The sequence below is a fragment of the Abramis brama genome (assembly GCF_963993115.1).
Source record: "Abramis brama genome assembly, chromosome: 13".
NCBI classification, from domain to species: Eukaryota; Metazoa; Chordata; class Actinopteri; order Cypriniformes; family Leuciscidae; genus Abramis; species Abramis brama.
The window spans coordinates 25,950,686-26,011,633 of NC_139975.1; the positions used below are offsets into that span (position 1 = coordinate 25,950,686).

Consider the following 60,948-nt stretch of genomic DNA (forward strand, 5'->3'; position numbering starts at 1 on the left):
CTTTACGACATGTCGTTGCCGGAAGTCACACAGCTGATGTCACAAATTCTAGCTGAATCTGAATTCAACAATTTTGAGTCTGCTGTTACTTCCGAACTGCAACATGTCAGTAAAGGCGATTTGAGAGAAGGTGTTTTGAAAATCCTAAAGAATATCTTAGGACCCAAAATAAATTGGCCGAGAGTTACTAGCTGTGTACAAAAGAAAGAAGAAACTGTGAGTGAATATACTGAGAGGTTCTGTCAGGTAGCGGTAACGTACAGTGGAATAGTGGATGATTCCGAAAGTGTGCTAGCGGACAAAGGAGCTCTAATCCGAATTTGGGCAGATGGTCTTGTAGCTGAGTACAGAACAGCCTTGCCATTCCTAGATATTACGTGGGCTAAAAGAACTCTCAGAAGTAACCTAGAAAGTTTAGCTATTTGGGAAAGAGATTCTGATGTCAAAGAGAGAGTAAGAATTGCAGCAGTTTCTGTTAAGGTCAACTCAGAGAAGCCAAAGAAACGCAAAAGTCCTAGAGAAGCCAGTTGTTCTTACTGTGGCAAGCACAGACATTTTGGAAAAGAATGTAGGAAAAACAAAAAGAACTTTAAAGAAGTTAACAAGGTTACTCAGCTTCTGCTTAGCCTGCTTGATATTCTGAAGCAGCCCCTCCCCTCCTCGTTAAACTCGTGGGGCAACTTGATACGGTGTTAACCATTTAGGCTGTGAGTGCTTAATTTCCCCAGTAACTCACAACAATAATGAAAGACTTATTTTTGTTTAATAGAACAAAAGGAAAGTGACTGTCTCAGCTTTTCTTTGGGAGACATTAAGTAAGACTCACAGCCTTAAATGTTATACCACAGAAACATTACAATCAGACACCATCCTCTGTTATGATGCCTACTAGGACTGATGTTTCACTGGAGAATGGAAATGTGCCAATTTTCTCACACACTCTACAGTGTGCACACAACAGGGACAGAATAGGACCACACAGACCAGTGTGGAGCCCAGGGAAGAACCGAAGTGCAACAGGCATCGGGGGCAAAACCTTGTGGTGAAGATTTCCTCATCCCCCTCTTATCCCCACCTCACTGGTCCATAGGTGTCAAATAAATTAAGAAATAGGGAAAGATTGAAACAACAAAAGCAGATTCTGAAAACGATACAACCCGTATTTAAACAAATACTGCTACAACCCTAGTGTTTGAACAAATATTGCTCTGTCGTCTCTTGTTTTCTTTCTTACTCTTTGCAGATAAACACTTGTCCCCAGACCCATATGCAACGACCGTCTCACCTGCATATGAAGCCACAACCTCAAGACGACAACTGCTGAACGAACTATCACAAAAGAAAAAGAAAAAATACACAACGCAGAGACCTACGGGAACTTCAGTCATCCATCAGAGAACTTGAACAAACAACAACAAGACATTCTTGATCTTTACAACATATGACTGAAGATAACTCTTCATGGTTCGGAAACCTGTTAATATCAAGTGTGTCAACCAACAAATGACTCACGTCCACCACAAGGAAATAACAGTTTTCAACCAGAAAAGACTATTACTTGTAAGGACTTCACAGACCCTAATTGCATGTTTTGTTTCTGTGTCAGCATGCAATTACAGATGAACAACACAGCTCATGCTTGTGCCTGTAACTTTTTCAAGTTACAAGAATGAACTTTTAAGTGTACTTTGATAAAAGTTAGACTTAAAACCACTATACGATCAAATTACTTATGGAAGGATGAAGTCTATGCATGAATATTGCTGTTCTGCTGTTTCTTTGTTTTCTTGTGTTACAGGTATGTGTTGATGTCTTCGCAAGCAGAAACCTGGTGTAAAGCATCACCTAAGATTTCCATGAACAAGCCTCATGAGGGACGAGTCATCAGAGTGACTCTACGTGGGAAATGGACTCTACAGGAAACAGACTTCACAGCAATTCAGGCACCATGGACTTTCAAGACTTCCACTCTTATGCTACATGGTTTTCTGTGTAATCATGTAGTTTATATGACATTTTACACCCTGCGTCGTATGTGTCAACAGTTATGGTTTTGAGAAGAACTATGACACTCATGTAAATCAAGGACACACCACAGAATAAGTTATATGTGCCTGTAACTTTTTCAAGTTACAAGAATGAACTTTTAAGTGTCTAAATTTGTATTTTGTGAGGGTTATTAGAATTCTCAAAGGGGGAAATGTTGTATTACAAATTTATGAAATGTTTAATTTAGGTTACAACAGTAAAATTTGAGTACATTGAAGTTAGCATTTTAAGGTTAGGTTAGGATAATAGTAACAACAGTTTCTGCCAGTCCTGTTTTTCTCTAATGTAAGTCACTTTTTGTCTTTAATGGCTCTGGAGTCCCAGTTTCACTCAGAGCCACAGCCCAGACATTGAATCGTTGGGCTGATTGGATTAGCACATATGCGTTTGAATGGTTATGCTGATTGGATTGAGATTGGCCAGACCCTCAGTCTAGGGTGTTACCTAAACCTGTTACATGCTTTGTTTGAATTTGTCTCCACCTTCAAAAGTCCCTCCTCCTAAAATGCCTATAAGATACCATGTAAAGTTCCCTTAGTTAGATAATGTTGGAAGTACTGCAGCCACGTACAGCGGAGTTCTCAATAAAGAATAACTTCTGTTGAACGCGATCCCAACTGTCTCCTGGTCTTGCCTGGAAGAAAAAGAAAACTTTACAACAGCGCTAAGTGACCTGATTGGTTTGCGCATCTTAGCCACCTCACCACAGGTTCGTGCAGTTGCCACAGCACAGCCAATGAGAGCGCTAGACACTCAGCTGTATGTTTGCTGTGCAGCTGCACTGCGTAAAAAAAAAAAATTGGCTTCAATATTCTCGAGAAAAGGAGTTTTCCCATAGCGTAAGCTACTTGCGCAATTAAGTCCTCTCGAAATGGAAACAAAACACCTCTCATACATTGACCACATTTGTACATTACAATAAAGAAGTAATATCACATTATGGTAAACACACAATTTTGTAATCACACAGACTAGTGGCAGTATGTGCTTCAATACAGTACCTAAGCTTTAAAATAGATGTAAAACAACATGTCTGCACAAGTAAGGCAGTAAAGTAATTATATTCCTCCATCACCATGAAAGGTTTCTATGATCTGCAGCAACATATATATTTTCCGCTTTGTATTTACACTTTAAGACATCATTCTTTTTTCACATAATATAATGATATCAGACAGCACTGGAAATGTAAATCTCCTGTGTTCACAGCAAGGTTGAACTCAGCAGATGAAAGACAGACTGTTAACAGAGATCAGGATAATTTCTTTGGATTCAAAATGTTTATGAAGTGCTTGTGCACTGGTTTGAATATACAGTCTGAGGATTTTAGGCCAGTTGGGACTTTTTTTCTACTCTGAGAAGCTTTGTAAATAGAGGCCCTGTCCTGTCATACCAGTGCTTACAGTTGTAGTTATCATTGTCATCCTCATTGTCATCATTATCACCATCATCATTGTATGCCAGTGTCTGTATGCTTGACATGGGGAGGGCCTGACACAAGTAGGGGTTGTCTACAGGAACAATGTCTGGTACATGTCGGTGAAACATCACAGTGGCTTGATGTCGTTTTCTTTCCAGCTGTTGGAGACGTTGGATGGTCTGTGTCTTTGATGGCAGAGCACAGAAAGGCATGCTGCGGATGGAGGTGTTCAGTTACAGTTCTCATTTCCTGGTAAAGCATGCACTTTTGCTCAGCTGCCCGAGTCTTCATATGTAAGGCATCAATCCCTCGCCTTTTTAGACTCTGGAAGACAAAAGAAATAAAAAGTGCTATGTCATGTTACCAGGTGGTTTCTAAAATGATGGGCAGGTTGTTGTGATTAGTAAGCAGTTGTGTAAGCCCGTCTATTGGTCCAATGGGGGTTTCCAATAATACGGGGAAGGTTTCTCTGCGTATTACTTGTCTTTCCTTTTTGCAACACAACAAGATTACATTCAATATATTTTCTCATATGTATTAACTCGTTATTTCAACTCCATAAATGAAAAAGATTTGAATGATGTCTGTGCATCATTAAACGTGAACGAATATTTGATTATTCTTTTAAACTCTGATTATATTTTACCCGCTTAGATCAGGAAACTATATCACTCCGAGGTACCTTTTTCCCGCAAGGCCTCACGGCACAATTTCGACAGTCCCAGTCATCAAAACAGGCAATTGGCTAAATATCTGGGATTTGCCATATTCCCACGTACACAATCGAAGATACTTAAATAGCCCCCTTGAATGCCCCTCAGGAACTTAATTGACCCTTCGCTAAGCCACGCCCGAAAACCGCCACAGGCCTATCGTGGCTTAGCAACCGTAACTAGGCGCGGGAGGTCTGGCAAGCTTTCGAGCGAGGGAAACATGCCGAAGCGTTGTGCGTATGGATTGTGCAAATCTGATACCCGGTATCCTAAAAGTTTGGACGGGGTGGTGGATTTTGTTCCTTCCCTTCCCGAAACCTAAAACCCAAGGGGAGAAATGTCAGGCTAATGTCTTGTGTTTATTCCACAATACATATAGATAAGCTGTTTGTTTTATAAATATTAGAATATTTTCAAATTTCACTTACCCTGCTGGGCATGCACATAGCTGTTCCTCAAATTTGTGTGTTTCCCATTTGAATGGTCAGCATATGAGGCGGTTGCTGCTTGCGCTGGGACCTAACGTTATGCTTTAACTTCAATTTTGATAAAATTATTCTCTAATCGTTTGCATATTATGTCGTGGATATAGCCCTCGAATGCATACTGCAGTATTGCACTCTCATATTTTCACCTGTTTGCCAAAAATGACTAATTATCTCCTTAGGAATGTCTGAAACCAGTGCATACATACTGTAATAGACATGCCAGGCGCAAAAGCTTGACAGGCGTAGCAACAGTAACTAAGGAGGGCGGGGCTTAGCGAAGGGTCAATTCAATCGTTTTACTTTAGTAGAGGTCTTGACTACCATTAAAAGACGTTAGTCGATCAACTTTACTTTTCTTAAAATGGCTTTGGCTTGGCCAAGCTCGTGGCATTCCACATACACTTATCTAAAGCAACATTAAATTAGAACAGAGGTAATTAGATGCACCTCATCCAAGCACGCTTGAATTTGATACCAGGTATTAGTCGTCACTAATCTCTGACGCAAACTTGTGGAAATATATACGAATCCGATAATCTACTTGGGAAAAACAAATCTCAGAGTCAGTCAGAATAAAATCAAACGTTTACAATTTATTGACCAGGTAATGAAACAATAATTCCAATTCATAAGAATAAAATCATCAGTTAAGCATATCATAACAACAATTCAGAAATAGAGGAATTTGTAGAAATTATTACCTGGCAACAAAAATTACACACAGCGGTTGTGTGGGAAGTCAACCTACAGACTCCCCAAACTTTTCTACTCCTTTTCCTTATATACCCAGATAATTCAATATTCTTGCCAAATGGTGGCGTCATTATAATTAGATTTTGGTTCCCTATTGAGGGATTCACACTGTGAGATCAGAATTTGTACTTGAATGGGTTCTTGTTTTACATACAGGAGGTGTAGTCTGAATGGAGGATCTGGGGGGGGGACACCTTTTAGAGATGCATCACTTTTCTCATATTTTATAACTTCTTTTAGCTTTTCATTATGGTTGGGAGAATGTGCACCAGGTGCACTGAGACACTTTAAATGATATCAAATATACAGGAGATAGTTCAAGTGTTAATTCTCAGGAGGGCCTTTTGTTTCATCGAGGGGTCGATCAGACATACTGGCACCAGCCTTACAGTTGTAAGATTGTTTCTAGAGTGACTGCTGTGTGGTTACTATGGTTAGAGGTAACTAATACTTACAGCGTCATCAAAGCAGAAGTAGACATGCCAAGAGGAATCGCATGCTTCCTGAAAATCAATTGTTGCAGGGAAGATGCTCATTTGCGGTGGCCAGTGAATGCTTTTGTATTCTTTTATTGCACTGTAAAAAATTATCGTAATTTTAACGGTAAAAGACTGTAAAAATGCTACAGTGAAAAACTGTTAATTGGTTAACAGAAAGTTTCCGTACTATATATGGTAAATAACTGTGATAGATCTAATGGTACATTTAATGTAATTTTACTGTAAAATACCGTTAAATTTACAGTTTTTGAAAGTGAAAAAGAACAACTCATTGTATAATTTACAGTGAAAAACCGTAAATTGACATTCCCACAATTCCCTGTGTGACACTTCACATTTGATGTATTTTTGTTGAAATAACTATGTTTCTTCATAGTTTTTTTCGTTTTTTCTAATCAGTTATGTACATAGGGTTTTATGTTACATTTAATGTTGTTAAATTAATGTTTATTGCATTTTTAAAATTTCATGTGTGTTACCGTGATGGTGTGAATGACACTGTGCAGCTTCTATAGTATTAACTTTCTTGTGGAAGAGCTGCTTGTGATGAGCTTTGATTGATCATGTGACTATCATCACTGCTGTGATTGGTGGTTATCAGTGTATTACAATGGTACAAAACAGATATTAATACTTCAATAGGACGGTAAATTCACATTATATCAGATAATAAAATACGGTTTATTACTGTAAATTTAAATTTAAGTCTGTAAAACCAATAACGGGTTGCTACTGTATTTTTGACGGTAAAGTTCTGGCAACCACAGCTGCCGTTTTTTTACCGTAAAAATCACGGTTAAATTTTTTACAGTGTGCCTGTCTCAGTCTCTTGTTGGAGCTGGCTTCCTGCTTGGACAGTCTAATGGCAATGCCCTGCCCATCTGTAGCAAAGTTAGGAAACACACATGCAGAGAAATGAATTTATTAGTTTGCATTATGGTCCTTTTCAAAGTTGATCTTAATATCTTAATGTATCTACTTATCCACAGCACTTTACCTGGATATTTTCTTTTCAGATGGAGGAGGACTGCTCTCTCCCTTGATTCAGTTCTAGCCTTGCAGATTAGTTGGCCTCTGAGCTCACGGTCAACATCTTTAAGGGTAGACTGGAAGTCTGAATCATATTCTCCCAATCCGTTTTTTTTTCTCCATGTTCAGCAGAGAGTCCTCAATTCTACAATGGTCAGCAAATAAATCTTATTAATTATTTACACACTTGCTCAGAGAACAGTGACATACAGATTACTGCTTACTTAATCTGTTTCACACTCCATGTATGACTCACGAGTCCCAGATCTATACGTGTAGAGTGTATACGTTATAAGGGAGGCCTTGCTGATAATTGATTACTAATCACACCATATTAAATTACTGCAGTATTATAGCAAATCTCAATGTATAACCATTGTAACAGTTTCCTTCAAAACTATGCTGTTACTGTAATCAAACCTAGGCTTCCATGTTGAAGCTCATCCGCAGGGCACTTAAAGATGCTGTAATTACCATATAGTCTTACATAAACACATTGAACTCTTATACTCTTGTAGAACTGAATCAGCTTGATAATGTAGTCCCTTTTTCACAGATAAAGACATTACTACTGCTCTAATAAAGTGCTTCATTTCATAACTTCTTCACATAGCTTACAGGATTAGATTTCATTACTGTACACGGAAAGGTAAGTATACCATATTTGCAATATTCTTTGCTAATAATATTCATGACCTTCATACAGTATTCAATACATTCACGCATTCACTTCAGTTGCTCACTTATTGCCATCTCCGTTTTCTTCCATTTCTCTATGTCTCCCTCAGAAACCAACACTAGACAACAAAAATAACAGAAAACAAGACAACATCAATACTACATACCCCGTGCAAAATGCGCTTGTAAATTTAAAATTACAACTATTGTTACCTGCTTCTTATGTGCATTGTTTACCTGGTGCCTCTCTGATGACAGATGCGATGTCTTGAGCGAGAATTGATATTTTCTCTGCTTTGTCTCTTTGCATGAGCTGCATCTCTGCAAAGAGGGTTTAATTTACTTATGCTGACCGATTTGTGAGTGATCATCTTCACTCCAGAAAATATCAAATGTATAAACGGTGCACCATGCAGCAGCACAGAATTTTGACAGGTTATGCAGCAGTGGACAAACCTATGGTCAGTTGATTTCCTCTGTCCATAATGCAAAAGGGCATCAGTCAACAGGTCAAGGCGGTGAGATGGAGTCATCTCCTTTGTGACTGGCAAATCTTCGGAGAAAAGACCACAGCCTTTCCATTCCTTCCCCGTCTGTGAGCTCAAGCCCATCGAGCCGCTATAGTGCTGCGCTTGATCTGTGATTAAAGAAAAGTGGTAGAATATCACTGAGCGTGATCCTACTACAGTGGAAACTGCTTATAGTGATCACAGTTACAGTGATCAACTACTTATATGGATCAAAAAGCTTGGGACAGAATCATTCCTATAGAAATGCTGTGTAAATAATTTGTTTATAGTAATCAAGTAGTCCGCTTACAATGTTCATATTGTGTGTGTGTGTACTGATGTGTGCAGTTGCATGGCAAATAGTTGGAGTAAGAGAAATCTTTCTTTATTGTACTACATGTACAGGATTGAACTTAAAAAACAAAAAACAAACTCAATTATGTTGGTTTATTTTATGTATCTAGATACAGTATGTTTTGCTTTGCTTTCCTGGGTTGGAAAGTCTTTATATGAAATTTCGCGGCCTCAAGACTGCACTATCAGGGCTACTTAGAAATTTTGCGAATCACTCCACCGTTTCTTTTCTCACACTAATACATTAACCCACTGGTTTCACAGACAAGGCTTAAGCCTCAGACTAAAATGCATGTTTGAGCTATTTAACACTTAGTTTAATGACATTGTGAATACATAGGACAAGTACAAGCTATGCAGGCTAATTCGGGTATCTGTATGCTATTGCTACACTGTAAAAAAAACTAAAAAGTGATCAGTTGACTTCAAAAAATTGAGGAAACCCATTGCCTTAAAATTAAGGAAATAAACTTCATGCTTCAACTTCAAGTTCACATAACTTAATTTTTTCAATTAAGCATTAAGTTTAATCATTTTAAAGCAACAGGTTTACTATATTTGTTTAAGTGAACTGAACACTTTTTTACAGTGTAGTAATTAAGCTAACTTTTTTTAGAGCCAGGTGGTAAAGAGTTTTAGAGAGAGAAAAATACAAAATAAACAAATAAATCAAAACTTATATGAAAACATTGAAATGTTATAAATTAATACAATTGACAGCTTTCATGTTTTTCAGATAAATTGTATTGCTGAACCAAAATTATATGACTCATAAATAAGGAGAAATCTGACAAAATTGTGATATTTAAATATACTTTGTAAATTTTGTGATCTATTCTACATCACAAAATGTACAAAGTATATCAATATCACAACTGGATATGTTTACTGTTATTAGTGATTAAATAAATATGAGGTTGTTTCCAAATTTTATGCCATATCAGACCATCAACACAGCCATTCCAGAAAGTTATAATAGGACTAGAGACAAAATCCCTTTGGAAAAGAGCATGTCGATTGTAATAAGGGAAGAAGACCAAAAACATGAACATGAACAAAATACAAAATGAACTAAGATAACTATTAACTATTATTATCGAAATATTTTTGGTCTGTGATGGGTAATGGATGAGAATAGTAACATCTTACAATGCTTTCACTTTAAAACACGGATTTGCCTGTCATCCAACAGTTCTTCATGGTTATTAATGCAATACCCTCTGGTATAAAAATGTTCCCTCTCTTATCCAAAACTGACTGCAGCCCTTCCCTTTCTATATAGGCTATGTTGGTGATATTGAATTTGATCTAACATCCAATCAAATTTTAAGAAATAAATTGGATCGTAGCCTACATTTGATGCTGTAAAATATTTTAGAACATTAAATGACATAGCCTATATCCTTCCAATAAATTTCTCATTTTTTAAATTCTTTCTCTGAAGATACAGTAAAATGTTTTTTTTTTCCTTCATTTCATAAGCCTACTCTGGCTCCGTTTGGAAAACATTACAGGACTGGCTGATAGAAAAAGACGTGGTCGCTGATGGTTTCACTTACACCTTACAAAATATAGCCTAATCAATGGAATAGCAATCCTTTTTGTGTTTTATTTAATTCGATTAATAACTTTATATTATTGGCAAAATATTTTATACATAAATGCAGATTCTTTAAATCCCCTCCTTTGTTTATTACATTCAGAAACGAATTAAAAAAAAAACAAAACAAAAAAACAATGGAATAAAATGCAAAAACTATTTCAAAATTATTTTCATAAGCTGAAATTTAGGGGTTGGGTTCAGGACAGCCACCTCCCAATTGAAAGTAGCCCAATAAATGAAGATTTTATTAGGCATAGCCTACTATTTTAAATATTATTGTGGGTTTCGATAGATAATAGAAAGATTTGAATACTTAAATGCTTTTTAAATGTGTGTTGTTTTTTTGTTTTTTTGGTTGTGGGACAGCAGTTTGCAACAATCCTGTAGAATGGCCCGAACATTGGCCTTTATCTACTTTATTACATATTGGCAGAGAATGTCTAATAGGCTCTGATATTGGTCAGGTGGCAGGCCAATGCGCATGTGCAATCCTAAACGCGCGTCTCAGGACACTGACGTATGCGCAACCCGCGCGCGGCAAGAGCCGGAATCTAACGGTAGTTTAACTTCAACAAAGCTGAGGAAGATAAAAAACATCTTCAAACATGTACTGTAAGTAAAGATTTATATCAAAATTTCGAATATAAAAAAAAAATAGAAACCATTTAGTCATGTTATCTATTAAAATATCTTTAATCTAAAGTTTCATTTGATGTATAACTTTACTAGTTGAGGAACCAGAAGCGGAACCATATGATCCGTTATTTCTTCCGTTATCGATACTGAAAATTAAACGGCGAAACCGGCAGTTCCTCTCCACCTTGGGCATTGTGCTAACACTCCCCTGGCTTAAAAGCAAGACGCCTGAAGTGAGTGAGCTTACACTTTTGCCATCCTTTTGTTTTTATTCGTTTATTGAGGTGAATCAAAGTCTTTTGGATGAATGAAGTGACTTAACGTCCGATTACATTGTTTCTACCCAGGACGTCGAATCGATTCACCAAATGCTGATGCCCTCTTTTGCCTGCAGATGCGTGGAGAACAACGACTTTGTGTCTTTACAGGAGATTCTCGAGCATGTAAGATGTAGAATACATTAGACTATTTAGCTTCTCTTTCATATGGCCGGTTATGTAATTCTTAATCCATGCTTTATCTCATGCTTTCTTTAGATGCATGTAGATGCTGGAAACTATGATGGATACACTGCCATGCACACCGCCTGTGAAACGGGGAACATTCATATGGCAATACAGTTAGTGAATCTTGGAGGAACATGCCAATTGGAAACCCGCTTTGGTTACACACCTCTGCATCTTGCCATTAAAAAAAAGTAAGTGGTTTTTCAGCAGTTGAAATGATTTAATTTAAGTACATTTCATTTTTTACACCATTGCCTTATACATATGCCAGGCACTTTGACCTGATCAAGATTTTGGTACAGCACGGAGCCACAGTAACTCAAAATCCTGTGCGAATCGGCATGGATCTGATCAAGTCAGTCTTTCAAACAACCAATTAACTTGTCAGTCTGTTGTGGACGTTTGCATTCAACTGTCCTCTCTAATTTAGGGCGGTTTGGGCTAAAGACTATAGGCTTGTGAATGCATGGTTCTTAGCTGGTACAAACATGAACCAGTGTGATTACAATGGACGGACTGCTTTACATGCAGCAGTGGAGAAGAGGAACGAGCTCATGGTGTCCAAACTTCTTCAATATGGCGCTACCCCAGAGGTATTATAAAAGTAGATTTGTTAACATGTATATTGAACATTATGAACGCATAATCTGTTTTTTTACTTTTCAACATGCAGCTCTAGCACTCCCTTCCCTCCCGGGTCAAAATGACGTGAGGACCTAAAATTATACTTAATACATTTTTGGTCCAGAAAGCTTATATCATTTCATTTTGATAATATTTTTTCAATTTTCTGAATGCAATAATTTGGAGATTTTTCCTTATTTTTTGTTTTATTTACCTCTAAATTACTAGATTTTATCAATGATTTAATTTAATAATATAATTTAAGCAATTTTTTTTAATTACTTAAATACAAAATACTCGATTTAGACATTATAAAATAATTTTTGGGGAAAGTTTTAGCATTTTTATTGCATGACGATCGCATGGAAACATTATATATCTTGGTATTTTCTCTGTTTTTCTATTTTAATTTATTATTTTTTTTTAAAATTTGTTCTGTTTTTATAAATCTGTAAATTTCACATCCTGGCCAATGATGTCCTATAAACAATGTCCATATTTAAGGCTATGAAAACAAATATAATGAATGTAATTTAGTAATACTATATATTATGTGTTAATATAGCAAACTATATTAAAGGTCCCGTTCTTCGTGATCCCATGTTTCAAACTTTAGTTAGTGTGTAATGTTGTTGTTAGAGTATAAATAATATCTGTAAAATTATAAAGCTCAAAGTTCAATGCTAAGTGAGATATTTTATTTAACAGAAGTCGCCTACATCGAACGGCCCGTTTGGACTACATCCCTCTACTTCCTTCTTTAATGACGTCACTAGAACAGTTTTTTGACTAACCTCCGCCCACAGGAATACACAAAAAGGGGGGCGTGGTCTTGTTGCGCTCCCACGGAGAAGAGGAAAGGCCATTGCACACCGAGTCCGAAATTCGCATCCGAAATTTTCGGACGTTAAAAAAAAAATTTGACCTTACGTTATGTCAATCACGCTTGCACACTGTCTACGAAACTTTCGTTTTTCGCATCCACAGCCAGTATTTTGAGAGTTTTTTTTGACAATTCAGAGCCACCGTACAAGCGAACGACAAAATCCACAATGGATTGAGCAGCCAATGGACCACTTGCACTTAACTCCGTGACGCACTTCCGTTTGGAAACAATACATATCACTTATTTCCGGTTATGTTTACTTTCAATGTACTGAGGTCAATGAGTTGTACAAACACCACCTAAAATGAGTGTCTGCGATAAGATTTAAAAATTTGGACATTTTTATTGACAGAAGAAGGGATTTTGTAATGTTTACTGTGTGCAGAATTTTCCAAACTCATCGGAACATGAAGTTTTAATCCAAACCAAGCCAATCTGACAAAGCTGCGGCTGTTAAAAATACGCATTATTTCACCACAGGGTGTCAGTGTTCGTCTACACTAGTGACCGCGACGCTGAAGTGTGTGAGAACAGATGAATAACATCAGTACGAACCACCAACATTTATTTATTTGGATTAAATATTTTAAACATTCTGTGTCATTTTTCAATGTCAATCTTTTTTTCTATTTACATGTTCATGCCCAAAATGCTTAATTAATATTCAAAGAAGTTGACTGTCATTCTCCTCTACGCTGTGTGCGTTACTGTTGAAGATTAAATAAATAGCCTAGCCTATTTAACATCGTTACAGGCACCTCGCGAGCATTCATTCATTCAACTATTTTAAAAAGACTGTAATAAAGCACCAATGCACACAAGCAATCCTTTTTATTAGTCAAATTCATTAAAAAAATGTAAACTAAACGGGTATAAGTAGGCTAAGAGAAAAACACTGTTAATGAGAAGACATATAGGACTGCTGCAGGTTAGTGGATAAATATATTTAGCCTATTTATTATTCAGAATGAACAGTTAAGAAAATATATTTATAGGAACATTTCAGCAGGCTCAAGATAATTAATACAGAGATCATTATTCATTGTTTTAATCAATTGGCATCCATAAAACGTAGTGATAATCTGCATTCTCATGTATGTATGTGCGCTGAACGCTCTAACCGGAAACTCCCGATATGTAATAAGTAGAACGTGGAAGTAGTTGTGCAAGTAGCTCATTCGATTACTAATCATGTATTATTTGGGTATAAAATATAACCTGTATACAGCTGTTCTGTCTGCCCAGCGCTTCCGCCGGCCATGTGTGTGTGTGTGTGTGCGTGTGCGTGTGTGTGTAGGCTATGTGTATGCGTGTGTGTGCCCATACCTTAGACATACTGCCAGTCTCTGTTCAGGATCGATTGGTTCACGGAAATTGGTGATCTTCTTTTTAATATGTGGCTCCAGTATCGCTAGCAAAGCATCAAACTGTTCCACTGACATTCTGAGATAAATTTTGAATCGTTTGGGATAATTTCGCAACTCCTTGATAAGGAGGTGAAACTCTCCTTCCTCTCGGCGCAATCTCAGGATTGGATGGACCCAATATATCCTCTTTCTTTTTCTCTTTTTAAGAAGAAAGAGGGCAACAAAAACAAAATCATCCTCATTGCACACTGAGTCCGAAATTTTCGTATGCGTTTTTTCGTGTTCGTCAGCCTTAAAATTCGCCACGCACAGAAACCTTGCACACTGAGTCCGATGCGTATTTATTAAACCTTTGCGGAAAAAACGCAAAAAATACAAAATGGATTCGTCAAGCAGTGAGGATGATTTTGTTTTTGTTGCCCTCTTTCTTCTTAAAAAGAGAAAAAGAAAGAGGAAATATTGGGTCCATCCAATCCTGAGATTGCGCCGAGAGGAAGGAGAGTTTCACCTCCTTATCAAGGAGTTGCGAAATTATCCCAAACGATTCAAAATTTATCTCAGAATGTCAGTGGAACAGTTTGATGCTTTGCTAGCGATACTGGAGCCACATATTAAAAAGAAGATCACCAATTTCCGTGAACCAATCGATCCTGAACAGAGACTGGCAGTAGCCTATATGTCTAAGGTATGGGCACACACACACACACACACGCATACACATAGCCTGCGCACGCACACACAGACACACACACACACACACACACGGCCGGCGGAAGCGCTGGGCAGACAGAACAGCTGTATACAGGTTATATTTTATACCCAAATAATACATGATTAGTAATCGAATTGGGTGCTCGATTTTGTCGTTCGCTTGTACGGTGGCTCTGAATTTTAGTCTTTTGTGTGATGTACAATAAACTTTATTAAACTCATCAGTATTTGCAGGGCCGGTTCTAGACATTAGGAGGCCCTAGGCAAAATTCATGTTGGAGGCCCCCCACCCCCAATAAAAAAACACTTGAAACACTTGATTCCTAACCTTTTTATTTATACAACATTTAATTTTAAAAGCAGTATATTTTTACTTACACAGTGCATAAGTTTGGACACATTACTATTTTTAATGTTTTTGAAAGAAGTCTCTTATGCTCATCAAGCCTGGATTTATTTGATCAAAAATACAGAAAAATAATATAGTGAAATATTATTAAAATTTTAAATAATGGTTTTCTATTTTACTATACTTTATATTTCTGTGATGCAAAGCTGAATTTAGTGTCACGTGATCCTTCAGAAAACTTTATAATATTCTGATTTATTATCAAATGTTAGAAATGGTGCTTAATATTTATTTTATAACCTGTGATACTTTTTTCAGGATTTTTGATTATTAAAAAGTTGTTTTAAAAAAGTCTTCACTATCACTTTTTATTTATTTAACACATCCTTTCTGAATATTCCTGTTTTTTTCTGTATTTTTGATCAAATAAATGCAGGCTTGTAGAGCATAATAATAAACTTCTTTCAAAAACATTAAAAATAGTAATGGGTCCAGACTTTTACCGGTACTGTATGTACATATTAATCAAACTTTATCTAAGGTAATCTCTTTTTTGTTTAATGAAGATGTTATTGTTGTTATTTTGCTGTTTTATTCAATTTATTCACAGTTCCAGAATCCCACTTCAGTAGATGAGCATAAGTGCTTTATATTGAATTTGCATTGCTACCTTAAATATGCTATACACAAATCAAGTGGAAGAGAAAGACACGATCGCTACTGAGCAGAAAAAAATATATAAACTGATATTATTGGCGTAATGTCAGGGTATAATCTAATCAGCAGCAGAATTTAGAAGATAGACCCATAGATATGAGATCCTTTATTTGAAACATTTAAAAATGTTGTAGTGTGTTGGCTTTTTAACTTAGAATACAAACGTCTTGTCTTTTAATTTTGTAGCTTTTTTACTAGTCAGCTCCGGACGCGATGTTATTCATTGTACGCACAAATTCAAAGCGTCGCGTCTGGGCACGTTAATGACGCTTGCGCTCTTTTAAACTCGTAATAAAGCGGTGAATGATTTTTCCAGAAATGACGCTGATCTACAGTACAAGTTTATATTTAGAATACATTGCAATCACTCCAAAATAGATGACGACAACTCACACACCTGCATTATGAGCTGTGCTTCTTTGTGTGCTTATTAGGCTTTTGCCTCGCAGCACCTGATGGATGCGTTCGTTACACATACTTTCAGAAGCCGACACCCGCTTTGTAACGGACACATTAATTGGTTTAACTGCAGTAATGTAACAGTCTATGGTTAAGATAAACATCGTCACTATTTTTAGTTAATTCATAAATATTGAAATAAATTGTAGATAGGACATTTGTACTTTTTTTTTTTTTTTGTCCCTCTGTCTGGGCCCCATCCCGCCAATCGGGCCCTAGGCACGTGCCTAGTTTGCCTTTGCGTTAATCCGGCTCTGAGTATATGTTTGATCATTATTAGGACCTGGTCCGAAACAGTAGACTTGTAGGCTATTAATAATGGATACATACAAGCAGATGACAAATACGTTATAACCGTAATTAAACTACTAAACTATACCTGTTTCATCTCTATACAGCACTCTGACTCTGTAGGCATTATTGTCCGACTCGAAATGAACACCGTTACTGAGTTTCTGATATTATCATCATTCCGTGAGATGAAATTGTCCTGACAGACTGAGCGCGAGCTCATGAAGCTCCGCCCCCTGGGTCGTCCAGCAGCAGCTTATTTGCATTTAAAGGGCACACACTAAAACAGCGCGTTTTTCTGAGCCCCAAAAAATGACAATTTAAACATGCTGTAAAAAATGATCTGTTGGGTATTTTGAGCTGAAACTTCACATACACACTCTGGGGACATCAGAGACTTATTTTACATCTTGTGAAAATGGGCATAATACGGGACCTTTAAAGCAAACTGCTCTCCCACAACCCCCCCCAAAAAAAACACACATTTAAAAAGCATTTAAGTATTCAAATCCTTCTATTATCTATTGAAACCCACAATAATATTTAAAATAGTAGGCTATGCCTAATAATGTGTGCTATCATAAAAATACACTTTGGTATGCAACAACAAATATTTTAGCAATATGCATATTTTAGTAAGAATATTGTGCTCCCTTTTATGTTATCATTCTCCGTCTGTTTGGTGCGCGGCGGCGCAAGTCTGTAAAGTTTAGCGGACATTTGCTTACCGAAGGCTCGTCAACTTCTGACAGCAAAATGGAACTATTTTAATTTCTAACATTTACAGATGGAGAATAAACTTGTGAAATTTATGCACTGAGGAAAACAACAACATCTCAACACATTAAAGTATCTGTCAGCACATATATCTGTCAGAGTATCTGACAGGGCAAGCCACTTTAAATGTTCTGCATTGGGGATGTTCTGTCTCATGCCTACATTTGTGTGTGTGTGTGTGTGTGTGTGTGTGTGTGTGTGTGTTTGTTCTGGATTGTGCCAGATTTTTTTTATTTTTTGGACAATAATAATAATTTAAAAAAAACATTTTTCCCATTCATTCCTATGTGGGTCAAATTGACCCGCGAGGGAAGGGATTGCTACTATTTTTTTATTACAACCACACATGTATTCCAAGTTCAAGTGCGACAATAGGCCTAAGGTCTTGGACCACTCCGATGAAAACTTAATTTAAAAAAACAACAACAAAGATTTAAAGGTCAGAATGGCCCGAAGAGAGCATAAGCCATAACTGTCAACCTGTAACATGTAAGATTTGTCTTTTCCCTATCAGATTGCTGATATTTGGGGAAGAACAGCAGCAGATGAAGCAAGAAAGAATAACCTGCATGACATTTTGGTGCTCTTCAACCTTCCTATTTGAAACTCACTGTAGGAAGTCAGACAGACCAGGTGACATCAAATTGCAAAGGCACATTACCTACGGTTTTATACCTTGGCAAGTTCTTAGTAAAGTAGAGCACTACAAAATTGTTAACTAAAATCAACTCCCCCCTTAATGTTCATTAAAACTGAAACTAATCCAGGTTCTGTTCGAGTCATTTTTGGTAGAACATTCTTTTTAGAACAGTTAACAAGTGTACACATTCATGTGTTGTCAGTTGGGGTTAAACGACTTTGGATGTTTTAAAGTCGATATTTATATAATTAAAGTTGAGTCGACCTCGACTAGTCGCTGATCACGTCATTAATGAATAAGCGAATGCGGTTGTGCACAGTTGACACAGCGCTGCCCACACAGCTATTGCTCCTACATAACAGCTTATTTTTATCAGTTCTTTTGTCGTTGTATTTCTCAGATTTCTGCTCGTTCTATATCAGATACAGATAAAGTAGCACAGTAAAGATTACATTTATATGAATGCATTAGTGAGAGAGCATGTGTAAATTAATTCTGCCTGGCAGAGTCTCTCTAGTCTCCACTAATAGTGAATCTGTCGGTTTTGGTTACTAAGAAATATATGCTAGAACGTTTCAGTTTCATAGCTATTTTATTGATAAATCACAGAACAATCTATGCATGTAAATTTTGCATTGTCCAGAACAAGTTGCAGTTGTTTGTTGTTGAGTTTAGTAGACATAGCTGGCGGTAAAGAGGGACTGTTTAGATGCTTGGTCAGCCTGGCCTGAGGGCTTGTATTCGCCTTTTGATGCAAGACTATTGATCTGAAAAGGAAACAAAAAAATTAATCAAGAAATGCCGCTTTATTTAATATGGTAGGCCTATAAACTGACAACACAATATTGCCCACATACAGTATTTTAAGTGTGACATTGGTTACCTTGGCACGTGTGACGAAGGCATCCTGTCCAGCCTTCTTGTTCGCCGCTTGTCCCTTCCATGCAGCAAGAGCCGAGGCCTGGAGAGCACGGCCATAAGAGAAGCTCAGCTTCCAGGGTCTGTTCAGGGGAAGCTGGTTCATGGCATTCAGATTCAGAGAGGCCTCCTCCTCACTTTGACCACCAGAGAGGAAGCAGATGCCTGAGAACCAGAAGAGAGATGTTGAACGTTTGAAGAGCACTTAAATGGAGGCCGTCCTCTAGTTGACCGGGCGAGGACTGACGTACCTGGTACAGCAGCCGGGACAGTGCGTCTGAGAGCAGTGACTGTTGCCATGGCAACCTCCTGAGGGGTGTACTTCTTGGTGCAGGAGTGTCCAGCAGTGACCATGTTTGGTTTGAGCAGAGTTCCCTCCAGATACACGTGGTGGTCAGAGAGAGCCTTGTACACAGCCGCCAGGACCTTGGTTGCAATTTGTTGGGAGTTATTTTTAATGGATCATTTGGAATTGCTCTGCTTTAAAGGGTTAGTTCACCCAACAATTCTGTCATTAATTACTCGCCCTCATGTTTGTTCCAAACCCATAAGACCTTCGTTCATCTTTGGAAAACAAATGAAGATATTTTTGATGAAATCCGAGAGGTTTCTGAACCACCCAACAACAATAATAATGACTTTATTCTACGTCAGAACGCCGACTCACTATTGGCTAGCTCCTGCGTCAGCATCACACGCATGTGTCGTGGTGCTCATGTGACCAGCGTCGGCCAATTGATACTTTGCACGTGACGTCATAAGTACTGGCTGGCGGGCAAGAACGTCGTTCTCCAGCAACGAAACCCAGTAAACTAATCAAGGGTTGCCAGTTTTACTATACAAAAGTTGGTGTTTTGAGGTGTAAACGACATGCCAGATAGTTGTTGTGCAATTGGATGCATTAACCGCAGATGAGATAAGCAACCTTCACAGTATACACACGTCTGTGCATTACCATCAAAGGTAATTTCAACATTTGTTTGAATACAATGGGTGTATGATCATGTAATTAATCGTGTCTTTAAGTTACTGTAGTTTTGTCAATCAACACCACCAGTATTCACCAGCTGGTTCGGCGAGTCAGCTGTTTGTGTTATGAGTCTAAGCTAGACTAACTGTGCGTTCACACCGCCGCCGGCGTGAGCGGCAAAGTTCATTGAAAATGAATGATTTCTGGGCACTTTGACGCTCTCGCCGGTGGCGGTGTGAATGCACAGTAACAGCTGTCGTCTTTTGCTAACAATAACAGAAGTGTGTGATAGGTTGTTTTGAGGTTTGCGATATCTATGATTTTCAATGAGAACCAGAGATGACCCAACAGTAGAGCTAGATTATTTACGGAGGAATTATTACTGCTCGATTATCTTAAAAAAACTTGTCTGCTTTACACAATTTAGCTACCTTGGAGTTAATCCTAGTCCATAGTTATGCAGCTAGCTCGCTAACAGTTGATAGCTACTAGAAAGTCCTGGAACTACAGGACTCAACGTTGAAAATACCCGTTTGTTGCCCGCCAGGTATCCGTGGTAGTCACGTGACTGCAAAGTATCAATAGTGAGTCGGCGTTCTGACGTAGAACCAGGAAGCCCTGCACTGTTTACTACGTAAATAGCGCAGCAGAATGACGTGGAAGAGAAGAGATTGTCGAATAAAGTCGTTATTTTTGTTGTTTTTTTCACAAGTATTCTCGTCACCTCATAACATTAAAGGTCCCGTTCTTCGTGATCCCATGTTTCAAACTTTAGTTAGTGTGTAATGTTGTTGTTAGAGTATAAATAATATCTGTAAAATTATAAAGCTCAAAGTTCAATGCCAAGCGAGATATTTTATTTAACAGAAGTCGCCTACATCGAACGGCCCGTTTGGACTACATCCCTCTACTTCCTTCTTTAATGACATCACTAGAACCGTTTTTTGACTAACCTCCGCCCACAGAAATGCTCCCTCAACTCTACCGAAATTCGTTTATGTACTTGCGCACTTCTTATAACTTACTGTGTTTACTCAGCTCTTACGGTGATTTTCTGAAGTAAAACTGACGCTTCATCTTTTGTGTGATGTACAATAAACTTTATTAAACTCATCAGTATATGTTTGATCATCATTCAGACAGCAGACTTGTAGGCTTTTAATAAATAATGGATACATACAAGCAGATGACAAATACGTTATAATAACCGTAATTAAACTACTAAACTATACCTGTTTCATCTCCATACAGCACTCTGACTCTGTAGGCATTATTGTCCGACTGGAAATGAACACCGTTACTGAGAGTTTCTGATATTATCATCATTCCGTGAGATGAAATTGCCCTGAGAGACTGAGCGTGAGCTCATGAAGCTCCGCCCCCTGGGTCGTCCAGCAGCAGCTTATTTGCATTTAAAGGGCACACACTAAAACAGCGCGTTTTTCGTTTTTCTGTGCCCCAAAAAATGACAATTTAAACATGCTGTAAAAAATGATCTGTTGGGTATTTTGAGCTGAAACTTCACATACACACTCTGGGGACATCAGAGACTTATTTTACATCTTGTGAAAAGGGGCATAATACGGGACCTTTAAGGTTGAACCACTGTAGTCACATGGACTATTTTAAACAATGTCTTCACTACCTTTCTGGGCCTTGAAAGTTGCAATGACGTTGCAGCCAATGGGTGGTTCAGAAACCTCTTGGATTTCATCAACAAGATCTTAATTTGTGTTCCGAAGATGAACTAAAGTCTTACAGGTTTGGAACGACATGAGGGCGAGTAATTAATGACAGAATTTTCATTTTTTGGGTGAACTAACCCATGTTTATTCTGGAAGGAAGCTTACCTTCTCAGTGGCGTACTGGCACCGTTGCAGATCATGATCTCCGTCTGGGAGGATCTCAGGCTCTACAATGGGAACCAAGCCATTCTAAAGGAATTGAGGAAGAATTAATCAGAAGAAAAGATCCTATATACAGTTTGGAAACAAAATAAATAGTACTGGCACACTATCAACTGTTCAGAGTCATGTAAAGGCTGTTTATGAACAATAAATAGGATTCCATGAGCCAGCCACATTCTGTTTAGACATACCTGTTGACAAATGCTGGCATATCTGGCAAGAACGTTAGCGTTTTCAGCTATTGCGAGAGCAGAGGGGCAGCTGTCAGAGATCTTAAGTACACAACGCCACTTGGCAAAGTCACAACCATCCTTCTTGTACTGGGCACAGCGTTCAGACAGACCATCCAACCCTGAGTGAAACAGATCAGGCAAAAATAGCTTCCTTTAAAATGGATACAAGTCAGGATAGATAAATGTCATGTTAAGAAGTATTTGAGGAAGAAAGTTACCCTGTGTGGTTGTCTCTCCATCTGTACCGCCCAGGCCTGCTGTGCCTTTGTCCACCTTTATGCACAAAAACACAAAACTTTCATTCATAACATTAATGCCAAGATTAATGAGAAGACCTAGTGTGTTGTGTTTAAATCCTTCGGTTGCTACATCATGAATAAATGCATCCAAACTATGTTTTGGAAAATATCTTCCGAAATGCACCGAAAGCTCACCTTGATACCAACTACAATGCCCTTATCCTTGATGACTTTTGGAAACAGAACTCCTTTGTCTGATTTCTGGTACAGTGTTTCATGGAAAAAGATGACGCCACCAATATTTTCAGAGATAGAAGCGTCTACAGAGAAGAGGAGGTCGCGATAACTACGACGGTTCTCTTCAGTGTTCTCCACATTTATCTTCTGAAAACGCTTCGCCATGGTGCCTAGAATGTGAAACAAACATCTAAGAACATCTGGAGAGCGATACATTTCATTATCACTATATCTTCAAGCTGACAGAGTAAACACATAACACTGTTAATAACCATGTATAGTGACAGTTGAAGCACATTCATAACTTCTTGTTGATCAATTAAGGCATTTTGCATAAAGCTGGTACTCTATTAAATGCAATATGCCACACATTCCTACCTGTGGACTCATCTGCAGCCAAGATGCCTTTTCCAGTTGCCACAATGCGCTGGGCAATTGTGCCAAGCTCCTTCTTCTGCTCCGTAGAGAGAGCTGGAAACTGATGCGTCATGCTGGCAAGAGGAGCAGATGTATGTTATTAGCTAAAATACTAAACCCATAATTTACAGAACTTCTGTTATTCGGTTCACTGGGTTATGCACTCTTATCTGTAAATATTTGGCCTGACTGTTGAACTTTAGTCCAGAGAGAAACACACACTGGCTCCTCCCACTGAACAAACAAGTCCAGGGTTCACAATAGACCTGGACATTTTGCAGTTTTCTTTGCGATTATGTGCAAAAAGTTTCACACATTCGTGGTGCAGTATCATGAAGAACTGCACAACACTGTCTTTTACACCCTGTGTATTTATTAAAGTTATGAATTGCCTCCCTTTTTCGCAGTGCACGAAAATGCCACGCGTGGATAAATTGCAAAATGCATAGCCTGCGTTGATTCAGTAGATCATTCTGCACTGTCAAACCAAACCAAACAGGGATTTTTGCTAATGTGTTTCATGACATAAATTAAAGAGCAGAACTTAAATATGTAGCGACAGTATTGCATATCTGCACGAGAACAACTGCATGTTAACGTTTCAAAGCATACGTTTATTTATAAGTATACCTTTCCAAACTAGGCATATTATACTTAATGAAATTAATATTAAGACTAATTTCGCAAGATGCGATGACAATACAACTAAAAGAGTTTAAAGGTCGAACGCCATCCTTACTTGATAAGTCTGCAGGGAAGTAGCACTACTGTGTGTGAGTGGATGAAGTGGTCTCTCCTCGCTGACGCCGATGGATCTGAATGAATCGGGACCGAGCGATTGCAACAAGTGTGTATTTATAAGAGGCGAGCGCAGAGGCCGGACAGGAGTGATGCGAGCGGGCGTGCTCAGACTCCGGGGACGCCATTGGCTGGAAGATTGGACGGGTGTGTGAAAATATCTGCCTATGTCGACTTTGGAAGAAGGCTTTTAACTCCAAAATGTCCATAATGGGCCTGGCTACACCCATCCTTACTCTTAGTGTAATACACATATTTTAAATTATTTCGCAAAATATTTGGAAAGCCATGGATGAACTGTGAAGCACAGGGTTGCGAAACACGAGTTCTGAGATGAAGTTGATTTTCAGGTTCTTTCCGCATTGTCCTTCTCAATCATGTTCACTTTGTAGGTCGACACAGACAGGGTGTTCTCTGAACTGTGTTTTGGATGTGCAGAGGAGCCTGAAGTGGGAACTCTAAATAGAGCATTCATTTGATGCTTTTGAACTATAAAACGCATGCTGTTTTCACATAGCCTACTTCAAACTTTCACAAACATTTCCTCAGTTGGCACCTTATGTAAATTATACACTAAACATAAAATACCCAAAATGCCATAGGCTAGGCTACTCAAATAATTAGGCTACTTTGTGTGTGTGCATGTGGCCTACACAAAAACTGTCCCCACAAAGTTTACAATATCCTAAATACTTTTCCTTGTGGGGACATTTTTTGGTCCCCATGAGGAAAAAAATCTTATTAATCATACTAAATTATGTGTTTTGGAAAGGTAAAAATGCATATTTTTCTATGTCTATGGAGAGTCCCCATAAAACATGAAAACCCAACATGTGTGTGTGTGTGTGTGTGTGTGTGCTGGATGAGTGTGGTTAACAAAGTTGTCTGATTGTTGTGACGTCAGTCAAACACAGAGAATTACATCAAGAGCAGTCGATGAAATCATTTTGGCAAACAGACAAGACATGGTCTGATGAAAGGGTTCGAGGAGTGAGGCCAGTGATAAACTTGCAGCATGATGAAGACAAATACGTGCACAAATGACCAGAACCTTTAAACCAAGGGGAACAAATCTGGGGATTTCACAACATGAACTCTGAATTCAAAGGCAAGAGTCTGAAATGCATGCAAGGACAGAGTCCAAATAGTCATAGTTTGTGCTCAGAGCGTGACAAATAATGGTACAAGGATCCTCACAGAAACCTTTCTGCTATTTTGCATTTCAATAATATCTCATTTCTTCTTTTTCAATTATCATTACTGTTGAAAACGGTTTTTGCTGCATGAATATCATATAATATTATGCTAAACAAGACATGTCTCTTTTTGTTAAATCTTATTCATTATGTGGCCAAAAATGAATGCATCAAACAAATAAAGAACATAGATCCGTTAAAGGAATAGTTCACTTAAAATGAAAATTCTGTCATCATTTACTCACCCTAAAGTTGTTTCAAACCTGTATGATTTTTTTTTCTTCTGCTGAACACAAAATAAGATATTTTGAAGAATGTCGATAATCAGACAGTTGATGGACCCCATTGACTTCCATAGTAGGAAAAAAAATACTATGGAAATCAGTGGGGTCCATCAACTGTTTTTTGTGTTCAACAGAAGAAAGAAACTCCTTTTTAAGTGAACTATTCCTTTAAGGTGTGTGGTATAGTGATATTCGCACAGTTTATGAGCCTGGCCTGTAATGGTCCTTCCACCACGAGGTGGCGCTGCAGTTCTGAAGACTCCGTCAGCTCAGCGCGCGGTAGAAGAAGAGAAGCTGCGCTGTTTCCGGGAGGTGTTTCGGCCGCTGGATGAAGCGCAACAGCTACATCCACAAAACCCATTTCACAATCAATAACACTCAAAATTAGGTAAGAAATGACCAAAACCTGCTTGGTTAGAGCGTTATTATATAATGCGCAGTGCGTTTTTAGCGCGAGAGTGTACCAGCGCCTTCATAGATCAGTGTTGTGCTCGGGGATTACACTGGCTCGCCGCAGTTTAACAATAAATATATTTTCTTACATTCGTGTTGCTGTATAATATATTAATGACGGCTACGAGTGTGTGTTATTGTGTCCCCTAACAATAACGTACCATTGTATCTTCTGAAATATCATGGAGTAACGTTACCATGTCAATTTATATAGTATATGATTGAGTACCACGGTATTTTTTAAGGTGTTATCATATTTTACCATTAGTAGCAGTGTAAGTTACCATGCTAAAATACTGAAGATTAGTACAGTTTGGTTTAAAGTTTAGCGCTACTTTAATACTACTATTACTTAGAACAATTAAAACGTTATTATTATTACATCTTAAATGTGCAGATACATCTATGTCAGACTCAGGCATATTTCATTTTAAATATTAGCATAATAAATGAATAAATATTTAATACAATCATAAATTAATAAATATTTAAAATAATATTACTGCTAATATTATGTTATGATGATAATAATAAGAAACAACCATTATAATTGTAATGCAACATGTATTGTATATAATAGCGATAATAATAATGACAACAACAATAATAATGTAAATTATTATTATTGTTTTATTAGCCTGTTGTTTAGAAACATAATTTAAGTCTTTGAACATTTCTTTTCCTGATTCCTTGATTCTCTTCATAAATTGTTTATTGTTTATGTTATCATTTTCTCCAATTATAATACAGATGCTCTGCACTTTATATTCTATAAGTACTTTTGTGATTTATGACTGTGTGTGGACTCTGATGGTGTCTTTTCCACAGTGAGGTGCGTGATGTCCGGTCAGAAGCGCCCCAGTGATCCCAGTAGCTCTGCCCCCCTCGGCGCTCCTCCAGAGAAGAAGAAGGGAGGTGAGGATGGAGAGGGAATGAGCACTGGATCAGGAGGAAGCACTGCTGTGGAAACCGTCATCAAACTGGGAGGAGGATCCAACCTGGTGAGAACCTCTTTTCTGGGATATCATTTGAGCATTCAATATATATATATATATGTGTGTGTAGTGTGTATATATATATAATGTATAAATGTGTATATATATAATGTATAAATGTCTTATATTTAATATTTAGATTTTGTCTTGAATCTGTGTGAATGTGTGACAGTGTTATGGAAAAATGAATTCCTAATTTGTTCACTTCTGGCTCCTGATTCTGGTCCCTACTGACACTGTTGTTCTTGCAGGAAGAACAAGATATAAAAGCCCTGCAGATCAAAAACAGGAAGTTGGGAGAATCCCTAGACCAAAGACAGGTAGATACATAACTCCTATATACAACCCTTTCATTATTTACGAAAAACATTATAAAAAAAAAAAAAAACATTGAACAGAGTATTACATCATAATTACAATACATTCCATTTCCTACTGAAAAGTGTGACACATGTATACATGCAAACATGGACTCTTCCTTCTGTGTTGATGTAGGTGATTGAGGATGAACTGAGAGAGAGAGTTGAGAGGTTGGAGACTCGTCAGGCGACAGATGATGCAAGTTTGTTGATTCTAAACAGATACTGGAACCAGGTAAAGTTTTTTGGGTTGTATTTACAGTCTATATAAGTTGAAATTATATTTCTCTCAAACGCCACCATTTTTTATTCCTGATTTTTGTTCCACCCTGCTTTTTCAGTTTGATGAAAATGTGCGATTAATTGTTCATCGCTATGACCAATCGGGGAGCGAGCCCGTGGAAAGCCAACCGCCGGAAGGGCGGAGCTTAAAACCTGGGACACCAGAACCAGATGGAGACTCGAACCAGGAGCGCGCAAAAGACAGAGGTACAAGATTTCACCCAAAAATTAAAATTCTGTCATTATTTACTCACCCTAAAGTTGTTTCAAACCTGTATGAGTTTCTTTCTTCTGTTGAACACAAAATAAGAAATTTGAAGAATGTCGGTAACCAAAACCCCTTGACTTCCATAGTATTTAAAAAAAAAAATATTTATATGTAAGTCAGTGGGTTCCATCTACTGTCTGAGTACAAACATTCTTCAAAATATCTGCTTTTGTGTTCAGCAGAAGAAAGAAACTCATACAGGTTTGGAACAACTTGAGGAAGAGTAAATTACAGAATTTTCATCTTTGTGTGAACTATCCCTTTAAATTGCAATACGTTTGTGTTTCAATTTTTACATGAAGCATAGTTTGAGCTTTCAAATTCTGTCAGTTTTGTAACAAAATTCAAACAATAAATGTGGTTGTGGTGCTGTTTAACGTGGCACGACAGCCATACAGTTGTGTGTGTGGCTTTTGTTGGAGCTGAACTTGAATTAACCTTTAAAAGCCTAACATTTGTATGATATTAAGCAGAAATTAATCATGTAATCGCCCCTGCTGTTACACATATCTGAATGATCATTTGTATTGTTCATGTCTTGAGCTCAAAATACCAGTAATTGTTTGAAATAAAATCCTTACTTAATCTGATGTGGATTCACATCTATCACAGAATGATCTATGTGCACACAATTGCACATTCATGTTCAATCACAGATTGAAGCTGAAATAAATGAATGTAAAACTAAATGTATCTTGCAGCCAGGGCTGTAGTACTCGAGTCTGGTCTTGGACTCGAGTCCGGACTCGAGACCGCTTTTCTATGGTCTCGGACTTGTCTCGGACTCGCTGCTATTCGGACTCGGACTTGTCTCGGTCTCGGCCACTGGTCTTGCCAAATATGGCTTTTGGTCTCGACCGAGTCCAGGTTTCTTTATTATGTTCCCAGTAATCACACATACGTCGCCGCGATATTAAAACAAAATATTATTGGAGGGAAAGTGAAACACTGGCCACCTAATAACTATGGGCATTTCGGCTCTTTTTCGTGAGCCGGCTCGTTTCACTCAGCTCACTGAAAGAGCCGGCTCTTTTGACTCATAAACGGCTCTTTAAAAAATAAATGTTTAAATAAACTCGCTTAAAGTCCACCGCTAGTGCAACGTGAATATTCATATTTTTAATTGTCCATAACACCCCGAAAACTAGCCTGCTTGCCTTGCACATCTAATTAATGGGCAAAGTTTTCCGACTTTTTTTCTTACCTTTCTTTCTTTGCCTCCACGACAGGGACGTGCGGTCAGGGTAGGCAGGGTAGGCAGAGCCTCACCAAAGGAAATGTTGACATTACATTTATTAATTCCAAGAACTTTATTAATTCACCATATTATGATTTATTTTATTCCAAATATTAATTTTTGTAACAAAAATTCTCAGGAATACACATATAATATACTCATTTTACCATTGTTTGCTCCTAAAACCATTGTTTCATGCAGGAAATTCAAGGCCATGGCCATTGAGGCAGAGGTTAGCAGTGCCTCTTTGGTCCATAGAACGTAGTTTACGTAGGTTTGCGCATGCGCAGTCAGTTCTCATGCTGTCTTGAATTATCAACATTGAGGCAGAGACCGAGCTTGCTTCATGTCACGTGATCCACTCACTCTCACTCAATCCGCGCTTCCCGATCTAGCGGCACCTAGCGTTGGCTGTCAACAGGCCTGGGGTGGGTAATTGGGAGAATTCCCAGTGGGCCGCTTCACTTTTGGGCCGGTCGAGGATTTTTTTTTTTTTCACATTTGTCACGTTAGTTACATTAGGCTACACACGTTCCGCATTCTGACACCGCAGCGCGCAGCCTCTGCATAGGTTGTACCATGTGAGGGAGTTCTCCCCTCCCCTCCTATTCACCTTATTTTCGAACGCGGAAGTAAATATGGGTCCAGTATCCGGTTTTTGTGCGGCACTTCCGTTTCTTCGCTTCCCTGGGCTAACTAGCCATATCAATCGCAAAGGATTATGCAGAATTGACAGAAAAATGTTACACATAACGTAGCAGATGAATACAACAAAGAACTAAAGCCCCGCCTCACCCAGTTCGGGTACCGGACCTGGTTGAAAACACTCATGCATCTAGCTGGCAGAGTGCCAAAACTTCGCCGGCGCCTTCAGCACCGCCCTAAACACGGTCGAGCCAGCGCTGGACTAATATATCTATGGAGGTATTTTGTCATGTCAAATGTATTAATAATGCCATCAGAATGCAACCAAAGCACAGGATAGCAATAAGTAGATGGCTATAAATAATTGTAAATCATACAAAATAAACGCCATGATCATGCCATTATGACTAGATTATTGGGTTACTATAATTTGTTTCTCCTTAGAGTTTTTATTGAGACTTCATAGCTCAGCCACTTTTCTGGTATCGGGTGGTCTTGTGTTCACGAAATGAAAAGAACAAACATACGGTCGTTTCGGTGGTTTCTTCAAATGTAAAGCTTTTAACCACAGGCGAAGGGTTTCCTCAGGACGGCGACACACTGGCTGCGTGCGTGTCCGTTTTTATTTCGGCTCCCATGTTAACAGGTTAGAGCTTGCACACTGCCTGCGTGACACGCACTCAGGCGCGGCTTGAGCCGCGCGGAAAACGCATGCATGCTAGAAATAGAATCGACGCCTATTTTTTCACGCGACACGCAAGCGTTTTGGAAGCGTTTCCAGACAAAATAGAATAGGAAAAGATATTTGTATGTCATTTTGAGATGAATACATATTAATAAATGACATTTTGATGTTTGAGAGTTTAGGTTTTGATAAATGCAGATATAAATGCAATTAAAAAAAATATTATTTTGATTTTCTAATATTGCACCTGTCAAGAACGAAATATTCTGTAGCCTATTTTGCCGTCAATACTGCCGACGTTGTCTTTGCTGCTATATATTTATGTTTAACATATAGGCCTTCCACAACTCTCTCCCCATATGTCGAATATATCACCAATGAGGCTTATCATAATGTCAACAGCAGCAGCGCCGCGTCAGACACGTTTCTGGTGTGCAAAGACATAGAAAACGCCACGCAACAGTTCCGTGGCGCTTTCTATGTTCCAGTGTGTCGCCAGTCGTAGGGCGCCTGATGATTAAAATGTCAATGATTTCGATGATTAAAACACTCCTGCTCCAAGTAAATCTTTCTTTTGTACCAGTTATTATGACAACCTCTAACTGCACAAACAATCCCGGTATTCCTTGAAGTCATAACGATGAGTTAGTTGTTATGAATACTTGTTTGAATACTTGTTTGATTAACCGCTACGGTGAAAAGTGAGTTAGCTCGCCAGTGACCGGAAGTGCCTGACCGGAAGTCTCGCACAAAATACCGTCAACTGGTTGGGTCCATAGCCCGTCTATTCCAAAACGTTTATTCCAAAACGTTTTCTCAGGTAACGTTAACTACCGCCGGCGCCTACCGATAGCTGGGCCGGCCCGGTAGCTATGCGTCAGGGAGGATGGATGGGAGAAAGAGGCCAGGAGGTATGGAAGCTTGTTTCCGCCACATAATAAAACATTTTAAAAGATAATTGCGACTTTTTATCTCACAATTGCGAGTTTACATCTCGCAATTCTGTCATTATTTCTCAGAATTGCGTGAAATAAAGTCACAATTGCGTGTTATAAAGTCAGAATTGCGAGATAACAGTTATAAAGTCAGAATTGCGTGAAATAAAGTCGCAATTGCATGTTATAAAGTCAGAATTGCAAGATATAAAGTCAGAATTGTGTGAAATAAAGTCGCAATTGCTTCTTATAAAGTCTAAGTGAATTATTATTTAACCTTTACATTATTTGTTGAACCATGGCATTAATACAAACTACACAATAGTGACTAGGCTGCTTGTCGGTTCGCTGACACCGCGCCGCCTGCCTCTTACTGTGTCCCGCACAAAACATTTGTTTGTTGTATAAGTCATAAGATCAGGGGCGTAGAATTTAGTAGGGACGCTAGGGACGTGTCCCTACCAATATCCAGTGACACTGATATATCCTTAGCAATAATTTCGATCAAAACTTAAAATATATTTATATTGATGTCCCCGTCCCCATCAATTTCAAAATTAAACCTACGCCACTGCATAAGATAGATGTGTCCATTAATTTGATTATTAGATTTGATTGTGCATTAGCCTCACATATGACTGACTTTGCTGTATGCAGGCAGCGATGTGATGATGCCTGATATGAACTTGGGTTGCTACATTAATTGAATGAATATATGCCACATTGATAGGTCACAGCCTACCCATGACAAGATTTCACCGCACGTTACTGCTCCACGAGTGGTAGGCACAATGACTGGCTGTTTTAAAATATAGCTAATATCGAAACAAAATAACCCAGCTCATAACTTGCAGGTTTGCTTAGTGGCAAACTTTTTTCATTTGATTGCTTCAGCCACCCGCCCGAATTTAATTAAAATATTATTTTTTTGTCACGTCATCCGCCTGATCCGCGGTTTATCCGCATCTCTTGTGTGTGTGTGTGTGTGTCTGTGAGTTGGCTCGGTCCTCCCTCATGCAGTTTAATTGGTTGACATCGCGTGTATGATTGACAGGAACAGAATGTAAGGCTGATCAGACAGTCAAAACGAATGTGTAGTGCTCCTTTAGGCCTATATAATTATAATTTTTTTGTTGTTCTTTGAATTAGTCAATTATTTTAAATAAAATTAAAATTATTAATTATTTCATTATTACATAATGATTTAATTTCTATAGGCTAGCCTATATTTTTTTAGCAGACTTTTTTTTTCCTGTCCTGGACTCGGTCTTGACTCGGACTCGAACCTCTTTGGACTCGGTCTTGACTCGGACTCGAACCTCTTTGGACTCGGTCTTGACTCGGACTCGAACCTCTTTGGACTCGGTCTTGACTTGGACTCGACTAGTCCTGGTCTTGGACTTGTCTTGGACTCGACAAAGGTGGTCTTGACTACAGCCCTACTTGCAGCACAGGCTGAAGTCAGTATGTACGATGATTTGAGACAAATATAATGTAAATGTAGTATAAAACTGTAAATGGCGCTCTGGATTTTGAACAGGGTCCTGAATTTTAAAGACGTGGCGTTGCGCTTCTCGTCGGATGTGCAAGCCCTTTTAGGCATGCTAATCACTTTCTTACTAAATATATTTAATACTAAAACCAAAATGTGATGTTCGACTTTCCCAAGGCCCTCTACTCTTCCCTGTTGAACCCGCAAGCTTGACTTGAATTTGAATTTGCTGTTCTGAATGTCTTCTTCATCTTGAAAACTTGAAGCTGTATTCTTAAAAACTGGATATTTATCCAGTTTAAATTCATGTACAATTTAAATTAATTTGAGCGTAATTAAATGAAAACAAATAAATGTAGTAATTGATTTTTAAATAGACTTTATCTTCGCTCTTGGTTTTCATTTTTGAAAAAAAAAAATGAAAAAAAGAAAAAATAATAATTTTGATGCATCACTACATTCTTGAGTTTGATTGTCACGCTCAGTGTTTTGCTTAGGGTGTATCAACACCTAAAGTTTAGGCTTGTGGCTTCAGACAAGACCGCAGTCCGTTTAAAAAATATATTTAAGTCGGCATGAAACAGAAGTTATAATAGTCTTTCCTTCCCTATTGTGACGTATGTATATCCGAGTGAAACGGCTTTTCCAACAAGAACATATGAAGGGCGGGGCTTGATTTTGTCCATGGGGAATTGGTTGGATGGTTGTGGTTTGCTATTGGTGGATCTGATGTGAGTGACAGGTTGTCCCGCCCTCACGCCAGTAAACACGTCATCAGAGAAGAGAAGAGATGTCGCTGCAAGAGAGGGGAAGTTATTCTGATAAAAGATTATGAGGACACATTCATTTGAAAAAATAAATAAAAAATTCATTCACAGATATTATTTATAATAAATAGTGCAATATTCCATAAGATTTCATGGTGATCATTACACTATAACAGCAACTTAGAGTTTCATGGTGTTTGAATTTAATATTGCAGTTAATTCCCATTCTCTCTGTTCTTTGAAGGCCAGATCTGTCTTTTCTTAGGGTCTAGTCTCGCCTCTAACCCTGATGTAAACCTGTTCCTCTTGTGATGTTTCACACAGGTCAACAGGGGGAGGGAGTGAGCTCTTTTCTGGCCACGCTGGCCAGCAGCAGCAGTGAGGAGATCGACACGGAGCTGCAGGAGCGAGTGGAGTCCAGCTGCAAACAGGCCAGTCGTGTGGTGGAGATCTACGAGAACCTGAAGAACACGGTCGATCAACTGAAGAAGGACGTGGAGTCCGGAACGGGTGAGACCAACTCTAAGCAGCTCAACATCTCTTGTTGATCAATCCAGCAAATTAACTAAGTTTATATCTACTGTCTGTATTTAATGTGTGTATTCATGTGACTTCCTTCAGGTGGCAGTCTCTGGGACGCCGCTGTCCGCCTCAACACCCTCCTGACCAATGAGAATGAACGTCTCCGCCAACTGACCAACAGCCTCCAGCAGAAGCATAGTCACATGACCAGTGAGGTTGGTGGTTGATTTGTTGACATGTTTATCTGTTAACCTTGTCGTATTGCTCATAACGCATGTGTGTGTGCGTTTAGTCTCGTTCTTTGGGCCGTGCGGCTAATCGTGCTGATAACAGGATCAGCGAGCTGCAGGGTCTCATTGAGGAGCTGCAGTGGGACATGGAGAAAATCAGACGGAGGGAGAATCGCCTCAACACACACCTCGCAGAGGTGCTGGAAAGGGTAAGGGGTTTTTGCCCAACAGTCAACATGAAATCAAAATGGACACTACTTACTATCTTAAGGCCCTGATATACTTTAAGCACAATCAAAGAAGAACTGGTGTGGCGTCATTTCGAACAAAAATAAGTTTTTTATTGTATTACTGCTGCACAGGTATATCAAACTTCCTTTTATCCCTAAGCGTAGAATGAAAAATAACTTTTTACACTGAGTATATCGGGGCCTTTAAAGTCAGCGTTAAATGAAAATGTATTTTTTTTAAAGAAAAAAATAATTATCTAATTTTTTTTTTTTCTATCGTAACCAATGTTCCCTGTAATTTTTTTCTTGCCTCTGGTATTGAGCTATTTGTTCTGCAAACATGACGGTATTCTTTCCGCAACTGATTTGGCTTACTGCCGCTCACACACAATCATTCTCTTTTTATGAAACCTGTAGACCGCTGGTTATAACTACACAAGCTCTTTAGCGGTTGACCAGAGCGCTACAATTATTTCTCATTCAAACTATTATCAAATGGATTTCCCCGCACATTTCGCATCTGTCTATTTATTCTTTCTGTGCGGCATCAGAAGTGCGCAGCTTAGAGGGAACACTGATCATGACTGGATCTTCTGCTGAAAGGACGTATGCAGGACTTCTCCAATCATTTAGTTTGCTGAAGCCCTGCCCCTTTCTTACAGTCAGCTTCAGCTCACATTCAGATCTGTCTCCAGCCAATCAACAATCAATGCAGAGAACTGAGTCCCGCCCTACAAGTTTATCTTTTTCGATAATTCATTACACTCAGATGTTACAATACAGAAGAAAAGATCTGTTGCTACTTTCATTTCAAACACGTTCTTGGTCTTTTTGAGTGATTGATTATCGCATGTTATTCTTATGATTTTTTAATAAAAATGAACTTTTTAAGCCAAAATTAACTTAAATAAATAGCCAAAGAACTTTTTAGTCTTCCATTTAGGCTACTGCTGTGTATAATACAGCCTTTCTTTGGTTACCAGCATTTTAATATCAGTTAACAGTAGTAATGCAATAAGGTTTACCGCAATAATAGCAAATGACAATGGATTTTAAAAAAGGCACTGGGATATGTCAAGATGTTATGTCAAATGTCAAAACATACTGACTCCGACAGACATTTGTGATAGTAAACCCAAGATATAGTGTTGTTATTGTTTTACAATGTGGCAGACCTGATATTGTGCTCTTCCATCATAACCAGGTGAACAGCAAAGGTTATAAGGTGTGTGGCGAAGCCAGCAGTGTATGTGGAACCATCACGATCAACAAAAGAAAGGTAAATGACTAGTCATGTCCTGTGAACAGTTGGTGTCAATGTTTCTTATTGAACCTCACTGTAAACATGAAGTAAGCAGGTATTTGCATTTTTGCACACTGTAGAATCCTTCAAATGAGCATTAGGCTGGTTTAGTCCTCTAGCAGAAGCATCATGTATAGGGACGTCCCGCTTGACGTCACGCCACTTGGAGCAGCCATCTTGACGGAATAGAAAATGCTAAACCGCCGGTGATACTACAACTCATCGCGAAATATTCCTATCATGCCCGAGCGATGCTGTGCAGTTGGATGCGATCGGATACGTGATCATACAAAAGGAATATCTTTCAGGACACAGGACCTTATTACAGAATGTAGGGCCTAATTATTTGAACGCGTTACCACCGCATTAGCACCAAAAACATTTTTATTTTTTTATTTTAGAGAATAATTGCACAACCTATTCGATATTCTATAGTAATTCTATAATTAAATAAACTAATCGAATATTCAAAAATCGTGACTCATCTCTGCATGTAATCTCTTGTTTTTTCCCCCAAATCTTCACTCACGTCTCGATTTTCGAAGGGAATTATAAACGTTTCTTCCTAGGTTCGCTTTATTTAGGCCTATTCATATTCTTTACTGTGGTAAAGTAGAAAAACGTTATAGGACAGATAGCCTACATTTTTACTTGCACGTTAGATTCATTTTAACAGTTTGTGCTTGTTATTATTAGACATGTAAGGCACATCAAGTTTATTTGTAAAGCGTGTTTCACACGCGCGGGTGATTTTTATGTTTGCTTTCTCTGGCAGCGCAATATCAAACATAGCTTAAATGTCTTGCCCTTGTGGAAAACATGAAGATATCAGAAAATAGATCGATGGTCTCTTTCCTCCTCGTGTCCCACATCCCTCTCAAAGCGCAGAGCGGTAGGCTTCATGTGAATACGCGTCTTTGTGTGGAATTTATTAAACAAACTTTTTTTTGAATAGATTTAACTTTTATTATATTATTTAAGTTTCCAATATTTACTGATATTTATTTCAATGCTTTACAGGCTTTAGTGTGTTGCTTCTTTGACGGAATTGCTCAAATAAACACTTTTTTTCTCAAATAAACACTACATTTTTATTTAAATTTTCAAAACAACCCCCCAACCACCGCAATGGTAAAAAAACTGCCACCGTCACAGCCCTATAACCCGAAAGTAAAACAGATAATTTTATAATTAGCCTAATAGATCCATTGCCGCTGAGTAGCTGACGGATGTATTCCGTCAAAATGGCTGACACGCGGCTAGCGGTCACGTGACTGGGAGATCCCTATATCAATTGTTGTTTTCAATTCTAGCCATTTTATACTATAATTGAAAAATTTGTGGTCGGTAAGATTTTTTAAATGTTTTTTAATAAGTATTTTATACTCACCAAGGATGCATTAATTTGAACACAAATACAGTAAAAGTAATTTAACATAACTTTTCTATTTTTACTCCAGTCTTCAGTGATCCTTCAGAAATCAGTTTTATATGCTGATTTGATGGTTTTTTATTATTATTATCAATGTTGAAAACAGTTGTGCTGCTTCATATTTTTGTGGAAACTGTGATACATTTTATTTAGGATTCTTTGAAGAATAGAAAGTTCAAAAGAACAGAATTTATTTGAAATAGATTTTTTTGTGTAAAATTATAAAAATATTTATCAATTTAGTGCATCCTTGCTGAATATTTTTTTTTTACAAAATCACCCCAAACTTTTGAACGGTAGTGTATCTTTAATATTTTCTGACTTGCTCAACCATATATTGATGACATTGGCAGGTTTTTGTTAAATGTTTTTGCTATACAATAGAAGGTTATATAAATGTTGAATATGTCGTTATATAAATATTGTTTGTGTTATGGTTCCTGAATGCTGTCTTCATAATAAAGGTTGAATCAGTTAAATCCTTTCTCATCTGTTGTTAGTTTGAGGAGATGGACAGTGAGTTGGAGGAGAACAGGGAGCTGGCGGAGAACCGGCTCAGTGAGCTCCAGAAACTCCAGCAGGACCTGCAGACAGTTTACCAGGAGAACACTAACATGAAGGTAAAGCCCTCGAGACCACATACACCATTAACTTGTTAGATTAATCTTATGTTTATTGTGAGACCTCCTGTTCAGGCAATACCTGATTAAATCTGATAGTCAGAGGCAATCAACTGTTCAGCTCTTTGGAGTGGAAAATTAAAACCCCACACTTTTATATCTTGTCCTCGAAAGAAAGCTTCTTATCATGTAACACTTGAAGACAGATACTCTGGAACAGAGAAAACACTCCTTTAGTAATGGTGGAATTGAATTTATCTCTGAACAAAAATAATTATAGAATATATTAACAAAACTATATATTACCTTTGTGAATGTAAAAGGTCTGCAAATCTTTAAAGATCAAAGTGGATGATAAATGGAGTTTGTCTCTCATAAACATTTTGTGGTATCAGTAATGATAATAATCACAGGTTTCTGTGTTTTATGTTTTTCTAAACATTCTTAGGGCATTTTTACACTTGCTATATTTGAAGCATTTGCTTCAGAAGCTGGCACGTTTTCTCTCTTAGTTCAGTTCATTAAGGCAAATACAGGGTTTTTCCTGGCTGAGGCAGAGGTGGTAAAATCCTAATAATGTATTTGAATAATAAGATAATTAAATTTGTATTTTTTTGTAGATCATCATAGCCTAATGTGTTTCCCACATTATTTTTGTGGGTGGAGCCTGGTACCTCTAGGGGGGTCCGGGGGCATGCCCCCCCGGAAGAAAATGTTGTACATTTTAAAGATAAATTCATTAATCTGGTGCACTTTGAGTCACCCGAATCCACTGTTAAAAATAAATAATCCACCAGCAAACCATATTCTTTGATTTAGATATCTGCATCTGATCATCACATTACAATTATTCAAATTCTCAGTGTTAAGCATGATAATATGGTAACATATCACACTGAAGTAGGCTGATTTAAAATGAACATTTATGTAAAATAAAAGTTCTTCTTTTGGCAAAATTACATTTCCTTAATAGCCTAAACAGAGGCTTTACTACCTTCAAGCTTAAATTGTCAATGTTTCATTACATCACTGTTTGAAAACACTTAGAATCATTTTTTGTACCTTTATAAAGGGCATTTTCCCCCTAATTTTATTAAATGTATGCTCCATCTTTCATTTCAAATTCTTAAATTTGATCAATATATTCAATTAAAATAAGGCTGTTAACAGTCAAATTAAATAATTTACATTGAATTTTTTTTTGAATATACAAATAAGGAATGTTGAAAAGAATGAAACTTTATGAAACTAAACCGCCAGTAGGAGGCGGCAGGCGACCGTCTTAATGAGCGAGTCATTGAGTCATTCATTCATTCATTCAAACGATTCGTTCAAACGGCTGATTTATTCAGAATGAGGCAGTTTATAAATAGGTTATTGAATCTTTGACTCAACCAATTCGTTCAAAATGCTGAATCGTTCAGTAATGCAACAAGTGTTGCTGTGAGATGTGCGATGGTTCTGCTGTGATGTTTGTTTGGAACTATTTTCGCTGCTGAAACAGAATAAAAACAGTCATTGCGTCTAAAATGTAAGTAACTTAATTTTGTAACTCACCTGAGCGAGGTCGTCTCGGCCCACTTGAAAATGACATCTGGAGCATTTGGTGGTAAGAAAGCAAGCCAACCCAATGGACCAACGAACCAAGCATTATCAAAATTCATAATGGGAAATGCGTTATGTAAAAAACTGCAGTGTTTGCTGTGAGGTTCACAGTGTGAGTGGAATATAAACAGGTGCACTCAGAACAATGAGACGACAGTTTTACTCCCATGTGACTCGCATAAACACATTTTAGTAAGCTTTGAAATGCTGCCTTGTGAAAGCAATTCGAAACAAGGAGAAAAGGCAACATTGTAACAACATTGTCTCAGTTTTGGAACAAAGCAAATGATCTACAGGTCTGAATACACCCACCGTCAAATAAACAGCATGCAAATATACAAAAAGAGCTGATTTTATAGACCAGTTCACCATACACTACCATAATTTTTTTTTAAATCTAATAATATTAATACACTACCATCATTTTTTTTTTATCTAAATAATGCCCATTAAATATCAAAGAATCCTGAAAATGTTGTATCACTGTTTCCACAGAAATATGATCCTGCTTGTGCTTTCAAACGCTCCCTCTCCTGTTTTTTAAAACACTTTCAAACACTTCCGTGTGCTCTCAAACGCTCCTGTGCGCTGATCATTGTAGCCAATCACAGATGAGCGCATGAACACAATGGCCAATCAGGTGTTTACGATTCCACTCAATAGCACTCAGTGTCACAATTTTAAAATTCTGTACTTTTTGACAACTATATTCAAATAAAAAAACAATATTACTGTTTTACTGTCTTACTGAGGCTTCTTTCAAAAACATTTAAAAAATCTTAGCCTTAAACTTTTGAATGGTAGTGCACTACTGAATATTGTTGTTAGTCACTTAAGGGGCTTTCGCACCGGATGAACCTTTTCACAGTTCCTAGAACTATTGGCGGAAGTACCCGGATTTAGGGCATGTTCGCACCACAGGAACTAGGAACGATTTTAGTTCTAGGAACTCTATTCTGAAGTAGGAGCTAAATTAGTTCCTCCAAATAGAGTCTAAACCAGCACTATAGGAACTACCCGTGACGTTAGTGTTCGCTGACTGGCCGAACGCACGCGGAACACCAGCATTTTGGTGTTCCGCCATTTAAAAAAAAATCTTTGTAAACACACGGATTATAGCCTATATATTTACTCTACAACTAACTCTACGAACATGGAAAACAGTGATAGATGGGCCGCTTAACCTTTACGCTAAGGAGAAAATCCAACATAACTTTGAGGGGACCAAGAGAAACATGATTATGTATTTCTGCTCAGCTAGCAACACTGGACGTCAACCACACAGCATACGCTAATAACCTTTCATCACTGTCTCCTTTCTATTTATAACAGTTCTATATAATAACGTATTAGACAGATCGTAAACTATTGAACACGGAGAATGCTAGCACTGTGTGCTCAGGCTCTGGCTGGCGTTCTCTGCGTCGTCAAAATAAGTCACAACAACAAGCACGGCTTATGTCACTTCAGAGTTCCTACTGCCGGTGCAACCAGGAAAACGTTCCTACGGGAACCATTAGTTCTCAGGGAACCACCCTGGTGGCTAGTTCCTAGAACTACCCGGTGTGAAAGCCTCTTTAGATTGACTAACAGGACGTGCGTGGTTCTCTCTCTCTGTCAGGTGGAGTTGTTGTCCAGGGCCGAGGAGGTTGCCAGAGAGAGCGCTGAGTATCGCTGTCTGCAATCTCAGTTCTCTGTGCTTTATAATGAATCACTGGTGCTGAAATCTCAGCTGGACGAGACCAAAGCACGGCTCAACACGACCAGGACCGCCCGCCTGCGCCAGCTGGACCACATGGAGGTACGTGGGGTGATGATGTGAATGAACTGGGAATTAAATGATGTTGAGGTTGGATGGCTGTACATCTCCTGATTCAGTGATGGATCACAATCTGTGGATGTTACGGTCATTGAAGCATGAGTGGAACGATGATTTATGCGTGTTATTTCAGAACGACGAGGTGTCCTTGCAGCGTAAGGTCCGCACTGAAGTGATTCAGTTGGAAGACACGTTAGCACAGGTGCGCAAGGAGTACGAGATGCTCAGGATCGAGTTTGAGCAGACATTAGCTGCTAATGAACAAGCAGGTAACATTCTGTTGCTCTCTTTACAATGATGTGCTCATGTTTGTCTCTTTGTTAAGATCAGCCTTTGAAGTGAGTCTATAGTGCCTTCTCGTTCTTTCTCAGGTCCTATAAACCGTGAGATGAGACATTTGATCAGTACGCTGCAGAATCATAACCAGCAGATGAAGGGAGAGGTGGTCAAATATAAACTCAGACTGAGAGAGGCTCAGCAAGAGCACAACCAGGCGAGAACACAAACTTATTGCCTCTGAAATAAAACAAGTGTTAGAAGCAAATATTTACTCTTATAGAAAATAAGTGGTTGCTGAAGTTTCTGTCATCTCTTTTAGCTCCGTGTTGCCAAAGGTAATGCTGCTGTCCAATCACAGTCGAGCACAGAGATGGATGTGAAGGAAGAGTCCGCCTCCCCGCTTACACCTGCCCCGACGGGGGACGTCACTGTGAAGACTGAACCAGATAGCGGCTCCGCCACACCCAGCACAACTGGTACACACTGCGTTTTTAATCTTTAACTGGGGGTGTTTGCTGAGGTATTAAACTATGTATTAAACTTCTGTGTGTATTTCGTCCTGCACCATTTGTGTTACGGATATGAGTAATACCTCAAATTGTTTGGCTTGTTCGGGTGAGGTGTGTTGTTACTTTTCTAAATGATCAAAATAAGATTTTGACATGGCTGACAATATGAATATTGTAATGTTATGTAGGGCTGCACGATATATCGAAATTGATGTCTCTAACGCAAGCCGCAGGGTTATTAAAGTAAACTAAAACTAAAAACATAAAAGAGCTGTCACTTGAAATAAAACTAATTTTAACTGAAATAAGTTGAATGTAAAAAAAAAAAAACTAAACTTTTTTTAATTTCAGAAAGTTTCTAAGACAACATTTCTAATTTCTAGTTTAAGTTGATGTAGTAAAATAACTAAAACTGAATTAATAATAAAATCTATATAGACATATTTAAAAAAAAAAATGAATACAATGACAAACAATAAAATTAATACTTTAAAATGAAAATATAAAGATAAAGGCTAAATATTGGTAAAAAAAAAAATATCGATTTGCATTATCGATTCTTAAATCCTAAGAATCGTCCAGTCTATGCTGATTTCAGTTGATGAATGAACAAAGCTTCGTAGCTCGCCTCCCATCCAATAAATCGCAATAAGCTTTGTGCTTTATTACTTTTGATTTGAAACAGTTTGATTTCAAATTCGGTTCATTTTATTATGAAATTCAAACAATAAATATAATTTTAGTGCTCCTTAAATGTGTCGCCTCAGTTCAAGCGACATGTGAATTGATCATCTCTTCCTCTTTACTACTAGTTACAGCACGAAATAAACATGAATGAACATCAGATGGTGTGTTGAAAGATAAAGTACATACTAAAATCCGTATCTTGTCTCATGTCAATCACACGTTTTATTGAAAAGAAAAAACAACAACAAATAAAACAGTATGTAAACAATGTTACATTTACCTCAGAAAATGTAACATTGTCCAAATGTCCAAAACTCGTTAGTCAGCAAGAAAAAATAAATCTAGACAGGAGCATTTTGCTAAATATACTATGCACTATATTCATGATACATTTTACTGTTGTTCAATATTTAATGTATGTTGTAATGTAATTAAATCTGTAAATTTATGACACCCACCATTTAAATGTTTATATTTTAAACAACGAATTGCAGTACAAATTAAATTATTATAATAAATTAATATGTAATGAAGCTAGTATTATAACTTTATTATTATAAAAACTTCCTTAAGTGTTTGTATACAAATCAGTTAATTTTAACCTTCAATATTATAATTATGTAGTCCTTGTATAGTTTACTGCATTAGTTGAGAAAATTTGCCATGTACTGTATCTGATATATATCCACATTGAATTTAATTTAATCTGAATCGAATAGCAAGCTTGTGAATCGATTGTGAAATTTGTGTCAATAACCAGCCCTCATAAAAAATAAAATAGTACCCTCATGCTGTTTCAAACCTATAAGATTTTCATTTGTCTTCCAAACACAAATGAAGATATTTTTGATGAAACCTGAGAGATTTCTGTCCCTCCATTTAAAGTCCAAACGTAAAAAAGGCCATCAAGGCATCATACAAATAATCATTTAAGGAATTTAATCCAAGTCTTATGAAGAGACATGGTCACTTTATATGAGCTGAGTTACTGATCAACGCACATACTTGTAGTAAATGCAGACAATCAAATGTATGTGCGTGTGTGATGTGCGAGAATGACATGAGGGTGAGTAAATGAAGACAGAGTTGTTGAAGTTATGAAATGTTGAAAGTTTGGGAATAGTCATTTTGACATGCTTTGCGATTAGAACTGTGATTGATTGCACTGACCATTGATTGCATATGAAGCTCATCCTCCTCAAACTCATCCGAGCTCCTCAAACTGAAAACACAAAAATAATTTAAATCAACATTTTTAGTAGTAGTACGATGATTCAAAACATTTTAGATGGTTTACTATCATGTAAGTGCATTAACAGAGGGAACGACAGGACATAGTGAGCACCAGCTTGTCTGTGTAAAAAAGATTAACGAATGGTTGCATTGAAATTGCGAGTGTGCTGTGTAAGAAAAAGAGTAATACATTAAGGTAGGGTAGGAAATGTGTCTTGTAAAAACTGTGTTATACTGGTTGAAACTCTCTTCACATCCTGACAGAAATCAATAATAGAAGTGGTTTAAATATTAAAACGTGCATATATCTTCTCAATCTCAGGACCAAAGAATGTTCGTGCAAACATTGCATACAGTCCTAATACGAGGATATGATGTCCTTACCTGCCTGTCAGCATATGTATTTCCATACCTCTGCTCACTTGCTCACGCAGACGTCACACGTCATCAGCGTGTTCAGTGAGGCGATGCAGAGTTGTAGACAGACGTTAGTCACCGAGCATCGCAAACAAACAGCAGCCACCTTTTACAGTTCCTCCTGAACCAAAACAACGAGTGAATGCTGCGTTCATGCCATGTCGCAACCGTAATTACAAGATGGCGTCCAGTGACGTTCTACCTGGAACTCTTACTGTCCTCAAAGTTGGATTTATGCGTTCCTTTGTCAACACTATCAACACTGAAATTAATCTGCACCAGTAAAAAAGGGCCTACATTATTTTAAATATGTAGTCAGTGACAGTGTGCAAGCATACGAGTCTAACATAATTCTGTATTTTCAGTTGTGTGTACATTTTTGTTAACTTTTTATATAACCCGCATTCTAGCACTTGTATATGATATATTTCCCCTTCAGGTGCAACGGTTAAGACTGAACCAGGTACGGACACGGAGACCGCGGTGAAAGAGGAGGAAAAAGAAAAGGAGAAGGAAAAGGAGAAAGAAAAAGACAAGGAAAAAGAGAAGGAACAGAGAGAAAGAGAGAGGGTGACTCGTGGGAGTACTGGAGGCATAGCGGTGAAAGAAGAAAGGGAGAAAGCCAGCACTAGCAGCAGCCAATCAGAAGACCTAGCAGTTGAACGATGCGCTGTGATTGGAGGACCTAAACGCAAGGAGGTGGAGCAGCTAAAAATAGTGCGGGTGGAGCTCAAGTAAGTCATTCTTCTCAAAACGATGATTGTAATAATGAAAATTACTTACATTTACATTTATTCATTTAGCAGACATAGTTTTTTTCAAAGCGACTTACAAATGAGAACAATAGAAGCAGTTAAACTAACAACAGGACAACAATATGCAAGTGCCTAGACCCTTCCCAGTTTAATCTAATGCAGTATGTGTACGATAGACAACTACAAAATGGATTTTAATAGGCCTGTTGATGGTAATTGAATGTGATTTACTGCTTTACTGGTTTACTGCTTGCTTTATACTCGCCTGAAATGTCGTTATTGAATACAGCTGGACACGCCTCACTAGCTAAACTGTTTACCTACGTGACTAAACGCGAACAAATGAGACTTCACCAATGAGATTTCAGCTCGTGAGCACAGTAAACAAACACTGCTTCCTAGTAACTACAACTGCACTTTAAATCAAATGAGAAAAAGATACAAAACACTTACAGTTACTGTTGCTTGACTGCTTCTTTCTGATTTGCAATTCCGAAGTCCAAAGACTTGGGAATTGCATGATAATAATGATAATAGGGAAGCTGATGGTAATGATGCGATTATGAAACAGGAAAGCCCAAGAGTCCCAGAGGGAGATGAAGCTGCTGTTGGACATGTACCGCTCGGCACCGAAAGAACAGAGAGATAAAGTACAGCTGATGGCAGCGGAGAAGAAGGCGAAGTCAGAGGTACATAACCAAATACATAACTCAAATTGCAAATTGTTGGAAGCAAAGTGGAATATCAGATTCATCAATGAAAAGATCAAGAGATTAATAGTTTATCAGAACAGTTCAGTGTTAAAATGATTATGTGCATGTTTGTGCAGGCCGAGGAGCTCCGTCAGCGGTTGCGAGAGTTGGAGGAGAGAGAGAGGAGAGAAGGAAAGAAGATGGCCGACGAAGAGGCCCTGAGAAAGATCCGCTCAGTGGAGGAGCAGATCGATATACTCAATAAGAAACTCTCTCTTGCTAAGCAGGTAAAGCTCAGATTTACACAAATATATGAGACTGACATTGAGTAATGAATGACAAACTTTCTTCTGGAAAAGTCTGAATCGGTCTCTCTGTCTCTCAGGAGGAAGATGCTTTGCTGAGTGAAATGGATGTTACTGGCCAGGCGTTCGAAGACATGCAGGAGCAGAACATTCGTCTGATGCAGCAGCTCAGAGAGAAAGATGATGCCAACTTCAAACTCATGAGCGAACGCATCAAATCCAACCAGATCCATAAACTCCTCAAGGAAGAGAAAGAGGAGCTTGCTGACCAGCTGCTCACACTTAAAACACAGGTGGGTGGGCTTTTGAGATGGATTGTTATCATGTTGAATGAATTCTTGAGTGATTTGTTTGGGTTATGGCAGGGGTTTTCAAAGTCAAAAACAATGGGCCTCCCGTCTGACACCACGTGCATGATGCCCCACAGCCTAACCTAGTATTCAAGTTAGAAATACTAGTTTTATTAGGCTGCTGTCACTTTAAAAGGATCGTTTACCCAAAAATGAAAGTTCCTTCATCATTTCCTCACCCTTGTGTCTCACCCAAACCTGTAAGACTTTCGTTCATCTGAAATCTGAGATATCTGTCCCTCCACTGACCGTCATTCATATGGATTAGTTTTACAATCTTGGTATGAACTTTTTGAAGCCTCAAAGTGGTAGTCGTGTAGCTGTCAATGGAGGGAAAGAAATCTCTCAAATTTCATTAAAAAGATCTTCATTTGTGTTCCGAAGATGAACGAAAGTCTTACTGGTTTGGAACGACGTGAGGTTGAGTGATTAATGACAGAATTTTCATTTTTAAAACTAATGCACAGATCCAATTTACTCATCATATTTTTCTTTCTTTAACGGTTTACGTTCACTTAAGACATAAGCAACTGCGTTTACTTGAATTCTCGCCAAGACGAGCATTTTAATACAAGCACAATAAGCCACGAAACTCAATTTGCGATCACACGCTGTCTTATAAAGGGGGCTTTCTGTGCACATGCTTTGACTGCGTGCAGAAAGCCGCCTGTCATCTAACGAGCATCGAATTCAGTTCTCTTGCTCGGTTTATAGTGGTTTTTAATAACTTAAGTACGTTTCACCTTTTCACCCATTTTTCACTCTTAACGCGTCAGTAACTGTAAGCAGTTCTGCGCTGCATGGATACATTTACATACTGCAATATAAACAAGATAACAAAAACTTGTCGCCACATTCGCCAGGATATAGCCCTGCTCATCCACGCCTCCCCTGATGTGCCCTTGCGTGCCCCACACTTTGAAAACCCCTGGGTTATGGTGTTTTATTTTTATAATCTTCAGATCTTGCAATTGTTTGTTTTGGGAAGATGCATAGGTGTGTATAATGCAACTATGAAGTATAATTAGGGTGACCAGATTTCTCATGGTGGAATACGGGACAGGATGGACACGCTCCCCCTCGGTGTGTGTCATGAAACCACATTGAGTTATTTTTTCACAACTTACTTTGCATAACAAACTCTTTTTTTAAGATCCTTTTTAAATGTACACACACGCTTCTTTGACATCGCATCTGACTTAATCTTGTCTTCCGCATTCTCTGATATCCCGCCTTCACTTACTGCAAGTTAATCAATAACGAATTGTGAATATAAGTTAATTTTGTTCTCCAAAAATATAATATGACGAGATTGGCTACATCTTTGATTAGGCTATTCTCGTGTGACAGAAGACTACTACTCACTTTTATTATCACCTAGCAAAGAAAATTTAGGAAAGAAGAAATACGGCCAAAACTAAACACTAGACACTAAAAATAGAGCTGAAATACAGGACTGTCCCAAGGAAAACGGGACGTCTGATCACCCTAAGTTTAATGGACAGTCACACTAAGACCCTGTAACAAATGAGAAACATTCAGTTTCATGTTCTAGGCGTTCTGTTCTGAATAAATAATAAATATATATATTTTTTAATATATATAATCTACCAGTGACAGAAATAACTTTTTCCATTAAGGGCTGACATTTGCCCCATTATATGGATCTCCAGGGGCTTTTTTTTATATATTCTTTTTTTTTTTACATTTTATAAGGGCAAATGTTTAACCTCATTAAATGCATCCGTCATCTTTTATGTCAGATATTTACAATTAAATCAGTTGTTATAATAATAATAATAATAATAATAATAATAGGATTATAGGGATGTTACCAATCAAAATAAATCATTGTCAACAAAGTACATCTTTGCACTGCATAGTTTGAACAAATGATTCAATGACTGGTTTCATTACTTGTTTCACATTTGTGACCCTGGACCACAAAACCAGTCTTATGGGTAATTTTTTTAAAATTGAGATGTATACATCATCTGAAAGCTGAATACATAATCTTTCCATTGTTGTATGGTTTGTTAGGATAGGACAATATTTGGCCGAGATACAACTATTTGAAAATCTGGAATCTGAGGGTACAGAAAAATCAAAATATTGAGAAAATCGCCTTTAAAGTTGTCCATTTCTATTGGCGATAGTGCTGCATCCATTCACAAAAATAAATGTTTTATATATTTAAGGTGGGAAATTTACAAAATATCTTCAGGAACATGGTCTTTACTTAATATCCTAATGATTTTTGGCATAAAAGAAAAATCAATATTTTTGACCCATACAATGTTTTGTTGGCTATTGCCACAAATATACCCGTGCAACATAAGACTGGTTTTGTGATCCAGGGTCACATTTTTGAACTATTCTCTTGAATGAATGATTCAATGATAAATAGATTTTGTTAAGTCACTTGTCGCCATCTACTGGTGTAAATATGTAATTGATACAATCTTTAATTGAAGCAACAAGTTGCTTTCAAAAGGTGATTTACTCCATTTTGATCGCTGCAATAGAAATCAGTGTTTATATTTGAACTATTAACTTTTATCCCAGTACTTCTATGATAGTTTTAAATATTGTAACAGAAATAATGATACTGTGTAGTTAAAAAGCTGTTTCATACCTACACGACAACTGCTCTCTCTGGCTCAACGGCAGCACAAACGCAGATTTGATTGTTCGCTGTGACCTTATTACTTGTCAAAGGTTTAATAGACAGAAGAATCGTTGTCATTTATGAATAAGATCATGTGGGTCTTTGAATCGAGATTAATCTTGTAATGATTAATCACGCAGCTCTAGGGCTACATGATCTATTGTTTAAGCACTGACATCACATGATGTGCCATGTCAAGTAGGTAGAGATCGTAGTTGATCTGTGATCCATACGGACCAGGCCCCACGGATCAGAACGCATGTGATTCGCGGATTTGTTCACAAGGATACTCAGCAATACTTTTGCATGTATGTGTCCATTCAAGCACAAAAAGTCGAGAAACAGAACTGAACTCGATGTTCTGAATTGAGTTCTCTTTTGCGTCTTGCGCTTAAATGCTTTAAACTCGCTTGAGTGTTTAAACTGACAGGACTTAAATGATTTGCAACTGAGCAAAATGTAAAATGTCATTTTTGTGTGTTTCTCTTAGGTGGACGCTCAGCTGCAGGTGGTTCGGAAGCTAGAGGAGAAAGAGCGCTTGCTGCAGAGCACCATCAGCGCTGCGGAGAGGGAGCTGGGTCTACGCACACAGGCATTAGAGATGAACAAACGCAAGGTACATATAAAACATACAGTTGCAGATTACCTCACACAAATGCAGTTTGTGTACTTGGAACATCATAAATACTATGTGAAGAAAAGTAGCAAGTAAAATTGATTTTCTCTGAGGAGACAAGGGAGGCAGTGAGAATGAATGGGGAAAGACACTAGAGAGCTGGTCTATTGTGCTGATCACATGATAAATCCTGGCGTTCCGCATTCGCAAATCGGTTTGAATAAATAATGATGTTTAATGGGAAGACTATTTAAAAAGTAAGTAAACAACTCACCCACTTAAATATCACCACTTTGTTACAACACATTCAAACCTGAAATGACTTGGAAAACAGGATCTGTGAGGTTTTTTTTTTTTTAAAGTAAGCTTTACTTACTTTTTCACCAGTTTGGTGAAATTAAAGGAAGATTTCCATGTCTGTGACCATCATGACATATAGTGTTCACTGAGCTTTGCTGGAATGATTATCTGAAAATAAGTTGACTATTAAAAAGGACAGCTGAACTTCAGTTAAATATACATGAAATTTGTGTAGTTTAGTGCTTAAAGCACTAGCTTGTTGTGAAATATAATCGTAATAAATAGAGCATTAATTACATTTTAATTATTGTAAAACTATTATTGTATTGATTGTTTGTTAATGTTAATTTATTTAACCTGAAAAATCTGGGATAGTTCACACAAAGATGAAAATTCTGTCATCATTTACTCACCCTCAAATTGTTCCAAACCTGTATGAATTTCTTTCTTCTGCTGAACACAAAAGAAGATTAATTGAAGAATATGGGTAACCAAATAGTTGATGGACCCTTTTGACTTCCATAGTATTTTTCGTTCCATACTATGGAAGTCAATGGCCATTCTTCATAATAACTTCTTTTGTGTTCAGCAGAAGAAACTCATACAGGTTTGGAACAACTTGAGTAAACGATGACAGAATTTACATTTTTGGGTGAACATGAATTTACATTAGAAAACATTGAGGACTTTGGCGCCTCATTTCAGAACAGCACTGCACGCCACTGAAGTACGTCCATGAATTGTGTGTGTTTCAGGCGCAGGAGTCGGTGCTGCTCTCGGAGGAGGTGCGCACTCAGCTGGAGGGGGTGCAGCAGAGGTTGAGCGCGGTCAGAGAGGAGGTGGTTGAGAACAGCATTTCTCGAGAGAAAGAGTCTTTCAATGCCCGTCGTGCACAGGTGAGCAGACCGTGATGAACCCTTCTCTAGCTTAACGCCAGCTGTGCGTAATCAGAGGTTTAATAGTGTTGATCTATATACTGTTGTTCATCTGTGGATTGAACTGACCATTTTTTGTTTTAACCGTGATGTTTCTTCTATCTCATTAGGAGGACATTTCCAAACTGCGCAGGAAGATTGAGAAGGCCAAGAAACCGGCTGAGAATATTCGAAATGGAGATGAGATCCTGAATGAAGAAATAAACGATTACAAGGTCATTTTATGTTGTCCATTTGGATGGGGGACTAGAACTAGTTGTGTGTTCATAGCCTTTAAGGATCTGTTTTTTTCTTCTTCTGTTTTGCAGGCCCGATTGACGTGCCCATGCTGCAATTCGCGTGTAAAGGACGCCGTTTTGACTAAGTGCTTCCACGTTTTCTGTTTCGAGTGCGTGAAGACGCGCTACGACACCCGTCAGAGAAAGTGCCCGAAGTGCAATGCTGCATTTGGTGCCAATGATTTCCATCGCATCTACATTGGATGAGACTTATTCACGGTATCTGCCTCTGTTTGGTCCAGTTCCTCAACATGGGCGGAGCTTGTCCTGTAATGTTGGGCGCACATCAACAGTTTTACATTCCATTTGAAATTGCTTTTCAGAAAACAACCAACATGTTCAGTTGCATCGGTTTAGCAGAACCAACCTGGTCACATTCCACAGGTCTGTCTTGGCAAACATTTTTCACTCATAAAAGCTGCTGCTGCCGCTTGCTTTCAGGAGTGTCCTGAATGTTTGTTGACTTCCTTTGAGTTAATACTGCCTCAACCAGATCTCCCATTCCACCTCAACTTTACATGTACTACCCAGAGCCAATGTGAACCCATCAACATGAGTGAGCTTACAGACCTGTGATTGAAAACAAGCTGCCTTGTCGACTGTGCAGTCGTTCAGTTTGCTGAACAGCTGGTATTGCATTTTTGTACAGTCTGTTATGACTGCTTATAGTGATGGCTGTGCAACTGTTTCATTGAAATCCATTAAAATATTGAAATGTATTGACAATGTCTTTATGCTTTCTTATTAAAGTTATGGTAACACTTTATTTTGAGTTGAAGTAGTTACACGTTACTACATCTAATTAGTGATTTGGAACAGTAAATTATGCATAATTACAAGTAACTAAAACTAAACCAAACCCTAACTCTATAGTGAGTGCATGTAGTTAATATTACTTAGTTCTTATAGTAAGTACAATGTAACTGTGTCACCTTAAAATAAAGTGTAACCAAAGTTGTCACTAATATGTAATTTTGCTGATACTAAAAAAAAAACTTTTATAGTATGTTTACTTTGTGCAATGGTAATAGTTTATGAATCAACTCCTTGGAAAGTTTCTTTCCTTGTTATTTTTAAATTGAGAATGGTTTAGTATATTAATAAGTTTATTAGAAAGTGTATGGTTACACTATTTTAAGGTGCCCTTGCCGTGTAATTATACAACTGAGTAGGATTAGTGTTTGGTTCAGGGTTAGTTGCTTGTAATTATGCATAATTTACTGTTATAACTAGCAAGTACATGTAATAAGGACACTAAAATAAAGTGTTGCCAAGTTTTTTCCCCATATTTTTTTAAGGTTAAGAAACAATAGGCTACATACAAAGGCCTACAAATTTTTAGTGTAATTATTTGCTATTCAATATATTTATATAATATATGATGGGACATGAACCGACACAGCAGGAATTTAGGACATTAGCAACTCATTGTCAGTTTGTAACCTGGTATAATTTATGGGTAACACTTTATTTTACAGTGTCCCTGTTACATGTACTTACCATAGTAATATCAGTAAATTATGCATAATTGCATGCAACTAACCCTCAACCAAATCCTAATCCTACCCTAACCCTATAGTAAGTACATGTAGTTGCTTAATATTACTCAGTACTTAAATATATAATTACACTGTAACCAACACCTTTAAATAAAGTGTAACCATTTATGCACATTTTATATTCTCATTTTTCTATTTTCATATTTGGTACTCCATAATCCTGTATTTATTGAAAAAGCACATGTCCCAGCGTGCAGATCTTCACGCACCTCGGGCGCCTCTGTAAATCTCATAATAAACACCTCGCGACTGTCGCGTCGCGTCGCGTCGCTCGCTTGACGTGCCAACACTGCGTTTCTCTGCATGGCACAGGAATGCAGGAGGCGGAGGCATAACCGTATTAACATGTCTGTAGTCCAACAATAGTGTTCAAACTTTACCCCACCGTGCACGACGAGCTCTTCAAACACTTTAACATTTGAAGAGATCCTCAAATACTGGATTCATTTCAGATATTCGCTCAATAAAACGCTTCGTTCTCGTAAGAAAATAGAATTTTGCGCGATAGAAACCCTCGTTTTGTATTAGACAGTTTCAAAATTCAGGTGTAACTTATTTTATCTTTGTCTTAACGCTTTGTTGTTCGATACCATATACAGTCATCTAGACGCTATTTTTAAGTGCCCTTGGCAAGCGCGCGTGCCCGCGGACTTCTTGAAGAGGCTGAATCTGTTCAGCCATGAAATATAGTTTTGTCTACCAGTAGATATTTTTATTCATAGACTTAAAAATAAAAAAACAACACTGGACAAAACTATCGAGCTATTGTGCACATCGATTTTTTTAGTTTCTATTCTCAACTATCAGAAGTCGCGTGCTCGTCCGGCATAAGGATGTCTGTTCACAACGTTGCCTCGAGAAGTTCGGAAAAGCTGCTGTTCTTTGGGTTTTTGGTTCTGGTTCGTTCAGTCTTATGTCATGGGTTTGCAGAAGAGTTTAATTCGGACTCTTATGATTTTGGGTCTGTTGTTCTGGAACCTCTGGACGGGTTGAGAAGATACGTGGAGTCCATTGTTGGCACCCATGTGATTGAGATTTGTGTTGAGGTAAAACGTCTTTTTTTTGTTTTGGTTATTTGTGAGATGATGTAATTAGGCTATTTATTCTACGGTAAAATATATCTCATTTAACCGTTCAAAATATTGCATAGTGGTACGTTGCTCTTACATTGAACTATTGTTTCATTGAACTTTGTTTCAAACGTATCTCCTGAAAATAGACACAAATGTGACGTTTGTTGGATATTGAGAAAATTTGAAATATTTTAGTTCATACTGAAATCTGCTGTCTCAGCACACTTTAGAGGAGACGCATGATAATGCACAGGTTTTTGCCTAAGGAAAAACACCTGAGAAGCATGAGACTCCATTCAAGACATCTAGCCGGGGAAACAACTGCGATACTTAGTAGATCTCTTTTGTTATGGTTTAAAACATTTTTTTTAAACAAATATATGGTTATTAAACATTTGTCTTCCCATCTAACAGGGGATGTTCTCAGAACTTTTGCTAACGTTCTGGCAAAGTTCTCTCAAAATCATGAACACACGTTCTTCCAGTAACGTTAATAAAATATTCGTTAAGTTATCTGATCTTTAATAATGTTCTCAGAATGTTAGCACAAAAACATTATTTATATAGTTCATGGAAGGTTAAAAAAACATTAAAAAGTTTTCCATAATGTTGGCAAAATGATACAATGGAATGTTTCCACATAACATAACCAAGACACTTTTTTTTAGAATGTTTTAAACATTCAGAGAACGTTCAGAAATAACGTTTTCATAACATATTATGAACATTAGCAAAACGTTCTTAGAACGTATTTTTGTAAGCTGGGTTACTGAATTCTGGTTACCTTGTAACTGAACCTTCACTACTGAATGCTTATACTTTTGGTTTGTGGTATTCACGGTTCTCTTCCTACTTTTATCTCTCTCTCCTGTCCTCCCTCTACTTGTTAATCCTTCTTTAACCCCCTCCTCTCCTCCATTGGCCTAATTTCCTCTGCTTGTGTCCCCCTCACCCACCTCTCTTTGACCCAGAATGCTGTGTTGTACCTTGACTCAGTGTTTGGCCCAGAGAACATCTATTCTGTTGCTATGGTAAGAACAAGTAAAAGTGTCGGAGCTCGTGTCCCACGGACTGATTTGTTCACGTGCACTGCTCATCCTTGTGTCACTGTGTGTGTGAAAGCGACAACTGCTACTGAGAAGAAAAAAAAAATGCCAGAACAGGTGTGCAAGTGCTTGGTGGCTCACGCCCAGAATGCCAAACAATGCTACTTTGCTCAGTGATTATTTTCCCATTAACTCTCTTCATGAAGTCAAAAACACACTCTCTCTCGCTCTGTGTGTAAACGTTTGCTTGTGTTCGTCCTTCACCAAATGAGGTGACCTTAGGCCAGAGAGGAGTGTATCTGATCACAAGTAATGTATGTGTGATAGCTGCGCATGTGTGTGAGTGATTGAGTTAAGCGGGGTGCCCAGCTGTCACTCTGCCAGCTTTACACACACACACACACACACAGATCTCTTAGTATTGTGGTGTGTTATCGTACAAATACTATTAAAGATTAGCCCTCCTCCTTAGCCTTTCAAGCTAGATTCCAAACCTCTAGTTTGCTTTCTTTGTTTGATCCCAGTCCGCTGATGGGTTATCTTATCATTTACTTAACAGAATGTTTTGGGTTCAGTACAAGTGAAGCTCGTAAAAACAAGCAAAAATCATGGTTTATACACTTACAGTGGAAAATAACGTTCTGGAAGCTTTAAACTCGAAATGTGCAGCTCATATATCGAATCACTTTGATTCCTCCTCACAATAATGTGTGTTTTGAGCTGTAAAGTTGTCTAAAGGCTGGAATACACAACTCGACTTTTCCCAGATTTCCCCCCAATTTACAGTGTGAAGGAGTTGATGCTAGAATTAGAAACTAAAAATCAAAGTCAGTCTTCAGATTTAAAAGTCGTGTAGTGTATTCCAGCCTTAAATCGCATGTTCAACCCAGATTTTACATTGAACATCATGTGACATTCACATTCACAATATCACATTTGTATGGATGCTTGTTTCCACCACTGAATAAATAATAAAAAAGGTACTCTGAGTTTATATCTCGCAATTCTAACTTTAGAAATCGCAAAAAAAGTCAGAATTGTGAGATGATAAGTTGCAATTATCTTTTAAATTGTTTTGAAACAAGCTTCAATACATTTGTTTATACAAAAATGCCCTCATAATCAAACATTAAACCTGACTAATATTACCATGAAATGCATATGCCCAACAATAAGCGAAATTATTCATTTGATACTGACTAAATAAAAGCTTTACTACTTTGTAAATGCAAAAGCAACAGTGGAACTACGATTTACCAGCCTAACACATATAATTAACACTGAGCCAAATACTGTATTATGACATGACACTCATATTTGCTTGTCCGGATCTGTTCATTCGTTTAGAAAATACATTAAAAGTGCAATTCGTACATTCAATGACTTAAAACACAACTCGTTCGCACTTTATATTATGCATCTTTATAAATAGTGGTTACAGACACTTAATATAAAGTGGGACCCACATCTCTTTTACCACATGCACATTTTGATTAATTTTTAAGTAAATTTTATTTAGTTATCTTGAACTTTAAAGAATAAAATTCTTGAAAAGAACCCTTATTACGGTAGTTTGGCATAATATTTGATCATTTTTCAGAAAATGTTATAAATTTCACAGCCTGCATACTGTATAAATATTCGTATTTGCAGTGTTTTCCTTGCCGTCTGTGACCCTATAAAAACAGGCCTGTGACCAGAAAACCTTACTGTACCTCTACCGTTCTAGATGAATGAACGATGCAATGTTTTGCCCCATAGACATACATTGTTCAGTGCATTAATAAAAACATGATTTTGTTTGCTGTCTGTAGAATTTGTATTGAACCCAAAATATTCCTTTAATTGAATCACACATGTATTGTGTCAGAGTGTTAGTTAATGATCAACTATGGGCAGTGACTGTGAGTTGAGTTCAGATATAGACCGTCCTCAATGCTCACTTACCTAGACACGTGCTGGAATCTAACCGCTATACTTCTCCTTAATGTTTTATTCAGTTTGTGGAAATGTTGCTGAAGTTTGTTGCTGAAGGAGCTGCCAGTGGGCTGAACGTCATTGCTGTGTATGTGTCCGAGATACTCAGAGCTACAGGAGTGAACGGTGAGTAAAGGTCATCTCGCAAAGGTCTACGTAACTTCAATATGTATACCATCAAAGATAAATGTAATTCAGTGTGTAATTATCATTATAATATAAGTCTATCATCTGGCAAGCTTGAGCTGTTACTCTGTTGAAAACTAACAGAGAACGTATGTTAGGCTATCGTAATGCTGATATAAATGACTGTCACTTTAAGCATATCGTTGTTATGTAAACATACCCTAAGTGTAATGTAGTGTTGTCAAAAATATAGATCTTTCGTTATATCGATTCTGAAACATCTGAAACGCTTCCAATACTAACTTTCTGCAGAATAGATAGCTATACGATACCAAACCCACACAAACCCTCACTCACTTGTTTCAATTGCTCCGGGGGAATATTGTTGGTGTTACAGGGTTTAATATTCGGAGTGGGATTGTGCATACTGCGCATAATTTTACTAATTCCTGCAGATTTTGTGCTCACACCCAAAAGTGTGTGCAGATAAAGCCGCCTCTCAGTACTAAATTGAGTTCTTTTTCGTTGCTTATTGCGCTTAACCAGTTAAACACAAAATAATGTCAAAATGCCGGTCTTGGCGAGTATTCTTGTAAACACAGTCAGTTGTTTTAAGTGAATGTAAACAGTTGAGAAAGAAAACGCATGTGTAACAGTATAATGGATCAGTGCGTCAGGTCTTAAAGTGACAGCAGCCTAATATCCCTGCTGCCAAATTATGGGATAATACTAAAAATATGTATAAAATTGTCAAAATGTGGCTAGTGAAACTTTGGAAAACCACTAAAACTTGCAAAAAAGTTAATGTCAAGCCCTGCCAAGGACTGTAACTAAAATTGTAATAATCGTAATAATAAAGTTTAATTCTATGAGAATAGTAAATTCCACACCACAACTATAACGATAACGACACAGAGAAACGATATCGTTGGAATCACTTTCAGATTTTTTTCCAGATGATGAATGATAAAGAGGACAGAGGACAAAACATTGTGTTTATTATCCGCCCACACTGCAGTTATATTGTGCGTTGGTGATAGGGTTGCCAACTTCAGAAAAGAAAAATGCGGGACAATTGAGGTTCTTTACAGGAAAATAAGGGACACTCAAAATATTTGTACTGTATCACACAGTATGTGTCATTTCAGGTTTGTATGCGTTTAAAATTTTCTCAGATTTGTTTTGCTTAACCTATTTAATGTACAATTTAATTCTAAAACGAATTTTAAGGTCACACAAAAAAGTCACATTAGACACAAACCATAGTTCAAAATAATAGCATTTATCTGAAATAGAAAGCTTTTGTAACATTATACACTAACGTTACATTTTAAAGAAATTAAAGAAAGTAATAGCATACTTTTCCCTCAGGAAGATTTCATGTTTTCTTGCGTGGCTGGATGTTGTTTGAATTCACCAAAACTGATTTGCCAAAATCAAAACCCGGCCGGACAGTGAAAGGGATTTGCCGTTAGCGCGAGTCCGGAATCTCCGGATCGAACGGGGAGCGACCAGACAGCAGAGGATTCTGTTCGCAAATCAAACAATAATTTGTCCCAAAAGAATAATAAATTGTCAAATTAGACTTTGTTATTCGTATGGTCTGATGCGCGTGAGTGTGGGCTGTGATTGGATGATGCGGTCTCGTGATCATTCTCAAGTGTCGTGTTGCTGTTGTATCAGTCAGTGGTTGGTTAGATCAGCGCAGCAGTCTATTTAATCGGGACAAGGGAGGTCCCGTACGGGACAAATAAATTAGACCCAAAATACGGGACGTCCCGGCTAATTCGGGACAGTTGGCAACCCTAGTTGGTGACGACATTCGCTAATATAGTTATTGTTATAGTTAAACTTTGGCATGTAAGGGGCTGTTCACGCACAACGTCCTCTACGGTCACTGTGATTTCGCCAAGTAAGACATGTTCCTGGGTCAACACAGCCCGGTTTCACAGACAAGGCTTAAAGGGATAGTTCACTTTGAAATTAAATTTTGGTATGTTTTAGCTTACCTCAAGGGCATCCAAGATGTAGGTGTCTTTTTTTCCGCAGTAGTTTCAATTTTGATGTTTTTAGGTCAAACCGTTCTTGTCTGTCAGTCATATAATGCAGGTCTATGGTCACTATCTCAAAGAGCATGCACAGAGAAGTCCAAATTAAACAATTCCCCATCGTAAGTACACAACTATCCCTTTAAATTAAGCCAAGATTAGGTGTTAGTTCAATAAGGACATTCCTTATAAAAAACAAGCCTTACGAACAAAAACATTACTGGTGTGCATTTTGAGACTAAACAATGGCACGGATATATTTTAAGATACATCAGTACAAATTGCTTTTAAACATCTTGCTGCTTTTTCAGTGTCTCTTACACGAGTGCCTTGTTTTTAAGATTAAAAGCGTCTTTAAAAGCGTGTCAATGCTCTGCGTTGTTTTCTATTCATCAGCGCTGTGGCTCTGTAGTTGCATACTATTGTGCGACTTCACAGTTTTAAAACAGCCCCTAACTCATCCCACACTAGTTTGTGCTATAAATATAGACACGTCTTATTTGAGGAGAGGAGAATGAAAATGTATAAAAGTTTGGGAATCCCTGCTGTATCAAACGGGAGACTGAGGAAAAATAGCAACATCCACAATAATAAAGACAATTCTGACAACATCACACTCAATGCAACATCTAATTAACATCTGTTCTTTTTTTCTTCCTCTGTGTGTATTATTCAAAGAGACAATATCTATCCCTCATTTCACCGCCGAGGGAGTGTCTGCTGTGACCAAGTGTGCCGTGCTGGCTCTGATTGGTTACTGGCTGCTGTCCTTCCTGCTGCGGGTCACTGTGGCGCTTGTGCGGAGAGTGTTTTGGCTGATTAAAGCGGCTGTAGTGCTGTGGCTGTTTATGCGGATCGTCAGTGACCCCGTCGCCTCCCCTGAGGTCACCACGATGAGACTCACCCTACTAGTGCTCGTCTGCGCTGTGTTTGGAGTCGCTGCGAGCAGCGGAGGCAGTCTGGAGACCCGAATCAGCAGTCTGGAGGGTCGAGTCAAAGGCATGGAAAAGAAGAAAAGAGAGTGAAGAGCAGCTCAAAACTAGTATACGGATACGGACTCATGATAACAGAAGGATGAGGACTCAGGGATGACATTCTGAGTGTTTCATGTAACTTGAAGCAGCCTTATGAGTATTTATGAGTATGCTTTGAATATATTGCATAATTCACCGGACCAGAAAAGGAATTGCTTTATTTTCTCTGTAAAGCAAGAAGACAAAACTCCATCAGACAGCTCTGTGAATTTCATGTGTTATAATTAAAGCTATCCTTGAATGTTGCCTGTTGCTTTATGACTGTCATTGCATGAACATGTTCAGTTCAACTGTACAACAACAGTGACAATACAAAATCAACACAATGAAGACACTGATTAGGGAAACGCATAGATCATGTGCAAGTATGTCTGACTGGAGTACAGCCTACATTTGAATGTACTCTGGCTTTATTTGTCACAATATGGATAAACTGTATTCGATAGCCTATATATTTGCATATAACCATCATGCAAAATTTGAACAATGTTTTCAAGAGTTATAAGCGTTTTTGCAAAAGACCTTATATCTCTAGAACACTAGGTGGCGCTGTGCTCAATCTTCTCATGGACATTCAGGACATTGTGTTGATGATCCATACTAAATTTTGTGAAGATATGTTAAATAGTTTAAAAGTTATTGCAAATTATGACAAAATTCAAAATGGCGGACACATGGTTCATCCGATCTAGGAAAATGCAAGGAATCCATAGATGCCACATTTATGATTTTCTGATAAACTGTTCAAAAGTTATTGGCCAAAATAGCAATTTTCCAGATCTCATGACCCGTAGGTGGCGCTGTTCCCAACTTTGGCAGGGAACCTCAGATCATGCTTCCGATGAAGTGTACCAATTTTCGTTTCGATTGATCAAACTTTGGCCGAGATACAGCCTCTTAGCCAATTTTGGGTCGACCTCGTTA

The 60,948-nt window shown here is 38.0% G+C and overlaps 4 protein-coding genes across 6 annotated transcripts; 3 read left to right on the forward strand and 1 right to left on the reverse strand.

Moving 5' to 3' along the window:
- Positions 1-10,905: 10,905 nt before the first annotated feature.
- LOC311094597 (L-asparaginase) lies at positions 10,906-18,484 on the forward strand. The gene is made up of 6 exons (XM_084132654.1): positions 10,906-10,965; positions 11,080-11,175; positions 11,269-11,429; positions 11,510-11,593; positions 11,669-11,831; positions 17,934-18,484. Exons 2-6 carry the CDS (start codon positions 11,101-11,103, stop codon positions 18,021-18,023), a joined length of 573 nt encoding a protein of 190 aa, XP_083988780.1. The 5' UTR covers positions 10,906-10,965; positions 11,080-11,100; the 3' UTR covers positions 18,024-18,484.
- Positions 18,485-18,632: 148 nt separating this feature from the next.
- aldob (aldolase b, fructose-bisphosphate) lies at positions 18,633-24,034 on the reverse strand. Its single transcript, XM_084132653.1, has 9 exons — positions 23,720-24,034; positions 22,942-23,054; positions 22,522-22,733; positions 22,306-22,360; positions 22,046-22,206; positions 21,798-21,881; positions 19,229-19,403; positions 18,943-19,142; positions 18,633-18,826 (listed from the first exon to the last, which is right to left on the reverse strand). The coding sequence occupies exons 2-9, from the start codon at positions 23,051-23,053 to the stop codon at positions 18,731-18,733; spliced, it is 1,095 nt and encodes a 364-aa protein (XP_083988779.1). The 5' UTR covers position 23,054; positions 23,720-24,034; the 3' UTR covers positions 18,633-18,730.
- Positions 24,035-25,506: 1,472 nt separating this feature from the next.
- Positions 25,507-51,880, forward strand: rnf20 (ring finger protein 20, E3 ubiquitin protein ligase). 2 transcript variants are annotated; one of them, XM_084133191.1, is made up of 22 exons: positions 25,507-25,646; positions 26,540-26,712; positions 26,958-27,026; positions 27,202-27,300; positions 27,407-27,554; positions 33,701-33,886; positions 33,998-34,113; positions 34,191-34,337; positions 35,563-35,637; positions 37,594-37,713; positions 40,940-41,119; positions 41,271-41,406; positions 41,488-41,630; positions 41,736-41,892; positions 44,702-44,996; positions 45,589-45,706; positions 45,847-45,996; positions 46,095-46,307; positions 49,523-49,648; positions 50,704-50,844; positions 50,994-51,098; positions 51,192-51,880. In XM_084133191.1, the coding sequence occupies exons 2-22, from the start codon at positions 26,551-26,553 to the stop codon at positions 51,366-51,368; spliced, it is 3,063 nt and encodes a 1,020-aa protein (XP_083989317.1). In that variant the 5' UTR covers positions 25,507-25,646; positions 26,540-26,550; the 3' UTR covers positions 51,369-51,880. The 2 variants fall into 2 exon arrangements, with proteins under 2 accessions (XP_083989317.1, XP_083989318.1); XM_084133192.1 differs by having other exon boundaries at positions 25,524-25,646; positions 41,509-41,630.
- A 1,165-nt stretch (positions 51,881-53,045) lies between these two features.
- LOC311094389 (voltage-gated monoatomic cation channel TMEM109) lies at positions 53,046-60,269 on the forward strand. 2 transcript variants are annotated; one of them, XM_084132344.1, is made up of 4 exons: positions 53,046-53,766; positions 54,765-54,824; positions 56,840-56,942; positions 59,669-60,269. In XM_084132344.1, exons 1-4 carry the CDS (start codon positions 53,554-53,556, stop codon positions 60,013-60,015), a joined length of 723 nt encoding a protein of 240 aa, XP_083988470.1. In that variant the 5' UTR covers positions 53,046-53,553; the 3' UTR covers positions 60,016-60,269. The 2 variants fall into 2 exon arrangements, with proteins under 2 accessions (XP_083988470.1, XP_083988471.1); XM_084132345.1 differs by lacking the exon at positions 54,765-54,824 and having other exon boundaries at positions 53,074-53,766.
- Positions 60,270-60,948: the final 679 nt, after the last annotated feature.

Coding starts and splice junctions, on each gene's coding strand:
- rnf20 (XM_084133191.1), top strand. CDS start 26,551: ATGTCCGGTCAGAAGCGCCCCAGTGATCCCAGTAGCTCTGCCCCCCTC. Junction 49,649..50,703: donor TAGAGATGAACAAACGCAAG/GTACATATAAAA, acceptor TGTGTGTTTCAG/GCGCAGGAGTCGGTGCTGCT. Junction 50,845..50,993: donor TCAATGCCCGTCGTGCACAG/GTGAGCAGACCG, acceptor CTATCTCATTAG/GAGGACATTTCCAAACTGCG.
- LOC311094597 (XM_084132654.1), top strand. CDS start 11,101: ATGCTGATGCCCTCTTTTGCCTGCAGATGCGTGGAGAACAACGACTTT. Junction 11,430..11,509: donor CATCTTGCCATTAAAAAAAA/GTAAGTGGTTTT, acceptor TACATATGCCAG/GCACTTTGACCTGATCAAGA. Junction 11,832..17,933: donor AATATGGCGCTACCCCAGAG/GTATTATAAAAG, acceptor TTTCCCTATCAG/ATTGCTGATATTTGGGGAAG.
- aldob (XM_084132653.1), bottom strand. CDS start 23,053: ATGACGCATCAGTTTCCAGCTCTCTCTACGGAGCAGAAGAAGGAGCTT. Junction 19,404..21,797: donor GCCAGTACGCCACTGAGAAG/GTAAGCTTCCTT, acceptor ATTGCAACCAAG/GTCCTGGCGGCTGTGTACAA. Junction 18,827..18,942: donor CCTTCGTCACACGTGCCAAG/GTAACCAATGTC, acceptor TTTCCTTTTCAG/ATCAATAGTCTTGCATCAAA.
- LOC311094389 (XM_084132344.1), top strand. CDS start 53,554: ATGTCTGTTCACAACGTTGCCTCGAGAAGTTCGGAAAAGCTGCTGTTC. Junction 53,767..54,764: donor TGATTGAGATTTGTGTTGAG/GTAAAACGTCTT, acceptor TCTTTGACCCAG/AATGCTGTGTTGTACCTTGA. Junction 54,825..56,839: donor ACATCTATTCTGTTGCTATG/GTAAGAACAAGT, acceptor TGTTTTATTCAG/TTTGTGGAAATGTTGCTGAA.